Source organism: Mya arenaria, chromosome 10 (genome assembly GCF_026914265.1).
Source record: "Mya arenaria isolate MELC-2E11 chromosome 10, ASM2691426v1".
NCBI classification, from domain to species: Eukaryota; Metazoa; Mollusca; class Bivalvia; order Myida; family Myidae; genus Mya; species Mya arenaria.
Window position 1 is genome coordinate 6,346,329 of NC_069131.1, and position 72,089 is coordinate 6,418,417.

General features: G+C 35.9%; 2 protein-coding genes across 2 annotated transcripts; one reads left to right on the forward strand and one right to left on the reverse strand.

Annotated features, from left to right (window-relative positions):
- The first annotated feature begins 16,604 nt into the window (after positions 1-16,604).
- LOC128206017 (cytochrome P450 27C1-like) lies at positions 16,605-21,875 on the forward strand. Its single transcript, XM_052908138.1, has 4 exons — positions 16,605-16,688; positions 19,207-19,297; positions 20,383-20,648; positions 21,831-21,875. Exons 1-4 carry the CDS (start codon positions 16,605-16,607, stop codon positions 21,873-21,875), a joined length of 486 nt encoding a protein of 161 aa, XP_052764098.1.
- Positions 21,876-28,146: 6,271 nt separating this feature from the next.
- LOC128206018 (cytochrome P450 2C31-like) lies at positions 28,147-45,906 on the reverse strand. Its single transcript, XM_052908139.1, has 6 exons — positions 45,346-45,906; positions 41,656-41,868; positions 41,059-41,194; positions 40,143-40,408; positions 39,725-39,852; positions 28,147-28,372 (listed from the first exon to the last, which is right to left on the reverse strand). Exons 1-6 carry the CDS (start codon positions 45,904-45,906, stop codon positions 28,147-28,149), a joined length of 1,530 nt encoding a protein of 509 aa, XP_052764099.1.
- Between the last annotated feature and the right edge of the window lie 26,183 nt (positions 45,907-72,089).

The following is a 72,089-nucleotide window of genomic DNA, read 5'->3' on the forward strand; positions in this document are numbered from 1 at the left end:
TAAACAAAATACTAAAAAATAAGCTACGCGTAAACTAGAATGAAAAATTTTACGAAAAATGAAAAAAATAACAATTTACACTTACTTGTAAAGTCCTTCTTAGAATAAATATCCAAATACACAAAAAATAACACCATAACACTTTGTAAAATAAAACAGATATAGAAAACACGTATAGACAAAAAGAAAACACGTCCAGGAAAGTAAGTTCTTGCTCCAGCGACGAAAGAAGACGAATGAAGACATATGAAGACGGGAACAGGAAATTGAGAGTCGTGAAGCTACTCAAAGCGCACACGTAAAGAATACGGAGTCCATGGTTTCACATATATAGAGATTGAGAGCGGTGACGCTGCTCAAACGCGCTCACGTAGATAATACGGAGTTAATATTTTCACAGATATGGAGTTCAGAGAGGTGACGCTGCTCAAACGCGCTCACGTAAAGAATACGGAGTTCATATCACAGGGACGAAATACAAATTTAAATGAAATGGGCGGTTGGGACTGTGTAGGGTAAACCTATGGCGGTAATGCCTGTAGCACCGGAAGAAAGGCCCTCGAGTCTCCGACCTCGTTGTGGCGCCCGGACGTCTCCGGGGCAGGACGACCTCAAGCTCGTGTAGAGGCGGGATGGCCGTTCCTACGCGACGTCGCCACGTGGTCCTAATGCGGAAGCTGGCACCGCTGGCTCTCAGTGCGTGAAGGTTTCGTCGGGAGCCAATTATAACCGGGGTTTATAAGTACGACGGGTGTCAATCCGTTATTATTCTTTATTTCATTCACATAGACAAAAAGCCTGTAAAATATAATACAAGGTATAAAGATATATTCCAGACAACATATTAAAATACACAAATGAATACTTTCATCAAGTAATATAAATACACTTACCTGGTAAATACAAATAAAATCAAATACAGCACAGTAAATAAAAGAAACATACCAGCGGTGTACAAGTATTGTTTTACAACAATGCAAAATAGTAGATACTAAACGTTTCCAAGATGCGACCCCAATGATTGTCGGGACAGCAATGCCCGAGAGAAAGAATGGCGGGAATGATACGGGTGATTACGTGCATAGATGAATTCTAATATTAAACAATTGAAAGTTGTTTGACCACTGTATTACATACACACTGACCACTCTCACAAACACTCCATAATAATATACGCGCAATCTAAACGCAAGCAGGCAGTGATGAATGAACATGAACGGATGAATATAATACCCTGTTACAATGGAACAACAGCACAAAACTCCACAAACAGCAACTTTATTAGATCTACAATCGCAATACTGTTCCTTTCTCTAAATCATTTATTTTGTATTTGTTCTACAACCGCTATGTTCTACCACCTACTTACGGGATGTTGTATGTAACTTCTTTACTGGTACTGATATGTTATTTAAGGTCTTCTATCGTAATTATTCGTAGTGCCCGAGCCTGATTTCTGAACAGCATATCATGTAATTAATGTAATACCACGTTATTTACAACTTTTAATTTTTGCTGGCAAATAAATTCATCCCTTTTTGTTATTCGAAAAACAGTTTGGATTTATCCACAATCCAATCCAAACATCTATTTTAACACTCCCTAGAGTTCACTTAACTAATCGTATAACCACCTCAAACAATAATCATTTTATTTAAATTACTTGATTTTTGGTCGAATTGTAAATTTATTATTCCATATCTTGGAAGTCCCCACTTTCCAAATGTGGGCCGTATGTGCTGTTAAGTAACACCACGTTAATGGGAAATCTTGCATGTTTGCAGTTAGACCCGTTCGATCATTATTATTATTTAAATGTATGCCTTATCCGAGGAGATGGCTCACGCGTATCCTCAACATTACATTGTGTGTTGTATACATCACAATCAGGTTATTTGTTGTTTTGCTTCCCTGTCACTCAAAATAAAAGTTTAAGTGACATATCATATCAATGAAGTGCCTTTATTTAAATTTCCAGAGACCCAAACTCAAAATTATACATTTTTCCATGTCTAAATCATTGACATGTTTTGAATAACGGTAGTTCGCGTGATTTAAACTGGAAATGAATGCTCTTAGCACCATATGAAGTTCTGATGTAGTTTGCATTTCGCTGATGAAATATGCGCCTTCATAACGAACACTGTATAATGTGGCCTTCATTATTTAATGCACTGAGATTTTAAAAATCCAATTGCATGTTTTTGATACAAAACAGAAATAAACTGTTGATATGTCAAAAGGTAATGAAACTGCTTTAAAAAATAATCTTCAACGTATTCTTGATATACACACGACCTCAAAAACATATACTACTTAGTTGTAAAATATCATCAAAATAAGAGACACTGTCCGCAAAGCTGACTGCATGGAATGTTGACCTATCTCATTATAAAACAAGGGAATATTGACGGTAAATTATGCGTTCATAATTACGACATTTAACAGTTCTATCATTTACGTTCACTTGCAATTCTATGCCCTAACGCAACTATGAATTGGTTGACTCAAAAAGGACAGTTTCTCGACTGTCTGATGTGTACTTAAAAAATGCAAGTGACTTCGTGCTTGACTAACAGTTCAAACGCATTAATATTTTATCGATAAAGCTGAATAGATACAAGTGTGGTATGTTTTTGCTGTGAGTGAACTTGCGTAAATGTGTGTAAATGTGTATAAATGTGTGTATTTGGTTTGTTGTCGTTTGGACTCTTGTCAGGGCTTGTTTTGGCTACTGGTTTTATCCCTGTAGTTTGCCTTTTATTTGTGAAAACTACAGCCGTTTCATTCAAGTAAATTGTCAGTTGTAAAAAGACAAATCGTCCAAGTGCGCTACAGCGCCCGCTTCTTTTGCATGATTTCACGGCGGCCGTGTCATGCCAATATTTTTTAATTGCACAGGTAGCATTATCGACCGGCACATGTCTTTAGAGGAAATACTGACAACTGTTAATATATCAGAAATAAATTATATGCCCAGAATAATTTGATTCCGGGAAGAAGTAAAATCATGGAATTTGTATTCTGTTAATCGAAGTTTTAAATCGGAATCAACATAATTGTATATGCATGTAATACGAATTATGTATTGTTTTATGTATATTACGACGACATTTTACAGTTCATGCCCAATATGAAATTCGTATGACCATAATATGTTAAAAGTGTTACGCTACATTTGTTACAATTTATGTAGAAGGTCCTTTCTATATTAACTGATCAGTAGAAATGTTGGATATGGTGAACATTAATATGTGTAAATATTCCAAACATGTTTTTATACAATGATAATAAAAAAAAGTTGTGATATGTTCAAGAATGAAATCTTTGAAATACACATATGTAAATGTACATATTCCACCCTTGTTAAAGTGGAAATCTTCAACAACGAAATATGTATAAGTCGCAATCGAAAAAGATTAAAGGCAGGTTAAAGTATTGATCTACTTTCAGAACATATCAAAAAGTAACTTTAACAACGTTTGCAAAGTTTAATAAACAGAAATAAAAACATGTCTTCATATATATACTGGAATCATCGCTCGTAGAACTAAATAATAAAACAAAACATGACTTACGGTACAAACAAATCAACGCGAATTTCCAGCTTATGTCAATATTTTTCAAATCAACAATATATAAATAGAGATTTTACAGCTCTACATTTTACATTTACTTTTTTAAACATTTTGACAATGTGAAGGTCATTTTCTGTAAAACCAACCAGAGGGTCAATAATAACAACCGCTGTCCCATTCACGCTTTAATCCTTTTTAGGGGTGACATCATTTCTTTCTACCAGCCATCCAAGGTCGTCCCCCATGTTGTTTATTCCAAAGATAGTGGGTCCATACCTTGGGGCTTGTTCCTAATGGTAAGGCGTAGGTTAGCTGAGTCAAGCGAATCCTACCAATGCATATATATGAACAAGCTTTCTTCCTTACATGTAACTTAACAAAATAACTCAAGTCCATTATTACTGCATTGAAAGGATTTTACCCATTTTTTCTGTATGTATTTGCAAAGCAGACGGACTAAAGGTATTCTTTTTTTGCGGAAAGCTTCCAGCCCGTATTTCTAAAACCCTGGCCGCGTTACACTTTTAAAACTACATTTGAGTTTCATTAAACTGAATTGTTATATTCATTCATACACTTTTTAATGTAAGTTCAATGTAGTTTATATAATTTAAATTTGAGGTTTGTAAGCTTCATGATAAGCTTTTACCATTGCACTCATCTTTAATTAACCATTAAAGGTTTAAAGAATAAAAATCTGGAAACACATTAAAAGTATTATTATGAACTGAGAAAAAACAACAATAACTATGATATATGTCTTTCTGGACCAATCAGGTACTGTCATATAATATTCTTCATATACATTTGTTTTGAAAGGAAGAAGCCTAATTACTTATTAAGTTTTTGTTAAAACAAAAAATATGTTTACATGCCCATCTTGGTAACAACTCATTAGATTCAGTCAATAATAGTATTCCTACTACAAGTACGGTAACAGTAGCACTATAGAAACTACAGGGTTACACACATGGTTTTTACGTAAAACTGCCACGTGTTTTAGGACGGAACGTGTCAGAGATCAGTTTCTAAGCAACAAATAAATATTTACTACTCAATAACTTTTGCACCTCTTTCACCCTTTTTCATTATAGTATAGGTCAATATTTCATTCTAGTAACACCCTGTTATATACTAAGTATATTCTTTGGTAGATTATATTGATACAGATTTTTTTTTTCAAAATACTGCAATGACACAATATCATACTGACATCTGTGTTCGCTGCTCATGTTGCTGGTGTATAACTGCTATCTATGTGTCATTCACCACTATCACTAACAGACTTCTGCGCTTACCGCTTATGTTTTTATTGCATTATTACTATCTATGTGTCACTCATCACAATATGTGCGTGTCACTCTCACTGTAATTGTATTATAGATATCTGTATTCCCTTCACCACAATATGTAAATATGGGAATACAAAACATGATGCTTGCAATTACACTGATTCACAGTAAAAGGAGCAGAATATAGATTGGCTTTATTTCTTTTTTATTATGTTGAAGCATTTTCATGTTAAACTTATTTGACTTTATTGGTCAAACAAAAGAATGCATATTATTTAGGTACAGATAAAACATAACTGTACTATTCTCTTCTATTACAATATTTAATGCTTTATATAAAAAAATCATTAAAAATGCATCGACCTATATTGTGCGCCGTTAAGGAATGAAGTCCAGACCTCACTTTGTTGGAAGAGCTATACCAATATACACATAGTACATTCGATATCAAAATATACTGCAATTGACTGATTTCGCCAAAAACTGTTGTCCTGGTGAATGTTTCTCCACATAATTACACTTGTACAAACAACCGTAAAAAATAGTTGTTTACATTAGCAGACACATGAACTGATGTGTGTACGTAAGTGGCTGTTTTCACTGACTGTGTGCTTCATGTTTTGCGGTATACTTTAGGTAGCATGCATCCGGGTAACATTCTAAAGTATGTCAGTGCTTGTTAATTATGTGTATCCAATACTCTGGGCAATTGCATAAATAAAGAATTTGAAGGCCCTTTCATAAAGGGTTTAAAACTTAAATCGTAGAATGTTTTAGCAGGAACATATTGAGTCCACCCGACTGTTCACATCATGTGCTTAAAATCGTAAAGATAGTATTTTTCAAAATGTTTTGAGTGTAAAAAGACATGGGGAAGATCAGGTCGATTTTTGGTAAGATTCGTACATTCAAATATTACAAGCATTATTTACCACGTTGACTTATCTCACACAATTGAAACAATACAAACTTAATTAAATTATGTAGTTATTAATATTACCTTGTAGTCTGTTTATACATGAGGATTTTCCAATTGCTAATTCGTATAAACCTTCAAAACGATCACCTTTTATATAAATGAGGTTGATGCCCACTAAACAAAACATAAGCTTAATTTTGCTCCCATTCTATAAAATGCCATTAAGTATCGGATATTCTCAGATAGTTCATTACGTTAGACTCTGTAAGTACGCACGTTGAATTTTTAATTACTCATGGGACAACGAGCAATGGTGATAAATAACCGAAGAAAAATGGACTGAATATCATTATTTTGAGTTATGTTTAAAGATTGGTGATTTTCTCTATGCTTTCTTATACTTTATGAGGTAACTTCATTTCGGCCCGGTTGTTCAAAACTCTCGTTAAGGAGTTAACGTTAACTATCATCGTTAAATGTTACGCTGTCAACGTTAAAATTAACGTTAACTTTAACGTTGACAAAAAATGAGTTGTTCAAACTTAACACTTACGCTGACGGCGATAAAGTAGGCGCTAACTTAACTACTCTTCTAACGTTGGTCTGGACCAATGTTAGAGTCAACGTCAAATAGTCTGTCAACGTTAAAAATTGCTGACACAGTTGGTGCTTTTCTCAACAACAGAAGAAAAGAGAGGATTAAATTATTTATTTTGATCCACATGAAAAGTGTTGACTTAGAAATGCGATGCCGCTACTGTTTTGATATCAATGAATCAATTGTACAGCTGCTTGCCGAAGACTTTCAACGTAAGACTTAACGGTCAGAGCGGTGTCAGTCCGGGAGCGAGCAAGTGTGGCTCTGAGGTGGTGAATTTATTAGATATGTCGACCATTCTGTCCCTGACATTTGATACTATCCTCTGACTGGTCACTGCAAGTTAAATCACCAACCACCTGTCGCACATTTGAAACAATAAGCGCAGTGTTTTTAAGTACCTGTTACTATGCTACTTACACATTTATTTACAGTACCAAACTGAATCAGTAATTGTAAACAGGCTATGAAATGATTATGGTTACCAAATAATTGCAGAATATTTACCTGCATAAATGACCCTGAGGTGAAATATCTCCATGATGACAGATTGGGCTTCCACAAATGCACTGTCAATGTGACAAGTGTGGTAGACCACTCACTTTCCTATTTCCATAGAGGAAGCCTCTACAAGTACAGTTTTAAATCCAATTTATCTAATTAAAAAATATTTTCTTCCACTGTTTAAATCATCCGAACGCTTGAAATTACGACACAGATAAGTCGGTAAATTAGAAACGGTCGGACGCTTCACCCCACTAATAAATCGCCCCTTTTATGGATCAACCTGTTTCACTTCAATTAACAGGTTAACAGGTTAACTGTTTATCCTATCAAAATACAAATAAACATGAATATTGCATTAGAATCACCAGTTTTGAACAACATAATTGTGAAAATGCAACATGAAAGTATTGCAAAATTATATTTGAGGAGGTTCCAGTTAAAACTCCCCATACCTGTTTAATAAAGCCTAATATTTTCCATTTCTGTTGTGATCCCCATTTTTATATCATTTTCTGTTTATATATGTAAAGCATGTTTTTGCTCCAATGTTGACATATTTTACAAATTAAGTTTTTTAAGCTGCCCTTTGTGGTATACATATTGCACATGGGTGCACAAGTTTGGTCTTAAAGCACTGTATATCCCCTGTTTGGTCTATTTAATCGAACACCATTTAAGTGTTTATACTTATCACGCAGATTAAATTAAAGCATTAATCCACTTTACATTTGATAAGTCAATGCAAAGTTAACTAGACTATTATACTAGTAATATAAAAAAATCAATAATAGGACGGTATTAAAAAAGCTCAACTGATATCCTAGTTAAGGGCAAGTAGTTCAGTCAACATGAATATTTAGTGTAATGTAACCTCAAATCATTTTTTCCCCATTTTTTTTCGTTGTGGTTAAAACATGGCCTTGACATTCATGAAAAAAACAACAACGGATTTTTAGAAGCAGTTGTAGAATTTTGGTAATATATATAGATATACCAGTGTATATATATCATGTTATATATACCTTTACGTATAACGGTTGGTTTACAAAACAAAACGCATCCTTAATTTTTATATCATTATTCATTTAATATTGACTAAAAAATAGCAAAGTGATGAAATGAATAATGAAATACACCACTGCCTGTGACTTAGTTATACAATTTAACATTTTAAGTGGATTTACCAATCAAGTGGACGGGGTAAGTTTATTTGTAATTTCGCCGCATCAGACCACAGAAATGGTAAAGGATTATGTAAATACAAACAGGAAGTGAGCTTAACGCTGGTGTTAACGCCAACACGTAAGCGTGACATCAGTATTAGCTAACGCTTACGCCTATAGATTTTTGAACAACAGGATAACGCTGATGTCGTTAGTTAACGTTAACGCCAACGGTTAACGCTAACATGTCAGCGTAAGCGTAAGTAATTTAACGAGAGTTTTGAACAACCTGGCCTTCATGTCACAATAAAAACACATTGGACTTGTATTGCTAATCACGTAGTAGGGCAAATCATACTTAATTGTATAATAATGTCTGAGATCTTCTCTGATAAAAAAATAATTCCCCCTTGAATCGTGGCAATCAAACTGTTATATTGAATTAATTTTATACAGTCTGGTTATTTGTCTGCTGGGAAACACGACTGTTTTTGCACCATTTTACAAACAGGATTATGCTTGTATTAAAATGAATTGAATGCGAGGCGGATATAATAAATGTTTGAATCCCGACAAGGGCATGTTCATGTGTTCTTTCAAATGGTTCTCAATATATAATATACTGAATATCTTAAAATGCTTGAGAAGCAAATTAATACTACATGAATCACTCTTGTTTTATTCGATATTACGTGAAAGCCTAGTAGTGTATTGTGTGCGAAACCGAATTCCAACGTAACAGAGAAATCCTATTTGTCCTGCTGGGTGGCATACAACCAACCCGGGACACCGTTGTGCATACATTCTGTCAGTTAGGTAGAACTAGTGTTGTTTATTCTTTGCTCATTATGACAACATTATTTTTTCTTATATTTCGAATTTGGGCGTTTTGTAAGATCAAAGTAACAATGCGTCAAACATAAATCTTGTTCTAAGCTTGATCTTCGATTTAAAGAAGTGGCTATAGTACTTTAGTATGGTAACTTCATTGCTAGTAAGATGCATGTCTGATTTACTGTACTCAAATGTTGAAATATTATGTGTTTTTTATTGTTTAATTGTTACATATTACATTTTGCCCTTCCTGATACATACGTATTTGATCAGGTGTAAAGGAGAGATTTTAAACAGCGATTTCATCACAAAGAAACACTTTATACTGTCCGTTCAAATCAAGTATCTTCTGTGCTTGTAGTTTTTTGCCTTTTTCAGTCTCTTTTGATTCTGTTTTTTTTTTAAGAAAAGTTTATACCTTGGCAGGTATCTCTATTTTAAAATGAATTATCAGAAATTTCGTTCCCATTTAACTGTAATCTATTCGAATTCACCGGGTTTATGAAGTATATGTTCGTTAATTATTTGAGATAACAATTCGATAGATGTGCTCATTGTTTCTGAATTGAAACCTCGGCATTCGACGTATGTGCTCAATGCTATATTTTTCTAAATAGATACTTACGAATGTGATATATATTTTCTCAATTAATTTTTTCTTAGTTGTTACTTAACCATTTGACAAACGTGCTCATTTTACTGTAGAATAATACTTAAAAATTTGATATATAAGCTCTATTATATTTTTTCTTAATTGATACTTAAAGAAATTTATATATTCCCCTTCCTTTTATATTTCTTCTTATTTGATACTTGTTGTGATAATGTTTACTGTTTACTTTTTTGAAGATGTTAGGTTAATCCTGGTGTTAGTAAGATAATGGTATCTTACACAGGCCCATCCTCCATTTGCTTTAGTTGTCGCTGATAGATGTGAAATACGTTATATGTTAATAAACGAAATTTTGATATCCTTGTGTATGGTTGATGGACGTGTCTTTTAAATAAATCAAGTTTTATATCACCGCTGTCATTATAAGCACAGTAAAGTAGATCCTTCTAGGCTCGTCACAGTAGTTTAAATAAGAAACTGCGATACAATTTATTTTAATATTCAACTCCTTGCAATCGGTATAAAGTATTTGCATATGTTTTTTTAAAGCTTCTATCCAATATCCCTTTCAAAGAACATATCCTGATTGCCTGGATGCAATCTCACCGATTCTGACATCCAATTATTTATACAGTAAATATAACACATGCCAGGCGCCATACAGTGCGCTATTTTATTACAACAACACTTCAGAAGAGTTGAAATATGATAAAATGCTTGGGTGTAAATCAATTTTATGGTCTGTGCATTTGACAATTGCTGGGAATAAACTCGAAAGTATCATACAAGTATCATACAAATGTATTTGGTCTGCTTACTGGCTACGTACCAGTCGAGCTAAGCATATACATTTATATACATTTTAATGCATTTCCGTTCAACTTTTTTCATGCCTTGTGGGTTCCCTTGCAAAGACTTAGTCTAGGAGAAATTTGACAATGATGTCCGTGTTTTGAACATGTATATTTTAGTAAGATGTTGTTTTCCATGTTAACTGACTACAAATACAGTCTATATTATATTATTAAAATTCATATGTAAATAACACCATAATTCGATCGAAGTTCCATGTTTCAATTTACATACTAACGGAATAGTTGTTAGAACTGTGAAACATACAATGTTGATAGATACCAGCTATTAGACAAGCCTATATCCACAGCAATTAAAATTATGTTACTTGATGACCTATATAATTAATAAACACACACTTGGTATTCCATGAGTCAGAGAGATATGGAATACCATCATTTTAACATGCTGATGTCATATGATGATCAGTATAAGTATGTGTTTAGTGTTTCGTCCATAAATTATAAGGAATGTTTTTTAAATTATTATATTATGCTGATGGTAGAATAACCTTGACTTGTCGCTCGTGAATGTTATGTTAATAATGTAGCATATTCACATTTCAAAGAATAGCTATGGTCATCTGTAGTTTGTAGTGTTAAATTTGTTAAATGTTATGTAAACTACTGTCATCGATGTTGATGTACATTTCTATATAATTTCACACGCTCGTATACATACTGTAGGTAATTATGGGCACATACTGTTTATCATTTTCAAATGTAAAAGCGTTTTGCTCTTCATGGTCTGAGACAATAAGATTAAATATAACAAACATTTGTTGACATTACAATGTTCGATCGATTCAGAACTTGGCCCAGTTGTTCGTTTATTCGTTAGACCTTCATTGCAAACATACATTATTTCCCTTACATGAACAAGTACAACTATGGGTCTACTATAGTAATAATGATTACGTTTTTATTTCAATTGAAATATGCGGAACCAAGTATTCATTACCTAACCCATGGGCATATAGCCACGCCCACTTTTTGCATAAGCTTTGGCGCAATTTCTGTGTCAACGCTGATTTAAATGACGTCAAAATGTATGGCAGTGATTGACAGGTCTTTTTGACAAGCACAAGGTTTAATTTTAAAGTTAAGGCAATCTGGGAAGAGCTTACACTATTTCCGTGTAATTCCGGACATTGAAAGATTGCTGTTCATCGAATCTACACATGCTTATTGTAATGCTTCAGCATAATTGAAATTTCCGGAAACACACTAACAATACTCAGCGAGAGTTAAATTCATCTCGAACGTTGGTAACATAAAATTCATATTACCGTACCAAAATAATAATAAAATGCACGACAATAAAACAGAAGTAACTATTTAATATTCCCGTGCATAAAGAGCTTATAACTACGTTCATTGTAAAAAACGCTTTCATTTCTAACACAAGTTGTTAACTGCTAACCGCTTGTTAATCGAACGCATCTACTCAAATTACTAAACGCCTGTCATTTTCGGAACAAATAAATCTTATTTAAAGATAACACTAATACAGTTTTGAAAAATGTATGTGTCGAAAACTGGGTATTTAACTTTGATAGAGTCTCATAAAATGTCTGATAAATATATAAATAATAAAAATGTCCATACGATGCTTTAGTAAAAAGAAATGTTTGGAAAATACCAACGAAATTTTAAACTGGATCACTGACTCACTATATGCTAATGAGGAAGGCGCAAACAGTACATGATCAGTTGCATGAATTGACTAAAAATTTAACACGACAAATATCGAACATATCCAAAAATGAAATTTTATATAAAGAAATTCAGCTCCTGTTTTAAAAATATATGTGATTCAACGATATTCGATTGTAACATTATCATGAATGTTGTTTAGTGGACAATTGCAGTCCTGGTGGTCTAATGGTTTAGGTGTTGATTACAAAGCATTATTTTATCTTGACCTTTCCGGCGTGGGCTCTCACACAATACTAAAACCAATATAGTTTTAAACTATAACTGTGTTTTCTCTGCAATTTAAATATCATGGAGTAAAATAATGATACAATAAGTGTTTTCATATGCATAAAAACGTCAAAACTATTTGTTTATAAAGCAACATAGTGTTTATTAAAAACGCACGTGATATTCAAATTTTGTCATTATATGTTGCGCGCTAAATTTATATTATACTAAGAGTATCTTTTGGTTCATTTACTTTTTGTTTTTAAGATAAATGCATTTTTGAGGGGTTAAAATGTACAAAAAAAGATTAAAAGAAGCCATTTGTTTATACATACAAATAAGTTTACATCAATAAAACATAATAGGACTTCAACACTTCTAGTGTGAAGTGCTGTTTACAGGCCTCGCAATTGGACACACCTTTGTAATGCTTATATAGTTTGGCAATTGTAATACGATTATATGTACGATGTTTTTGTTTTCAATATCCATGTGATGTTGTCGTTTTTCTTCTTTATTCAAATGCTAACATTTTTTAACCAGATACTTTACTCGTTTTCAACAAATAAATTGGTATTTGTTTCTGGGCACAATCTGGTATAAACAATATAAAACTCACAAAAAGCATATATCGCAATCAACATATTTATCTATGTATCACTAAAATGCCCCCGTGATTATTTAGCGTTCTACTCCCCTGTAACACCTTCTCCATTGGTCCCCGGTAAGTTCTTTAAGACACTAACGTTTGTGTCCAAGCTAGAATCCAGCTTTGATAAGTTCAAAACAACAACAGTAATTGATTTGATTGTTTTATATGTTTTGTAGCCTAAACTAAATGATATTTGATCCATTTACATACACACACGAGTTTGTTTTTGGTGCTATAGAAAAGTTCAATGATTGACTATCGATTAACCATCGGAAACTTCTACAGTTCTCCACTTATGCAGGCTGCCTCGCAAATATTTAGCCAAGGGGGGTATTTGACATTTTTGCCCGTTTTATGAACATGTATATTCAAGTGAGATTTATTCCCAAGATAATTGATATTTTTCCTTAAATACATTCTGTATTTTTTTTATTAAAATCATAAGTGAATAACACCGAAGTTCAATGGTTCACATTACTTAACAAGAACGTTGTTAGAACTGTGAAACATACAATGTTGAAGGATACCGTGAGTGCAGAGTAGTCAAGGGTTTGGAACTGTCGTGTAAGTGGACAAATACTCTCCATTATGTAGAATCGCCAATAAAAGTCCAAAACTTTGACCAGTTTGTGGAAAACTCTTTTGTCCATTTGAAAATGTTTGTTCATGCCAATATTCACAACAACGTAAGTTTACTTGGTGACACATTACTTGTTCTTTGTTTTGTCTTTTTAATAAAGACCCTGTCACACTGTCACGACTTGCATCCACGAGTTACCACGAGTGCTGGTGAATTATAACTCGCCAAAAATGCCACGAGATGATTGCGGATTCCGATGCTGGGTACATCAGTTCGACACCTGGTCGAGCTCTCTTCCATGTGAATACGAGAGTAGTACGAGATTTGTCTGTTAAACTCGAGTTTAAGCAACATCGGTACGATCTTTGTACGACACTCTTTCGACAACCAGAGAGATTTCTACGAGTTATGCCGATATGTGCACGATATCACGACGAGTTATTAAGAGTGAGCTACGAGAATGTACTAGAAAGGACGATACATAGCGATTAGGGTATAAATACAGATGGTGCCGCACATCAGGACCAAATTCCAGTTGATCAGCGTTGGTGACGCTTCGTAGGAATTCAAAGGTGTTGTTGATGCAGAGGGTGGTGACTCAACATCTTGTTCCACAGCCACCTTTTGTCTTAACGGAGCCTTTCCTTTTCTCTTCGAAGGCATGACTAGTCTAACAATGGTTTACCTCTTGTAAACACAGTGATGTTTACTGGTTGGAATCTTTAGAGGAAATGATGCAGTGATTTTTCTTGATCATATCACATTGAACTCACCGGAAGTCGCAACAGTCGCAAGAACATGTTGAAGGGGTACATACAAACTCACAACAACTCAAACGAATCTCGAGCAGAGATCGTAATAATGTCCCCCTGATGGGATGCAAGAACAACTGTTTATATATCTAAGAACACTGTTGTTACTGCATAGTCAATATTTGCATAGGTTTCTTATAAAAGGCCTTCCTATTGTTCTCCCTGTCTTATATCTTATTATTCGTGGCCCATATCACATCCCTGTTGTTCTGGTAACATTTATCTTCATTTACTTGTTAGATATTACGTTTCACGGTGACACAATTCATTTCAAGTATTCTAAGCTACATTATTTAATCTTAATTTTCTTTGATTTAGGGATTCTCGTTTATTACTATTTTTAGTTTATATTATGTGTTTTACATTACTTTTCTACAGATCCTTCCTGAATACAAGTCTTTTATACAGACATTCGTTGGATCGACTTGTAAACTATTCTTCACGACCGGATTGTGAAACACCGACATGGTTGTTTTCAATGTAATACAAGGTGGAACCTACGCCGGGAGACTTTGTTTTTGAATACTCTCAATAAGACAACGGGAGAAGTATTCTCTGTGGAACAAGTGATAAGTTACAAGATGACATATACCTATACACAACTGTTCATTACGTAAATCTCTATTGGAGAATGGAGATGTCGCGGAATTTGTTATTTCTCTAGGGACGAGGATGAATGACGACGAATAACCAGTGACGTAAGAGCAGAATGCGATAGTTTGTTGTTATGCATTCGGATTACAAATACTTCCCTTACAAATCTCTCTTTCGTGTTACAATCAAATCTTCTAAGAACTGGCACCCTATGTATGCCAATAATAATGCAATAAATCATGTCTAACATACGAAACTGAATTCCGGAATATTAGCATATGTCATTGCCTATCTCAGGATAATAACAAAAATCTAATATACTTTTGCCTGGACTTAATGTTATTTTTATTAAAATAAAACCTTGTTATATGGCTGTAGAACCGATATTTGGCGCCTTGTGCTTTTTTTATTGATGCTTGCTATATTCATATTTTAAACGCGGTTCTCGGTCTTTATATATCTACCTGTTTGTCTTAAATAACGACCGGAATAGGAATCCTACCATAGGCATTTTGCTACTTATTGGGGATATCTCGAACTCTTGTGTAAACAATCGGGCATTTTGCGACGTATCGGGGGATCTTTCCACTTTTGTCTTAACCAGTAAAGATTTTAGCTACTGTTTGGTGGTACAACCCACGTCTTTTGTAACTGATAGGACCATTCAACTTCCTTTTAGGTAATCTACTCACCGCTGTTATATTTTTTCAGGATTTAGTACTTATTGGGTTAACTACAATGAAGTAAATAAAAAGCGAAACTGTTATCATAAAGTTCCAAAGATGACTTCATAAATACAATATTTATATGGAAAACTACGTGTTAGAATGAATGTCACTGCCAATACCGTTTATCTTCTGCGTACCGTTTTTTTTCCTCTATTTCTGTCACTGTACCGACGTTATGTCCATTCACAATGTGACGAATAAAAGATGCATGATAGAACATTCCAATAATTCACCCTCAGTCGAAAGCCTGATGAAAAGAGCATAGTCATTAAGGTAATTTCGTTATCTTCATATATAACAGGCCTGAAGTAGGTTTTGAGTTCAGTGTTTGTCATCCCATATATGAAGTGTAATTTACCTAAACGCATGCTGATTTAAAAGCAATGCTTTGAAAATGTGTGTTCGGACAAGGCCTGTTTGTATTTTTTTTTTCTGTGTATGATACGTTTGTGACTCAAGCTTATTGTCGTTTGACCCATAGCCTTTGTACCCTAAACAGGATTTATTTATGAAATTTCGACTACTGCTAATGAACGGGAATTATGTGTAAACCTTTAATTACTGTAATTGTTTATGTAGTTTTTCATATATATTGCCCTGTAGACCCTGTGTTATAATTAAAAACGTCAACTCATGCCATGACTTGTGTTGCGTAGGAACAGATCATTTCAGAAACGTTAAATTGGTATATTTAATCAACAAGTCTAAGCATTAAATATCATAGTTAAATCAACTATTCAAATAAATTTTATAAACCAAACAAATAAAAAGGGCGTTTAACAGCGATTATGATTATTATGGCAGCCAGGGTACGGCATTTTACAAAGAAGGTTACAGTCATGTACACAACAAGATGAGGAAATATATGGTCAAAGGGTAATGCACTATTACGGAGAAGATGGACGAGATATGTTTGAGAGGAAAGTTTTGTCGGAGATTTGAAATCTCAATGAGAAGATGGAAAACTTGAGGTTGAGGGGTGATGAGGCTGATGTGATGGCGCTTCTGCAGCGTTCGCTGTCCAACATTGTATATATTGCAGTAAGTCATTACCCTAGTTGAAAATCAAATTATTAAGTTAGTTGTAGGAAATGAATTATAGATGTATCGGCCATGGAGGATGTCTTTTCGATTAAAAAGAATACCTTTATGTAATATTCGTTACCCCGGTATTAGCTGGGGGTGTTTGAACTATGCATGGCTTTATACACCATCTGCTTCTAACAGTGTAACAGTTAGGACTCGTCGACAAACCATTATATGCAATACAGCCCAACTCTCTGCAAGGCTTTTGTTACTCACGGAAATCTGTCATATCAGCTCAACCAAACACTTTTGACGGATGGTAGACGAGCTAGAAGAGGTTTCAAGTCTATACTCGTGTGTTACTACTGTGAACAGGTGTACAACTACATTTGATTTCACACTGTATTCAGTATACCATTTCAATGGGCTTACACGAATGAGAATGATCAACATACTTAAATAAACAAATTCACAATAGTAAGCAAATATGAACGATTCATGATAAAGATTATACATTACATTATACAATTTATTAATCAAGAACGATAGTAAGATATGTTACAAGTATAATAGTACGAAATTTAGTTGACAATAATTTTATAACGCAATTACAGACCTTACTCGTATTAAAGCGACCTAAAACAACAATTTCTTGGCCTTACTTGGATTAACACTGAAGACTTACAGGGTTCGAATGCGCTATCTTTCCTGTAAAGCACCTTTACAGTTAGTACTATCAACACGGTCAGTATGTCATGACTGCAATAGAACAATAACAGCTTAAGAAACTGGCAAATGATTCGAAAAATGAAAAATAAACATTTTTTAAAGACCCCAACGACAATTAACTAGACAAGTCATTACACAGTTATAAAATGCTAATGCAAAACTGTTTTTAGCATATAGGAACACGAAAACATGTCACTAATTCAGAATTCAAGTCAAAAGAATACAATGCAACACAAAAACAAACGCATGGCACAAACAAACTGAAATATGGATAGAAACATTTGGTAAATCCATATTTTTATACCTGACTCAATTAACCTTTAAAACTGGTAAAATATCAAACAAATAGTCAACTGGATAATCAGTCATTATGCCACATATGCTTGCATTATGTGTCACAGAATGATAATGATGGATACGATCCAGAATCGTCAATCGTTGTTTTCGTCTGAGCCCATGTGTTTGTATCAAATTGCATCATGATGGGAAAGTTAAAACTCTTAACGAGAGAAGCCCAAACTCTCTCTATTTTACAAAGCCAAAAGTGGTCACTCTCCTGATGATATGTCTACTTGTTTCTTAACAAGGTAAAATAGTTTCGACCTTGCTTTTATTACTTTTCTTTACTTTGCATTTTCTTTAATAACTACGGTCTTACATTTTTGGTTCTCATCAGGTATATCCATGTTTGCACTGTGTCATTTCTAAATTTCATCGCACTAGTCTTAATTATCTTATCATCTTGAATGTTCCGGTTTATTTTGATGGGATATCGGAGCTAAAAGGTGAAAACGACATTCTATAAGTTTTATGATTGTTGGCTTTTATCCACTTATCTTCGTCTTAGCAAAATGGTAATGTCTTTCTTTTTTCATTATTTTCATTATTAGCCTATGTAACACAATGCCCATCGCCAATATTAAATAATCTCTAGTGAGGTCATCATTTCAATATTAGGCTTCTAAGTGGTCAAAATAACATAGCATTTATTTACGCTTGAGCTTTATTACCGCTACGGGCAGGTGTCAATTAGATATTCCGAGGATTTAGATGGAACAGTTAATCGCATTAGCGTATGTGTAGAATGGCCAAAAGACTTGAATAGTAATTATCTATGGATCTGACTTTTGTTAAACTCTTATCTTACTTGTTTCCATCGAAGATCAATCGGCTTCGGCTAACGACAACCGCTAATGGCTAATTCAAGTACTGTCCAGAAATAAGTTCAATAACCTTGTTTACTAAAATTGTGTCAATGATTAGGTCTAAACAATTTTACGTCACTGAAACTACTGATTGACAAGCTCCCTTTTGTGGCAATAGCCAGTAAAATACTTCGCGTATGTTCAATTAGAAAGTATTCAGCAATAAATGAATTATACTACAAAACACGTTGGCTCCCGAACAAATTGTTTGTCCCAACACAGGGCATTACTCAAAGGAGGCATACATGTACTATGAAATGGATATTACGATAAGAATTTTTTAGCCTGACCTTGTATCACGTCTCGCTTAGTGTAGAAATATGCATCAACGTGAATTAGGACATCAAACAAGCACCCTAGCATTCTTGTTTTTTTTTCTGTTGAATCTGTCTATTAGGGTCATGATAATAATTTTGCTGACACAAAAGTAATTAGGTAGGTAATTTGAAGGATTTTTCTTGAGATTGTACCTGTATCTTGATTATGTCTGCATCTCAATGTGTATAAAATAAGATTGAGCAAATATTGGATATATCATTTTAATGTCATGATGTTCAACCAAGTTATATCCGAACTTTAGTAGACCTTTGCCAAAACAGATATCTGGCGAGGTAATACCGGAAGGGGACGAAGATGAGGACATGTTCTGGAACATCGTCGACGCAAATTTGTACTTCCTTGCCAATTCCCGTAACGCCGTTCTGATTTTCCTTCCGTTGCTTTGCTGCTTGCCCCGGCCATACAGACGCAATTGGCAGCGCTTTCACGACAGCAAGGCAAAAATCATCAAAAACTACTTTGTTGCACAAAAGGTATTCTCACAAACCATTTTGACTAATCAGATAAGACAAATATATTCCAAGCATCTTTGTTCGTTGCAGATATTGATAAAACTAATCGTTCTGTTTGAATCAAGTTGTCGTGCTTATTTTTATTGAATGCATCGCTATTTTTTTTTAATGATTAATATTTAAATTATAAATGTGTATTGATTCATAAAGTTGACCTCTTTACATTTAATCCCTGATGGTTAATTAAGCCTACCCTTTTCAAATATTTTCTATTTCAGACATATTGGCTTTGATAAAAGTTAATGAAGAATACAATACAGATATCTTTTCAAATTTATTTTGCTGTTGACAAAAAAGTATGCTTGATGGTATTTTATTCTGCCAATAACAGAAGACCCACATCCCTAAAATGCCTAAAGTGGCATCTGCGACGTGTTGTTTGACGCTCAAGAAGAGGAGAACGTGAAGGGTGACGTCGTCCTCACAGAAGAAAGAATTATTTCTAACATTATGGATCTTAGGAGGTGTAGTATTTTAATAGTGTTTACAAATATGGTTTTGTAAATGAAGCGCAATCAACACCGTACACTCATATTGAAGCTGCTTGACGTACATGTGTCGTCAGTTATGTTTTAATAAGTTATTTACATTTTTGAGACATTTTAGAGACACATCGAATGATACTTGATTGTTAAACTCAAGTTATTAGCCATATGGCATACAGTCAAAATGTGAACAAAGCTAGATACTTACAGTTAAACGTCTACAGATCTTCAAAAACGTCTGCCGTTTCTTTACGGATCTCGGCTTCATACTGTTGAAACAAATGAAAAATGTTATGGCCTAAATGTTTAGAGACCCTATATTCCTAGTGACCATTGTTTCCCTTTTCACCAAACTATGTATTAATTCCTTAAGTTATCGTTTTTGCTCAAAGTCTTCCAGTGTCATTATTATAAATGAAATAATACTTCTTTTATCCAGGAATAACCACAACGTGGTCCATCCTGAGCTCCACCATATTCCTCCTTCTTTACCATCCCGAGTTCCAAGACCGCCTGGCCAAGGAACTGCAGGAAATTGTGAAACAGGGCGAAGAAGCTACAAGTCGGGACAAGGTTAAGTCCCCCCTCATGGAAGCCCTGGAGTTGGAGACACATCGTCTACTGCTCGTGAACCCAACGCTTTTATCCCGGGTGGCAAGTAAGGATTTCGAGTATGAAGGGTACACCATAATTGAAGGAACGATGGTAAGTAGTATTTGCTTGAAGAAGTTGTGAACTGTTATAAGAATACTATGACGTTTAGTTTGAATTAAACCAACATTGTGATAATATTTATACAGTTATTTTATTTATTTATAAAAAGACAGTCTGCAATTGCATTAAGTCATGTTTTTACTATCATATGAGTCTTCTTCTTAGATATCATTATGGATGCATAATAAACATTACTTAACACTATTAGCACCTTGTAGATAACTTCCAATGTCTGGAAACTGCATCATGACGAAAAGATCTGGGGAGATCCCTGTAAATTTCGGCCGGAACGTTTCCTGGTCGAAAATGGTCTGTTGTTACCAAGAGACCACCCAAATAGAACTTGGTAGGTTTTTCTGAAGATCTGGTACCCAGGAAGAGCCTTAAGCAACAAGGAAGGTTCGTCTTTAGATCGGGTTCTTCGGTCTGCAGATCAGGTACCATCCGTATAAAGCAAGGTTCGTTGATAAACCTTATACCAAGGAATCGGCCATTCAACAAGGTACGTTGGAATGAAAATTTGGTTGCAGGACAACCCGTATAGAACAAAATGTTTTATTTCTGATGTCTGTAACCATAGGACTATCCGTAAAGAACAAATAACATTTTATTTGTAAATCTGGAAACAGGGATTGTCCGTATATTTGTCTGAATATCTAATACAAACAGGTCATTAGTTTGAAAAAATGTTCGTTTATCAGTAGATCATGTACCCAGGGACCATCTGTATGAATCAAGGTACGTTTGTCTGTAGATCTGGTACCTATTGTTTGACACAAGGTACGTTTATCTAAAGATATCTGACTAGCATTGATATACACGTAGGTTTTCGGCCTCATTCAGTTTAAATATCCGAAAGTGTTTAAAATTACTTGTGCAACAGTAGTTTAGTAACAACATTCATGACCTTAATTCTGTTCCATAATTCATGCTCCTTCCTTTCTTCAAATTTGGTTACAAAATTACGCACACTTTGTGAAATAATCACCTATACGTCACCAAACATGTATTAATGTTGACTGTAGATTCATTTGAAATTGTTCAATTTTCAACTGGATGCCATTCGGAATTGGCAAACGCGCTTGTCTTAGGGAACCGTTCGCCCGCGCTTGATATTTCCTATACGTGGCAACCCTGTTACGCAACTGGAAATGTTATCCTTCTAATGACCAGCCACTGCTGGACTATGATCCTCGACAACTGGAAAATTTGGATTAGAATTTACACTGCGACCAAATCCTACCGGTGTCGCATTGAGAAAAGAGAATGGAATTGAAAATAAAACAATGTAATTTGTGAATATATTAGTATAAATTCGCTTTGTCGAAGTAGTTTAGACCTCTGGAATTACTTCGAGATAACAAACAATCGATATAAGAGAGTTTCGACTGTATGTCGAATATAACTTTTTATATGGTATTGAAGTGCGAGTAAATTTGAACACATTTCTGTATTGATTTCAAAAATATGAAAGTTTTCCCAGAAAGTAGTTAAAACAACCACCTGTGTTTGCTTTGTTCATCGCTATCATCCAGCCCCTCTGTAATGCATCTGCAAGTCTATTAAACAGGGTACCTATGACTTTTCCTTGAGTGCTTTGGCATATTAATTATTTAATTATCCTTCAAAATGCAAATCCCTTAATATGTTCTATATGATAGTGTGTTTGGTACTTTAAAATCGCCGTGATTAAGAATAGGTAACATTTGTTGTTACGATACTGTATGTTTTATCTTTACTTTTGTCAATCACATTTCTTATGAAAATATAATGTATCGTTATTTGTGCTGCGTTGTTTTATTATTTTATGTATAAAGTTACAGCTACAATAATAAGGCTGTACATCTTGAAAATAATGAGCTCATAAATGTATCCAATACCTTTTCAAACTCACCGAATTGACGTGTAGCTACAAGTTAACCTTAATGCTAAATTCTTTCTCGTTCACCAGAGCGATGATACTATGCGTAGCACGGATAGATTGTTAAATTGTGATGTCTAGTTATTCCATTTAATTGTTTTATGTCAAATAAATCAATAACAATATACTATAGATAAGGTGATTGCAGTTGTAGGTTTGGCTCTATCATATATTAAGTGAAATCAAACGTAAATGCGATATATTGCACCTTTTGAATGTAAAAATACCATTTGTTATAAAAATCGTATTTTTTCTGCATACAAATCACTTTTCAATGATACCAATATATTCTAGGGCGACACACATCTTAAATTCAAAATGTTGGTGGGTGGGATACCTAAAGCAGTATCATGCATTGAAGAATTACAAATGGTAATCATCCATCATTAATACAAAACAGTATTACTGGTAAAGTTTAATTTTAAAAATAGACAATTTTATTTTATATGTTTGAATAGTTTTCATCTCGATTATTTGTATTAAGACTTTTGTTACTTAAGAAACATTTTAATTAAATTGCCATGTAATTATAGTTAAAAATTGCACAATTTTCTCTGATGAAATCATAACAGAAACTTCATAATGGTGTTATTCAAAAAATGTAATCCATGTACAAATTATATCATGGTAAATATATGTATATATAAAACATAGAAATAATCTCGTAATAATCTCTCCTAAGTTCAATGTACGTCCATTATCTATAACGTATTGAATAAAATCATCATAACATTTCTTTCATAAGTTGAAAGCCACATATTGATTCGTTTTTATACTATTGTTAACAGCAAGAAAAATTGAAAGCAGTTGATAGATGGTGCGGTATAAACAGCACTTTGAACATTTCTCATTAACAAAAGCATTCGAATACTAGTACAACCTCGTAAAAGTGGATCAAAATGACGCTTTCAATATTTGATAACAGTGAAGTAGGTCATAATTACAACTTTATATAGCTTGTGGTCGGTATCATAGCCTGTGCAAACAGTTTCAATAGAATAGTATTGTCCGTCATTATCTTATTTAAATATGCTCAGAGATCAGCAGTTTGAAATAAATGAGAGTCTCATTTCTTCGTATTAAAACTACAGCAATCTATTTTTGAATTACATTTTTAAATAAATTAATTACTTTTGTAATTTCCAAAAATACTGCAGAAGACAACATTTGACAGCGCCCTTTTAAGAAACGCAACCTGGTATTATGATATGTGTTCTGAGTGCTGCTATTTATCGGATTTAATAATAAACAATATTGAATCATTAATTGATCTCTGTATCATTTATTTTTGCAGTTATTGAGTTTTAAATACATTTATCAAAGACAGAAAACAGAAAATCACCATTGATTGAATATGTGATACCCGGCCAGTAGTCTCCCAGGCGTCGATTTCTTTTTTACAACAGTTTTTATATTCCGGTTCATTTAAACACAGATCAAATTTTCTACAATGTATTGGATCAGGGACGTGATATATATAACACATGGACATTTCCGCCAAAAACAGAAATGCCTTAAAAGGGCTAGACACCCGATGATATAATTTCATAAGAAAGGAATATTGTAAAAAAAAAAATTAAGTTGACCTCATTGTATAGAACGCAATAAATCTTACTTACTCATGTATCACATCGCTTACGACACGTGCATCTTTCGCAGTATTTGCGCGTTTTTCCAATTCGAAATTTACTACAATTTTCTACGACGTAAATCACAGTAAGTATAAATATAGCATCGTTATATTTATCTGTACTCATAAACAGGTATGATTTAAACTGCCAAACCGGTATGCGCTATTATAAACGGGGAACACAGATGAGACAGCAGCATGATTGTTGCATTTTTTATGTTTCCCAGATCATATCATCGGCTTCCTACTAGCTCGCGTTGACAATTATTGGCTTGTTTTGAGGTGTCTAGCCCTAAGCGGGAGGTATCCAAGGGAGAACGAGGGGTGTCTCAAAAGTTCGTGGACTTTTTTCAAACTTTCATTATATATTACAATAAATTATTACGATACGAAACCTAGTTTTTAACAGTTAATGAAACAAAGGCAATAAAGACGACAGGTCGCCCGCTACGTTATCCTACGTCAGTTTTCAATAATTTATTCACGCGACAATTTTTCTCGATGAAATCACCGGCAAGCTATACACATTTTGTGGCGCGAGATCCACTTACTTTAAGTAAGTTAATCATGAATATGAATCAGTTCGAGTCCCAGAAGTTATATTCTAACAGTGAAACGCCTGTCGTTCTGAATTATGTCTCTGACCATCCGCATCATCGTTGATCTCACATTCGGGGAACAGCCACACCTTCCATCTTCTGCGATAGACTAACGTCCGTCTTTAAATCATCAATTCCACTTATATACAAGGGATCTGTTGGAGTTCTTACCGGACACTTTAATCATTTAAAGGGTTTGTGCGGGCATTTTCCTCGAGCTCTTTACAAAATTGTATCACTAACCTTTTTTCAAGTCTCTCTTAGAAACGATGTCATTATTTATGTACATGAACTGTTTAAAAACATTAAAATAACAGGAAATGACGATGTGACGTTGCATTAACTGACACACAGAATTATGCGTAAAACACAGAGAGGAATTGTTATTTTGCGATTGCTTGGAGTTAGTATAATAAAATTAGTGTGCGCCGGGTGGACGCTACTAGCTTTCCATAGTTATGTATTGTATGAATGCAAATGCATCGATTTAACATTTGTTTCATTTCATCAACACCAAAGATTATTTAACGTCACAAATAAGTGTATCCGTTTAAACAAACTTCTGAGACGCCCTCGTTTATGTGACGGTTTAAAAAACCCTCGTACTGAGCTCTGCTCAGCAAAATGAAAATCGTAATCAAGTGTAACAAAATGACTTTATTTATGTGTGTAAATGAACCATGATCCCTTCAATGTTATTGTTGAAAAGTATTTTGTTGACCATTTAAGAGTGACTGTAAATCAATGTTTTGTTAATATCCATGCTGGTCCACAACAATTCTGAATTAATTCAAGTTAAAGACTGCAAAGGTTTATTTCCTGGTGAGATTAATATAAGGACTTACCAAATCTCAAAAGATCAAGGGTACGATCAGACGTTCCCTTTAAATTGCATACTGATTTTGATCCAACCAAGCCTATCAGTTTGCAATGTGACATCAGCAAAGTAGGTAAAGATGTACTATATACGTCCTGTTGATTGTGCGTCGAAATCTTTTACGAAATGCGATATAAACAATGCTCGAATTAAAACGAAAATGAATTATATTATGTTTGGTTGTCGTAGATTTGACTTGTAGGTCCACAAAATAGAGGTCATATAAATTTTAACAATAACAATATTAATGAACTTATAATAGAGGATGAAATGACATCATACCAAAAAAATATATATACTGTAATATATATACATCTACAATAGATACTACTTTCAGTAGCTTTTACTACAAATTTCTTTTAAGAACAATACCAACCAACCAACAGCTTTTTAAATTGAAACTTGTAGCTTATGTACATTCTGTAATTCAGGTACTGAATCTATTGAACATTTGTACTGGGAGTGTTACGAGACACAACAATTATGGAATAAATTAAACATTTTCATAGATTCAACAAACAATTAATATAATTATAGGTAAACGTGAAGCCTTATTGGGAACAGGGACAAAAAACAAACACAACAACATATGCAACGTTCTTATTATTCTAATGAAATTTTATATACATTCAACCAAGTATAATAATAGAACACTATCCTTTGATGCATACTTGACGTATTTGAGATTAAGGATTAAAATAGAAGAACAAATTGCGTTGAACAAAGATTAACTTGAAACCCATAACAAAAATGGGAAGTACTTAAACATACAATATAACTTAATAATAAAAGACACAATTAGCCATACAAAGAAATCTTAGACTTAAACAATACAAAAACATTAATATAATATATAAGCTAATACAGGGGACATCGATCGTATAAACATCATACGATCGGGTGTGTATGCAATGTGTATGTGTGTGTGTGTGTGTGTGTGTGCGTGCGTGCGTGCGTGCGTGCGTGCGTGCGTGTGTACATGCGTGCGTGCGTGCGTGTGTGTTTGCGTGAGTGCGCGTGTGTGCGTGTGAGCGAGTGTATGTGCTTGTGAGCGAGTGTATGTGCGTGTGCATGTGTGTGAGCATTATTGTCTCAGAATATATGTATATCCTATCAAAATACATAGATATGTTGTATATTTTGAGAATTTAAAACTGTACTGATATATATATATGAAAAATAAATGAGATAAAATAATATCTGAGGTCAAACAAATGTGTAGTGTTTTCAACTTCCTTAAAAAAGGGTACTACAATATAAAATATCGATTTGCACCAAAGGAGATCTCTGCAAACCCTTTAGAAAAATATCGTCACATTGTAGTATTAACTCAAATCGTGCATCTGCCTTTTTAAGCCTGTGCTTGTATGTACCTTTTTTGCGACAAAATGTGCCGCACAATTATGATATATCTAAACACTGATACATCCGATATTGTATTAAAAGACGTTTTCACGAAATGGTTTAAACCAATGCAGATGGTGAATGCCTCCATGAAGGCAAAATGGCGTTTAATGGCGTTGCAAAAATGCGACAAATGGCGGGGAATCTATTCATTGCAATATTATTTCTTATTATCGCCCAATCACTTTACGCATTTCCCCGCCACTTGGCACATTTCCACCCCAGTACTTGACACCTTTGAGCCTATGGCGTGAAAAAGGACAAACATCAGCGACCATAAAATCAACTTCTAAACATCAACGACTAAAAGCACTTCGCGATTCTATTAAAGAAATTTATGTTTTAAAATGCGGATAAGAAGACAATATAATTTCACAAATAACACATGTATCATTAAGGCTTATTAACACCATATCATTTGTTTCGAATCGCCAGCATATTTTTTGTCTTTTAAACATTAAGACACCACGAAGTGTTTGTCTTGTATGTTTGTAATCCCGTGAAAACACCTTTCAGATTGTACCGATTATATGCTGGGTCACCATCCATAACAACAAACGGGACGTTGAAACGCATAGATAAATGATGGATAAAACATATTCAAATTATATAATTGGTTTGGCCAAATCATCATTTACGTTTAGTTCAATCCATATTTATATCATGCCATGCCGACAAGATCTAAGTTGATAAACGTGTTAACATTTAAAGCCCTAAGTTGACAAAAAATCGCCATAGCAAGAACTGACCATACTATAATAGTATTGACTATCTCACAATTTCTAGAACAATTATTACCGGATATGTCAAAGCAATCAAAGACATTTAATAAGTAGTCTAGTTAATGCACTGTATAAAGGCGTAACAGAGTTAGAGAATAACAATAAACAAAGTTAAAATAGGCATTCGGCTGAACTAATGTTTTAAATTGGTTATATAAAGCATAATATTTAAGCGTAGTATCAATAAAACCAAAAACAATATAGAAATTGATTTTTACCTGAAAATAACATAAGTCTCGCTATTACTTCAAGCTAAACATAATTTTGTATTTCTTTTTAATTCCATTCTCTTTTCTCAATGCGACACAGGTAAGGTTTGGGCCGGATTGAGAATTCAAGGTCGAAATTCTCCAGGTGTCGAGGATCATAGTCCCGCAGTGGCTGGTCCTTGGAAGGACAGAATCTCCAGTTGCGTAGCAGGGTGGCCACGAACAGGAAATAGCGAGCGCGAGCAAACGGTTCCCCTGGACAAGAGCGCTTGCCAATTCCGAATGGCATCCAACTGACAAAGGGAATAAATTAAACCGGAGTTGAAACTTCGACATACGTCTACAAATTTTATTGTTGTTGGACATATAGATGCACAATTTAACTCAGTGTGCGTGGTTTATATTGTCCAGAATTATTCTAAAGAAAAGAAATTTAAACAACGCCTAAGTTGATATTTTAATCAGAAACCTCAGTTTATTTGTAATAACATTACTCATGCAAAACATGTGTATGTAGGTACATTTTCGGACTTACTATCTAACTGGAGCATATACCTTCTAAAATGCCTCGTCGCAAATAAGCATTCTTTGGGCGAACGTACTTTATTCTACACGGACGATTCCTGGAAACCCGATCTTCAGACAAACGTACCTTATTCTATACGGGAGGTCACGGGATACCCGATCTTCTGACAAACGTACATTGTTCTATACGGGAGGTCATGGGATACCAGATCTTCTAACAAACGTACATTGTTCTATACGGGAGGTCACGGGATACCCGATCTTCTGACAAACGTACATTGTTCTATACGGGAGGTCACGGGAAACCAGATCTTCAGACAAACGTTCCTTGTTCTATACGGATAGTCCAGTGGTACCAGATCTTTAGACAAACGTACCTTGTTCTATATGGGAGGTCACGGGAGACCCGATCTTTAGACAAACGTACCTTGATCTATACGGGAGGTCACGGGAGACCCGATCTTTAGACAAACGTACCTTGTTCTATACGGGCGGTCACGGGTTACCAGATCTTTAGAAAAACGTACCTTGTTCTATACGGGAGGTCACGGGAGACCCGATCTTTAGACAAACGTACCTTGATCTATACGGGAGGTCACGGGAGACCCGATCTTTAGACAAACGTACCTTGTTCTATACGGGCGGTCACGGGTTACCAGATCTTTAGAAAAACGTACCTTGTTCTGTACGGAAGGTCACGGGGTACCAGATCTTTAGACAAACGTACCTTGATCTATACGGGAGGTCACGGGAGACCCGATCTTTAGACAAACGTACCTTGTTCTATACGGGCGGTCACGGGTTACCAGATCTTTAGAAAAACGTACCTTGTTCTATACGGATAGTCCAGTGGTATCAGATCTTTAGATAAAAGTACCTTGTTCTATACGGGAGGTCAAGGGATACCAGATCTTTAGACAAACGTACCTTGTTCTATACGGGAGGTCAAGGGAGACCCGATCTTTAGAAAAACGTACCTTGTTCTATACGGATAGTCCAGTGGTACCAGATCTTTAGATAAAAGTACCTTGTTCTATACGGGAGGTCAAGGGATACCAGATCTTTAGACAAACGTACCTTGTTCTATACGGGAGGTCACGGGTTACCCGATCTTAAGACAAACGTACCTTGTTCTATACGGGAGGTCACGGGGTACCAGATCTTAAGATAAAAGTACCTTGTTCTATACGGGAGGTCACGGGTTACCCGATCTTTAGACAAACGTACCTTGTTCTATACGGGAGGTCACGGGGTACCAGATCTTTAGACAAACGTACCTTGTTCTATACGGGAGGTCACGGGATAACCGATCTTTAGACAAACGTACCTTGTTCTATACGGGAGGTCACGGGGTACCCGATCTTTAGACAAACGTACCTTGTTCTATACGGGAGGTCACGGGTTATCTGATCTTAAAATAAAAGTACCTTATTCTATACGGATGGTCCAGAGGTACCAGATCTTTAGACAAACGAACCTTGTTCTTTACAGGAGGTCAAGGGTTACCCGATCTTTACACAAACGTACCTTGTTCTATACGGGAGGGCCCTTGGTACCATACTTTCAGACAAACGTACTTTCTCTATACAGGTGGTCCCTGGATACCCGATCTTCAGACAAATGTTCCTTTCTCTATACAGGTGGTCCCTGGATACCCGATCTTCAGACAAACGTACCTTGTTCTATACGGGTGGTCCTTGGATACCCGATCGTTAGAAAAACGTACCTTGTTCTATACGTGTGATCAGGTGGTACCAGATTTTTAGATAAAAGTACCTTGTTCTATACAGGAGGTCACGGGGTACCAGATCTTTAGAAAAACGTGCATTGTTCTATACGGAAGGTCACGGGGTACCAGATCATTAGACCAACGTACCTTGTTCTATACGGGAGGTCACGGGATACCCGATCTTTAGAAAAACGTACCTTGCTCTTTACTGGAGGACACGGGTTACCAGATCTTAAGACAAACATACCTTTTTCTGTACAGGAGGTCACGGGGTACCAGATCTTAAGACAAACATACCTTTTTCTGTACAGGAGGTCACGGGATACCCGATCTTTAGAAAAACGTACCTTGCTCTTTACTGGAGGACACGGGTTACCAGATCTTAAGACAAACATACCTTTTTCTGTACAGGAGGTCACGGGGTACCAGATCTTAAGACAAACATACCTTTTTCTGTACAGGAGGTCACGGATACCAGATCTTTAGATAAAAGTACCTTGTTCTATACAGGAGGTCACGGGATACCCGATCTTTAGACAAACGTACCTTGTTCTATACGGAAGGTCACGGGTTCCAGATAGTTAGACAAACGTACCTTGTTCTATACGGGAGGTCACGGGATACCAGATAGTTAGACAAACGTACCTTGTTCTATACAGGAGGTCACGGGATACCCGATCTTTAGACAAACGTACCTTGTTCTATACGGAAGGTCACGGGTTACCACATCTTTAGACAAACGTACCTTGTTCTATACGGGAGGTCACGGGTTACCCGATCTTTAGACAAACGTACCTTGTTCTATACGGGAGGTCACGGGTTACCCGATCTTAAGACAAACATACCTTGTTCTGTACGGGAGGTCACGGGATACCCGATCTTTAGAAAAACGTACCTTGCTCTTTACCGTAGGACACGGGTTACCAGATCTTAAGACAAACATACCTTGTTCTGTACTGGAGGTCACGGGTTACCAGATCTTTAGACAAACGTACCTTGTTCTATACGGGAGGTCACGGGTTACCAGATCTTTAGACAAACGTACCTTGTTCTATACTGGAGGTCACGGGTTACCAGATCTTTAGACAAACGTACCTTGTTCTATACGGGAGGTCACGGGTTACCAGATCTTTAGACAAACGTACCTTGTTCTATACGGGAGGTCACGGGTTACCAGATCTTTAGACAAACGTACCTTGTTCTATACGGGAGGTCACGGGTTACCAGATCTTTAGACAAACGTACCTTGTTCTATACGGTAGGTCACGGGTTACCAGATCTTTAGACAAAAGTACCTTATTTTTTACGGATTGTCCAGTGGTACCAGATCTTTAGACAAACGTACCTTGTTCTATACGGGAGGTCACGTGTTACCAGATCTTTAGACAAACGTACCTTGTTCTATACAGGAGGTCACGGGATACCCGATCTTTAGACAAACGTACCTTGTTCTATACAGGAGGTCACGGGTTACCAGATCTTTAGACAAACGTACCTTGTTCTATACGGGAGGTCACGGGTTACCAGATCTTTAGACAAACGTACCTTGTTCTATACGGGAGGTGTCGGGTTACCCGATCTTTAGACAAACGTACCTTGTTCTATACGGGAGGTCACGGGTTACCAGATCTTTAGATAAAAGTATCTTTTTCTATACGGGAGGTCACGGGAGTCCGATCTTTAGATAAAAGTCCCTTGTTCTATACGGGAGGTCACGGGATACCCGATCTTTAGACAAACGTACCTTGTTCTATACGGGAGGTCACAGGGTACCAGATATTTAGATAAAAGTACCTTGTTCTATACGGGAGGTCACGGGGTACCAGATCTTTAGATAAAAGTATCTTTTTCTATACGGGAGGTCACGGGAGTCCGATCTTTAGATAAAAGTCCCTTGTTCTATACGGGGGGTCACGGGATACCCGATCTTTAGACAAACGTACCTTGTTCTATACGGGAGGTCACGGGTTACCAGATCTTTAGACAAACGTACCTTGTTCTTTACGGGAGGTCACAGGTTACCCGATCTTTAGACAAACGTACCTTGTTCTATATGGGAGGTCACGGGATACCCGATCTTGAGACAAACGTACCTTGTTCTATACGGGAGGTCACGGGTTACCAGCTCTTTAGATAAAAGTACCTTGTTCTATACGGGAGGTCACGGGTTACCAGATCTTTAGATAAAAGTACCTTGTTCTATACGGGGGGTTACGGGATACCCGATCTTTAGACAAACGTACCTTGTTCTATACGGGAGGTCACGGGATACCAGATCTTTAGATAAAAGTACCTTGTTCTATACGGGGGGTCACGGGATACCCGATCTTTAGACAAACGTACCTTGTTCTATACGGGAGGTCACGGGGTACCAGATCTTTAGATAAAAGTACCTTGTTCTATACGGGAGGTCACGGGATAACCGATCTTTAGACAAACGTACCTTGTTCTATACGGGGGGTCACGGGATACCCGATATTTAGACAAACGTACCTTGTTCTATACGGGAGGTCACGGGGTACCAGATCTTTAGATAAAAGTACCTTGTTCTATACGGGAGGTCACGGGGTACCAGATCTTTAGATAAAAGTATCTTTTTTCTATACGGGAGGTCACGGGAGTCCGATCTTTAGATAAAAGTCCCTTGTTCTTTACGGGAGGTCACGGGATACCCGATCTTTAGACAAACGTACCTTGTTCTATACGGGAGGTCACAGGGTACCAGATCTTTAGATAAACGTACCTTGTTCTATACGGGAAGTCACGGGATACCCGATCTTTAGACAAACGTACCTTGTTCTATACGGGAGGTCACGGGATACCCGATCTTTAAACAAACGTACCTTGTTCTATACGGGAGGTCACGGGATACCCGATCTTTAGACAAACGTACCTTGTTCTATACGGGAGGTCACGGGCTACCAGATCTTTAGATAAAAGTACCTTGTTCTATACGGGGGTCACGGGTTACGCGATTTTTAGACAAACGTGCCTTGTTCAATACGGGAGGTCACGGGTTATCCGATCGTTAGACAATCGTACCATGTTCTGTACGGATGGTCCAGTGGTACCAGATCTTTAGACTAACGAACCTTGTCCTTTACGGGAGGTCACAGGGTTACCCGATCTTTAGACAAACGTACCTTGTTCTTTACGGGAGGTCACGGGTTACCAGATCTTCAGACAAACATACTGTCTTTGTAAAATTGAGTAAGTAAACAACACGTCGTGTCAGGTTAGATCCTTTTACTCAACAATCATATATACCAATCAACGGAAGTGACGTCGACGTTAAGTCCATACGCCGCGACGTCACGTTACGTCCGTTCGCGCGTAATGTTATACAAATACAATTCATGACACTCCGGGGCGGCGAATGATATTAGTCTCTTGCACTGACGGTGTCACACATCACTTCTAGTGTGATGTCCATTTTGTGTCCGAATCCGCGCTGCACGAACCAACCCATCGTTTCCGGTAATGGTCTCCTCAACAACTGCTAGTTTCCATGAGGACCTCGGTGTCTCGTTGTGGACCTGGACAACGTCGCCAACATTGATCGTCTGCTGGTTTTTGCCGGAAACAAGTGACGTTTGTTAGTGGACGGTCATTGATAACGGCCTCCACTTCTGTGATGATAATGGATAACGTCTCGAAGTTCACATACGATCGACCGAGTACCTTCTTGACGGCGGTTTTGGTCAACCCAATCAGGCGCTCCCACCATCCTCCGTACCACGGAGCACCTTTTACGATAAAGCGCCATTCTGTTCCTTTGTTGTTGAGCTCTTCCTGTACTGCATTTGATTGCATGCGTTCACGGTGATTCGCTGCTCCTATATGTGTAATAGCATTGTCTGATATCATTAAACGTGGAAGGGACTTCCGGCTGCAGAATCGACGAAACGCTTGCAGAAATGTTTCTGTTGTGAGATCCGGCACTAGTTCAAGGTGTACAGCTCGAGTCGATGCACATGTAAACAAACATATGTACGCTTTCTTTTCATGTCCGTCTTTATTGCGTACATACAACGCACCAGTAAAGTCTACACCAGTTACTGTTAATGGTTCCGCGTCCTCTACTCGTTTTTTCGGTAACGGTGGTGGATCAGGCGCATGGTAGGAGTTGCCGTTAACTCGTCTGCATATAACGCAGGCCCGTAACACGGACAGCACGCAACGTCGGATAACCGGTATCCAGTATTTCTGTCTGAGGTATGTAATGGTTGAACTTGACCCAGAATGAAGTAACCTCTCGTGGGCATCGATTACAACCAAACGTGTGAATGGGTGTTTCTGAGGAAGTAGGTATGGAAACTTGGTGTTTTCTGATAGAGGCGCATTGTGAATACGCCCACCACAACGAATGAAGCCGGTGGCATCTAGGAACAGTCTCAACTGCTTAACCAATGGAAGGCGATTTGACTTCAGATGCTTGATTTCCTCACCATACGTATTTTGTTGACAACTTCTGAGCCATAATTCTTCTGTCTCTTTAAGCTCACTCGCTGTCAGGTGTTCTAGTCTTCTGGCTGAAACTTCAAGTCTGCAGTTTTGTGCAAACCGTAATACGTAGTCGGTGACGCGTAAAAGCTTCCCGAGAGTGCTGTATCTGGTCACATCGATGATAGTATGGATTCCTGTCATGGTGTTTCTCGAAGATTCTGACGATGACTGTGGCTCAGGCTCGTCACAGTGGTCTGTCCCTGTAATGCACACGGCCACTTGTCTGTTTCGTCTATCCATTGTGGTCCTTTAAACCACAGTGTGTTGTCACTGAACTGTACAGCCGATATACCACGTGTCAATAAGTCCGCTGGATTTTCTTTTGTAGGACAATACCTCCACTTCCGGTTGTCCGTCAGTTGATGGATTTCTTCCACACGATTTCTCACAAAACGTGGTAATGACTTCATTGATTGTAACCAATGTAATGTTATTTGGATGTCTGACCACAGTTCCATCTTGAAAATGTTGAGTTGTTGTTGCACGTGTCTACCGAGTCGCGCACCGATCACTGCGGCCATTAACTCTAACCGAGGTAGGGTAAGTTTCTTTAATGGTGAAACGCGGGACTTTGCCATTACTAGCGCTGATTGGTTGACTCTGCAGATGTATACAGCTGCGCCATATGACGCCATACTAGCGTCTGAAAACACGTGCAATATTGTTTCGTCTGCTGCGTTGACGGTGTCGTCTGCTTCAAAGTTGAATAGGCATCTGTTGAATGAAGAGGATGAAGCACTGTTCATGTCTCGCGCTATTTCCTCCCATTTCTGTTGTAGCTCGTGTGGAAGTGGTGAGTCCCAGGCATATTTCTTCTCCCACAATTCTTGTAATATGATCTTAGCTCGAATGGTGACTGGGATGAAGAGTCCAAGCGGATCATACATTCTGGATGTGTGCTGCAAAATGGTACGCTTTTTAACAATATCAGCCACAGGAATCAACCTCTCTGGAAACGATATAGTGTCCTTGACTGCGTCCCATCGCATACCAAGAACTTTCGAAGCTCCATCGTTGTCAAGTACATGGTCAACTTTGGCCATTTCACGCACGATACTGCTGTTGGAATTCCAGGAGCGTAGGTTGAAATTGGCGGCAGACATCAATGCACGTGTATCTCTGAAGAAGTCAACGACGTCTCGTTCCTGCGAAAAGCTAGATATTATGTTATCAACATAGATATCTCTCAGTAAGTGGTTACTCACCCAGTTGCCACTGTTGTTTTCTAGATGCTTGATGATGGTTGCGCACAGGATGAATGGAGAACACGTAGCCCCAGACAGCACTGCCTTGAACCTGTATGTGGTCAGCGGGGAGTCGGGGTCACTTGGGTCACTCAGCCATAGAAATCTCGTGACGTCCCAGTCTTTCTCGTCCAGCGAAACGTGAAGAAATGCCTTCTCGATGTCTGTTGTAATCGCATATCTATTCAACCGGAAACGCATAATTATACCGGCTAAGCCGTTCAGTTCCGGCGGTGTTGATTGTAGGCAGTCATTTAGGCTAGGCTTATCAGCAGATTGACGACAACTGCAATCGTATACAATACGTACTGGGGTGGTGACTGAGTCCTTTTTAACTCCATGGTGTGGAATGTAATGAATGTGATGATCGTTTTTAACGTTTGTATCCACCTCTTCAATAAATCCCCGATCTCTTTGTTTACGAATAATTTCACCGTATTTTTGCAACATGAATGGTTCTTTTTGCAACCGCTTGATCAAGTTTTCTGTACGTCTCACGCTAACGTCATAATTGGTCGGCAACGGCAGATGGTCATCTTTCCATGGAAGCTTGGCGATGTAGCGACCCACGTCATATGTTATGTTAGATTCCATGTAAGTCTTCAGGTTTCAGGAACCGGAAGTATCGTCTCCTTCCGGTGTGATTCCGATGGACTCAAACTTCCAAAAGCGCTCCAAGTCCAGGGTCGTCGGCGGAGTGGTGATGTCATTCAACATGTACTGAGCGGATGGTTGTTGTGTTTTGCCGGGTAACGGACCGGAAAGCAGATATCCAATTTTCGACTTCACGGCAGTAGGTCCGTTGCCCCTGACGACATGATTCAACACTATTTTCCAGTATGAATCCGCACCAATCAGAAATGAAATGTCAAAACTTTCAGCATCAGTCACTGGGTGTGCGAACTTAAGTCCCCGGAGATAACTCAATGACTTCACTTCCTTTTGAATGTTTGATAACGGCACTGCAATAGATGGGACTATCAAAACATCGATTTCGATTTTCTCATGTCTATCTGTAAGAAGATTCACTGTCGCCGTAGCCATTTGTCGCACGTTCTGTGTACTGTCGCCGAAGGAAACTAAGTGGATTGTCTCAATTCCCGCCTGTCTTAGTTTGAGTTTAATTGCCAATTTTTCAGTAATAAATGACTTCTGTGCCCCTTCGTCAAACAAAATGTTGGCATATGTTGTATATTGTTCGGAACTCACGCTAGCAATGGCAGTTTCGAGAAGAACATTTGGACGGTGTTGTGTCGTTGAGTGCAGTATGGCAATGTCCGGTTGCCTGTCTGTCTTTGACTGAAACAGAGCTGCTTCGGGATTCAGTTTGCCTATTGTCCTCTGCTGTTCGCATATAGCGGTATGATGCCTTCGCTGACAATTGCGACATCTGAAATTTGACTTGCAGACGGATACTTGATGGTCGTCTGATAAGCAATTGAAACACAATCGTTTACGTTTCACGCATTCAATTCTCTCATCAACATTGGCTTGTCTTTCACAATCTGACGATTTGTCATCTTCATTGCAAAAAGCACATGTCACTCGACTAAGATAATTTGTAACTTGTTTCGATACCTTTCGTTTGTGCGTCTGCTTCCTGTTTGTTCTACCATTTCCGGCAAGGAAGGATGCTGTTGGCATGTGATGTTCCTGGAACACTGGGATTTATCCTTCCTGTAACACGTTGATTTCCGTTCCAATGGCTCGTCTCACTTCCGGTAGCGTCCACGGTCGGTCGCCATGGTCACGGGCCATATTACGTCTCAGCTCTTTCGAAAGTTTGTCTCTGATGATGCGAACCAACAAGTCGCCATATGATTCTTGAGACTGGCCTAAGGACTCGAGGCTTCTGATGAATGTTTCCATTTTATCACGAAAAGTCTGTATGCTGTGCGGAGTATTCTCGGGCTGTGGCAGTTCAAGTAAGGACTGCATATACGAGCTGATAATCTTATGCGTCTGGCCAAAACGTTCTCTTAGTAGCTCAATGGCTTTTGCGTAATTTGCGTTCGTTAATGGGAAACCAGCAATACTTGAGGCAGCGCTTCCATGTAACATTGATCGCAGATAGCTGAATTTTTGAACATTAGACAGGGTGTGGTTCGAATGCACTGATGACTCGTAGCAATCCCAGAAAGTTTGCCATTCGGTTATGTCACCATTGCGGTTATTCGGCAGCGAAAGGTGTGGCAATTTGTGATAAAGCTGTGGCATCACATCTGATGGCGCTGACGGTTCGTTTATCCGTATCGCCTCTACATTTCGATTCTTGTATTCGTCACTCTTGGATAAGTCTGTGTTCTCGTATGCATGTTGTGTTTGTCTACGGTGTGTCAGCAGTTTCAATTCAAGGTCGATAGAGTATTCCTCACTCTCAACAAGCTCCGTCTCCAAGTCAACAATGTCTGCATGACTTACGATTTTCTCACATAAGGCTTTGATGGTTTCCGCCTTCTCCGCTAGAATTTCCAGCAACTTGATGCGCTTGAAATTAGATGATTCCTCCTCAAACTTCAAAAGTAGATTTTCGACAACTTTCCTATGTCCATCTCGCATTGAAGTTAGCTTTGTTAGCTGCATGTTGGCTTGGTCACGGCACCAAAATGACTTTGTAAGACTGAGTAAGTAAACACCACGTCGTGTCTGGTTCGATCCTTTTACTCAACAATCATATATTCTAATCAACGGAAGTGACGTCGACGTTAAGTCCATACGCCGCGACGTCACGTTACGTAAGTTCGCGCGTAATGTTATACAAATAAAATTCATGACACATACGTTGTTCTATACGGGAGGTCACGGGTTACCAGATCTTTACACAAACGTACCTTTTACTTTACGGGAGGTCACGGGAGGTCACGGGTTACCAGATCTTTAGACAAACGTACCTTGTTCAATACGGGAGGTCACGGGTTCCCCGATCTTTAGATAAAAGTACCTTGTTCTATACGGATGGTCCAGTGGTACCAGATCTTAAGACAAACGAACCTTGTTCTTTACGGGAGGTCACGGGTTACCAGATCTTTAGATAAACGTACCTTGTTCTATACGGGAGGTCACAGGTTACCCGATCTTTAGACAAACGTACATTGTTCTTTACGGGATGTCACGGAGTACATGATCTTTAAATAAAAGTACCTTGTTCTATAAGTATGGTCCAGTGGTACCAGATCTTAAGACAAACGTACCTTGTTCTTTACGGGAGGTCACGGGTTACCAGATCTTTAGATAAACGTACCTTGTTCTATACGGGAGGTCACGGGTTACCAGATCTTTAGACAAACGTACCTTGTTCTATACGGGAGGTCACAGGTTACCCGATCTTTAGACAAACGTACCTTGTTCTTTACGGGATGTCACGGAGTACCAGATCTTTAAATAAAAGTACCTTGTTCTATACTGATGGTCACGGGTTACTAGATCTTTAGATAAAAGTACCTTAATTTTTACGGATTGTCCAGTGGTACCAGATCTTTAGACAAACGTACCTTGTTCTATACGGGAGGTCACGGGTTACCAGATCTTTGGATAAACGTACCTTGTTCTTTACGGATTGTCCAGTGGTACCAGATCTTTAGACAAACGTACCTTGTTCTATACGGGAGGTCACGGGTTACCAGATCTTTAGATAAAAGTACCTTGTTCTATACGGGTGGTCACGGGATACCAGTTGACCATTCTCGTCCAAGAAACGTTCCGGTCGAAATTTCCAGGGATCTCCCCAAAGCTTTTCGTCATGATGAAGTTTCCACACGTTCGAAATTATCTATATGAAGCAAATAGCTTAAAGTGATTTTTTGGTTGTATCGAAATGGTTGGATATTTAATAGGTTATCTCGTATGGCGCTAATAACCTGCCCAAATGCGATTGCTAATCGACCTTTGGTAGCCTACAAAACACATATCCTACTTTTAATTGACTGTGTGAATAAATAACCCTTGGGAAAACAGTACACAAAGATTGTAGCGTGTGTTCGATGTTCTTTTAATAATAGTGATACGTTAATGTAAATGAAATATTTTTCAACAAAATATATCAATGCAAAGAGAACTTACAATTGTTCCTTCCTTTATGGTATACCCTTTATATTTTACATCCTTACTGGACAATCGGGCTACTAGTGTAGGGTTAACGAGCAGCAAACGGTGGGTCTCTAACTCCAGAGCTTCTATGAGGGGGCACTTAACTTTATCCCTACTTGTGATTTCTTCGCCCTGTTTCGCAACTGCCTGCAGTTCCTTGGCCAGGCGGTCTTGGAACTCCGGGTGGTGGAGAAGGAGGAACATGGTGGAACTGAGAAGTGACCAAGTCGTGATGATTCCTTGGTAGAAGAAGTTTGTTTTTTGTATAGAAATGTCAATTCAAGATATGACAGATCATAAGTCAAATCCAGTAGTAAATTAATTTTATGTCAAGCAAAGAATGCTCTCTATCAATCCAGGGACACCAGACAACAATGTCAGCTATTCTTGTTTTGTTGGTTCGAACAAGTGTGAGGCTAAACTTTGCCTGTTTTGCTCTGTGATTTTGCAATCCGTTTCAAAAATGTACATCCACATTTCTTCAAGATTAATATTTTGCCAATTGCCTAAACTCGTGTGTGTTTGTTTAAGATTTTGATTGACTTTTGATGGTTTAATATGTTTTATGAGTGCCCATTAATAAGATCGCAAGAATAGTTGACCAAAAGCGTGAACTGCAGTGCATACAACTTCCTTTGGTGGAATTCTATTATATTCTAATTCAGGAGAAATAATGCATACAAACATGTGTAAATATCTCCCTGTGATTATGGTAGTCCTATCAACAAATAATTCCATTCGATTTGTTGAAGGTCCAATTGCAATGTTGTAGGCAGGATGTGTGTCTTAAACGCATTTTTGTTATAAGCGCTAATATATTTAGGGTACAGAATATTTTTATTGGTAAGCCTTTTATTGTTATATTTTATAAACACAAGCCAATCTTAACCTGCTATGACCACTTCTAATATGTTAGATATAACTCGTTCATCAGTCAGCACCACGTCACCGTCCGCCTTCTCCGCCTCCTGAGCGTCAAACAATGTGTCGCAGATTCCACGTGGTTTTCCAGGAATGTGTGTCTTCTATTTAAGTAATAGCAAAAACCAGGGTCAATCGATTGTTTTGTTATATACAGCTTTATGCTTGGGACACAAACAGTTCTGCAACAATCAGCACGTATAATCAATCGTTCTAAAATTGGGTTGATCTCATAGAAAAAGAGATAGTAAAATTTTATCTCAACTGTTGTTATATATATATATATAAAGCGTACTGTTTTGGGGGAAATATTTCCTAAGATGAATTTATGTCATAAAAATGGTATTTTGTTTACACAGTTGTAATAGACATCATATTCGTAGGCTTATATGAAATCACATTTGTTTTAAGAAATTCACCGTCAGGATAAAATACGACAATATATCACCAAACGAAGAACCAAAACTAAAGAAACAAGATATATGTTTTCATATTGTAATACATGTGCAAATCAAATGCTATTCATAAACCTTTATAAATATATCAGAACAATTTGTAGGAATACCTTTTGGGATACATAGTAGTTTTTGATGATTTTTGCCTTGCCGTCGTTAAGACGCTGCCACATGCGACTGTACGGTCCGGGCAGGAAGCGGAGGACAGGAAGGGCGGTTAGAAGGGCGTTTCGAGCATTGGCTAAGAAGTAGCTATTTGTGTCAATGATTTTCCAGAACATGTCCTCATCTTTGTCCCCTTCTGGTATCGCCTCGCCAGATAACTGTTCAGGTAAATGGCTAATGCATTTGTTTAGAATATACATCATTGTGTGCTTATAGACATATCCAAGAATGCTTCATACTCAATTAATTGACATGGAGTTACACCAACAAGCCAAAAAGCGTATAACCTTACAAACCTTCGAGTTAACCCCCCTCCCCCCCCCCCCCCATCAAACACTGTTTTATTGACCGTCTGAATGCAATTATCCGAACGTCAAGGAATATAATTTGACGCACATGTAGTCTATGTACTATGCTGTGAATAGGTCATGTCCCTGTACTTTTATACAGGCTTTGTAGTTCCAATTGAACAACTCACGATTAGTTTGTGATATCGATATCGCGGTATAATGTTGAAACCAAAACAATTGAAAAGAAAAAAAACCAACAGAAAATCTTAAACATCCATCAGACGAACCGTCAATATACACCCCAAGCATCCATACAACGATCTTTCAATATACAATCGGATACATTACGGAAAACATCACAAGGATACAATGAAAAGGACAAAGACAAGTGCTCTAAATAAAATTCATATAATGACAAGCGTACTAATTAAATATTCATATAATGACAAGCGCTCTAATTAAATATTTATTTAATGACAAGCGCTCTTATTAAAAATTCATATAATGACAAGCGCTCTAATTAAAAATTCATATAATGACAAGCGATCTAATTAAAAACTCATATAATGAGAAGCGATCTAATTAAACATTCATATAATGACAAGCGCTCTAATTAAAATTTCATATAATGACAAGCACTCTAATTCAAAATTCATATAATGACCCAGATTAGAGGCATAAACGACACATCGTAAAAAGCACCATGAAAAAGTTACACACAGGAAACGACCACTAAGCGTTGCAGAGATTAAATAGCATTTTGGTCAGATTACAATACAAAAGGACAAGGTCAATCAAGGAGGAAGAGGACAAGAACATGTCTTTACACTTGGTTACCGTTCAACATAAACAAAAATAAGACATACCTTTAAAATAGATAAACGGCGATCAATTTGCAAACAAGGTCATGAAGAGTGTATTAGAAAGCAGTATGACCTTAACAGGTGCATTTTGATTCATTTGAATATCAAAGTGTTTTCAGTATTTTGAGGTCGAGATAAGTTTAATTTTTACACACATTTCTTACTCCATAATATATAATATACAATACAAGTTTTTATGGTCAAGGGAAATCTTTGCAGAATTACGTAGACAGTAAGGCAATCGCAATGGCATTTATATGACATATCAGAATAATGAAAGGCATTGCAGTTGTCTTGCTAATTTATATACCATACTGTTTACTTTTAGAAGTTCCTTGATAAACATACATAGTTTTTTATATAAAGGATGTAAGCACTGTGCTGTTTGTGATCTTTTGTTTTTGTGTTCTATGTCTTTGGCGTTTACCCAGTGCCATTAAACCGGGTTTATGTTTAAACTTTTTGCTACTGAACTTGTTTCTGTAGTTTTTCACATAAGTATGGGTTCAACAGAAACTGAGACCAATAATAATAATAATCCTACTGCTAGGCATAAGGTACTATTCGGAACGGATTAATCTTCAATATGTAATTTATTGTTAATAATATCACGGATAATATCTGGTTTTTGCAAAGTTATATTTAGGGAGGTCACTCTCAAAACGATCTGTGATTGTTAGTCGATCTATTTTCACTTTGTTTACAATTCAGAACACAGTGGATTTTAAATTTGATTGGTATTTTTGAAAAAAATGCTTTTTGTTTTGGATTTATTTCTGAAATTTGTGAATTACAAAGGCTAATTTTTTGAAAAAATAGCAGGGTTCTTGTTTCCTATAAATAATTTACCATTTTCAAATAAGAAGCATTCGTCACAGAACTGGCAATAACGCGAGGCTAGCAAGGGGATGATAACTATCTATTGACGATATATAACTATCTATTGACAATGTATAACTGAAAACAAGTTATGTTTAAAAAATAATTTAAGTGATTGCACTTTAATAGTACATTTCGTGTGTTTTCACAGACATCTATTGCCTAAGTAGGAAGACAAGACATTAATATATATTAAACAAACGGCCAATCATCGTTATCAATCACTGTGCAAGTCGTAACAATTTTTGCAAGGGAAGACGGAAAAGTAAAACAATTCGAACAGCTCGGACAAAGTAAAACAAATTTTCGAACTTTTAGATTAAAATTACCTACTATCAATGCCTTTGTGTACTGGTTTATGAATAATACCTTTAAATGTAATATGATATCAGATAACTCACATTTAGCCAAATGTAAGACGCAACCATAATTAACCCATTTTAGAAACATCACAGCTACTGAACCTCTTAACAATATCAGATTTTATCTGATTATTTTTGAAAATTGAACCAGAGCAGATATGAAGAGCCACAAATGATGAACTTAATCAATTGATTTGATAACATGGAAGTCAATGCATTATAGGTGTTTATATTATCAATCTTTCACTTAAATACTTGAAGTTATTACTTAATTAGCTAAGACAAACAAGAAAATAAACTTATGGAGTGAATGGATAAATTGTCAATAATCAATATTTTATTGAGTTAGAATTTAATGTGAGTAAATGTACTTAGAGCCCGTGAAGCGGTTAACCATATTACAATATAGATTCAACGTATTTGAAGTGCATTGTCAATTTGATTTGGACTATTGCATGACTTTTATGGTAGTTGCAACACGGTTACGTCCCTTCGCCCTTGAGTACGTAAACCGACCCACAAAAAGGTAGCTGTTAGATATCTCCATTTAGCTTAGCATTATTATATTTTAAAGAATGACTTAATCATCACTCCTTATGACAACAACACTATAACCCAATTGTTCAGAACGTTGTTAGGTTAATATTGAGAGTAACGGCATCGTTCTTAACTATTGGCTTATAAGGTGAAATATTATTATGATGTGCTAATATATTTAAGCAAAACACGTACAGCTAAAACAGCTCAAATCGTGTAAAGAAATTTGCAGAGCATGCTCGTTATCAGTGAAACTTCCAGAACAACAATATTAAAAATTAACGACGATAACACTAACAAAGTTGTTAACTTGATCATAGTTCTGAACACTGATGGGTTAAAAGCCAATGGCTTATCGACATAAGCAAAAATAAAAATGATTGTTCCCATGCGTCGTTTTTAACCCAGTTTAATATTTATTATTATTACTGTTTTAATGAAATGGAATGAAAACGTTTTTATCATCTGATGCTAAATGTACTGCCATTTGCAAACCTGATAATGAAGTACTCTTTTTTTCTATATATCGACTGGAATTACGCTCCATTATGTTCGCAATAGCGAACATATGAAGAGCTAATTGATATAAAGAAGTGGCTTTGCCTGTTGTATTTTTGTTCGTTTGCTTTTAAGCTACTGCTATCAAGTTTGGAAGATCAGTATTTATTCCATTAATAACAATCATTAGTAGTTCGCATACTTACTGCAATAGAGACGACATTCGACACCGACCTTTGAATGAGTGCCATCATATCAGCCTCCTCACCGCTCAACCTTATCCGTTCGATCTTCTGAGTTAGATTTCCAAGCTCAGAGAACACGTTTCTCTCGAAAATGTCTCGTCCATCTTCTCCGTAATAATGTAACCCTTTCACCATGTGTTTTCTCATCTTGCTGTGTACATGGCTGTAACCTTCTGGGTAAAAGGCAACACTCTGGCTGCCATAATAACCATACTCGCCCCAAAAGGTCGGGCCACGGTCGTTTGTAAAGACTCTTAGATGCTTATCCGTGATAACTTCTCTCATAACCTTCTCCGAGTTTAAAATCAAGTGATCGATACCAAACAGATTCACCAGAAAAAAGTCTCCATATTCTTTCGCCAGTTCATCAAACTTCTGGAGTAAATTACTTGAATTAAACTCCAGACCTTTCCCTACGATTGGAAGACCTTTTGGTCCGGGTACTTTCTTTACTCGAGATTTAGATCTTTTGAATATCCAGTATGCTGACAATACAAGGATGAAGGCGTATAACACAAACATCTTGTTTAAGCTGTTGAAGGTAAATGATAACGCTATGCAATCGTTCGTTAAAGCTTGGTATAGTGATGAATCACGAGATTTGTTCAACACCGTGAAAAACATTAGAGACTGTACACTAACTCAGAGTAGAATCGAAGTATTTCGATTTTTGAAGATCTTGATTAAAATCGGGTCTTCTTGCTCTCTCCTGTTATATCGATGGAGCAAGGGTGTAACACCCTGTTATATTTATTTAATCCGTTTGTCTGAAGATTTCGGTTTAAACAGTATTTATTTCAAAAGATTATCATAATGATACACAGAGTTATAGCATAATCAATGTTTTTACGGCATAGTTGTATTTCCTGATGAGGTTGATATTAAGTGTGGCCCAAAAGTAACCCTTGTTGTATATCTAGAAATACATCAGATAAGATAAATTTTATTTCCCATCATGGGTCATATTATATGACATGTTAATCACAGTTTACATAATGCAAAAAAATAAATTGAAACAAAAAGGTAACACATTTAGTAAATGTAAATAAGGCTTCATGTTGATTTTTCAAACACAAATAGCATAAGCCCATTTGAAAAATTAAAAAAACATGTTGCCCATTTCCTTTTTATGCCTTACTAACTTTTTTAATTGTTGTGATTAGTGACAATAATGAAATATCATAAACTAAACTACTACTTAAATATTCAGATTTGATGTTTAAATCTGATTATAACTTTCTAATGGGAATCATGTTTATAATCAACCACAGAATAGTATTTATAAAACATATAAAAGGAGACAACAGCAGAAAGAAGGCATTCACTCATCAATTTACAATCATTATTTAATCACTACTGATAACCTTCCAAATGAGTATTTATAGATATATGTTATGCACAATGTTATTGATAAACTAAAATATTTAGATATATTTGTGAAATGTACATTGTTATTATGTCATTTCACCAAACATGATGATCTTATTTGGAAACATTCAAATACATAGCTGGCTAAGTATAATATCACATATATACTTTCATTATTGAAAAGCCAAATAAACTTGTTATTTTTATAAAGATTCGAAGTTGTTATTTTGACTAACAATACTATCATAAAATAATTTTCTTTGCTTATCATAAGACTTACAGTTGGTAATAAAATGGACCTCATCTTCAACCTCTGTAGAATTACAAATTTTACAATGTCTTTTGTTAGCTGTAGCATTATTGTATCTGCCAACTTCTATTTCTAGCTTCCAAGAGCTTATTCTAAAGTTTGATAAACATGTTCTATTCATCATGGGTCTTTATTAAAATTAAGTATTGTTCTCTGCATAAATTGGTTTTAAATAAAGAATATTCATTCATTCATTCATTCATTCATTCATTCATTCATTCATTCATTCATTCATTCATTCATTCATTCATTCATTCATTCATTCATTCATTCATTCATTCATTCATTCATTCATTCATTCATTCATTCATTCATTCATTCATTCATTCATTCATTCATTCATTCATTCATTCATTCATTCATTCATTCATTCATTCATTCATTCATTCATTCATTCATTCATTCATTCATTCATTCATTCATTCATTCATTCATTCATTCATTCATTCATTCATTCATTCATTCATTCATTCATTCATTCATTCAATTGTGCATATATGTATGTGGTATTTGAAGATATTTCAGTAGAAATTGAAAACTAGATACCCAGCTATTTATACTATTTTTATAAAGTAAAATGAATTTCTGCAAATGCATTGTGTAAGCAGATAACGATCTATAACAAGGCAGTCCAATGGACGGCTATATACCCCGCCGTTGTCTTTTAGTATATTTTGTTTTTCTCGCAACCTGACTGGTACGTTGAATCTGACCAAAATTGTACACAACCACTGGTCAAGAGTGGGAATATAGGAAATGCAAGTTGTTTGATCGGTAACCTAAATATTCTTGGATATATGAACATATTATAAAAGGATATTTGTTAAAGTTATTCATATTGTGTGTAGTGTAGGTAATATCAATGTCAAGGTTATTTGGGCTAAAAAAAAGAGAAGGAACATGAGTCCTTGATTTATAACATCCATGAAATAGCAAGCTTTAAGTATTTTCGATAAAGAAATATGGTAATCCATCAATGCATAAGTAAGTTATAGCGCGGACTTGAGCGTATGTACCCTGACCTTTAAATGTCATGTGTGACCTTGACCTTTGAGGTATGGACCCGGGTCAAGGTTACTGCACATTGTCTCAATGAGGACAACAATTGTATCAAGTAATATGGTTATCCATCAATGCATAAGTAAGTTATAGCGCGGACACGAGCATGTGTACTCTGACTTTTAAGTGGCTCGTGTGACCTTGACCTTTGAGGTATGGACCCGGGTCAAGGTCACTGTACATCGTCTCAATGAGGACATTAGTTGTACCAGGTAATATGGTAATCCATCAATGCATAAGTAAGTTATAGCGCGGACACGAGTATGTGAATGTACGATTTTAAGGGTAATGGTAGCTCAAAAACATAATTATAGTATTCCTTTATCTGGTTTTAAATCGCAATTTCAGACGATATCTACTGAGACGAATTTTAACTTACATATGCAGAATAAAATGATTTTAATACGTCTCATGATTTGATGATATAGATCCCGTTATTAAGTTCGATAATGTATGAAAAAGCTATTTAAAATCCTCAAGAGTAGAAAGTCTGCTGGAGAAGGTAATCTACTGAATGAGTACTTTATTGAAGAGTGTAATAGTTTAGCCGGCTTAATTACCGATATGTTCAATGGAATGTTATTTTTTTTAGTTTTCCCTGAAGCATGTAAGAAATGCATTATTATTCCAATATATTAGATACGAGATGAAAACGATGTAGCGATCGAATTTTTGAGGTATAACTTTGTTGTGCAACTTTTCGAAATTATTTACTTGCGTCCTAAATCAGAGAATAACTACCTGGTGCGATGTAAATACTACCATATCTGACTCTCAGTATGGATTTAAAACAAGGTCCACTGTTGATGCTCTTTTTATACTCAATTCACTCATTGAACACTATTTTAATGCCAATTAACGTTTGTATTGTTATTTTATTGATTTAAAACGTTGTTTTGACTCGATATATGGAAATGCGTTAAGATCTAAGCTATATAATTTTATAATCAATATGTTTAATAATGTGTAAAAGGATGTGATGGATATAAATATTTTGATATCGCATTATGCTTAAGGCAGGGGTAGATAATCTCTCAGATAATGTTTTCATCGTTTATCGAGGACCTAGAGCTATGTTTACACAAAATAATAAACTGTTGCTTAGACATTAATGATTTATGTCGCATTCTTTTCCTGTTTGCAGACGATATGTCTATACTTCACCCCAAGATCTACAATATTTATGCGAAAAGCTACAGAAACAAGCTCAGTAGCAAACAGTTTAAACATAAACCCGGTTTAATGGCACTGGGTAAACGCCAAAGATATATAACATAAAATCACAAACAAGACACATGGAAGAACAGCAGAAAAATAAACAAGCAGCACAGTTCATAAATACTTTATATAAAAAAACTAGGTATGTTTATCAAGGATTGTTAGGTACCGCCTTGGAAAGGTCAGTAGAATGTAAATTTACTGGGGGTTTAAATCAGTTTAAGTGCACAAACCTCACTCTGATCCCATCAATCCTAAATAAAGATAAAACGCAAAAGGTAAATCGTATCAAAGTATGCATTAACTTGAGGAAACTTAACAATAAAACAAATAAAAATAAACTTATAGGTAAACCCCAAGTAGATATACTTTTTGACTATTGTAAAAACTTGGGCTTAGAAGTAAACGTTGTTAACACTCTTGCGCACAGTGGTCAGAAATTGGCTCATAGTGAGCATTATTTGATAAGCTTATAGCTGAATTCTCTACCATCTGTACCAAGAGTCGAAATTGCTCCTTTCGCTGACGGCATATTGTTGTAATGTAATCAACTAACGGCATTGCTCCTTTCCCTCATGACATAGTGTTGTAATGTAATCAAGTGTCGCCATTGCTCCTTTCTCTCATGGCATAATGTTTTCATGTAATAAAGTGTCGACATTGCTCCTTTCTCCTATAGTATAGTATTGTAATGTAATCAAGTGTCGCCATTGCTTCTTCCTCTCATGGCATAATGTTTTAATGTATGTAATAAAGTGTCGACATTACTCCTTTCTCCTATGGTATAGTATTGTAGTGTAATCAAGTGTCGCCATTGCTTCATCTTCCCATGGCATAATGTTTTCATGTAATGAAGTGTCGGCATTGCTCCTTTCTCCTATGATATAATACTGTAATGTAATCAAGTGTCGCCATTGTTTTTTCCTCTCATGGCATAATGTTTTAATGTAATAAAGTGTCGACATTGCTCCTTTCTCCTATGGTATAGTATTGTGATGTAATCAACTGTCGCCATTGCTTATTCTTCTCATGGCATAGTTTTGTAATAAAATCAAGTGTCGATATTGTTCCTTTCTCCCATGGCATAATGTTGTAATGTAACCAACAGTCGCTATTGTTCCTTTCTCCTATGGCATAATGTTGTAATGTAACCAAGTGTCGTCATTGTTCCTTTCTCTCATAACATAGTGTTGTAATGTAATCACGTGTCCCTATTGTTCATTTTTCCTATGGCATAATGTTGTAATGTAATCAAGTGTCACTATTGCTCCTTTCTCTCATGGCATGGTGTTGTAATGTAATCAAGTGTCGCTTTTGCTCTTTTCTCTCATGGCATGGTGTTGTTATGTAATCAAGTGTCGCCATTGATCCTTTCCCTCATGGCATAGTGTTGTAATTTAATCAAGTGTCGCCATTGCTCCTTTCTCTCATGGTATAGTGTTGTAACAAAATCAAGTGTCGTCATTGCTCCTCTCTCTCATGGCATAGTGTTGTGATGTAATCAAGTGTTGTCATTGCTCCTTTCTCTCATGGCATAGTGTTGTAATAAAATCAAGAGTCGCTATTGCTCCTTTACCTCATGGCATAGTGTTGTGATGTAATCAAAATCAAGTGTCGTCATTGCTCCTTTCTCTCATGGTATAGTGTTGTGATTTAACCAATTGTCGCCATTGCTCCTTTCTCTCATGGCATAGTGTTGTAATGTAATCAAGTGTCGCCATTGCTCCTTTCTCTCATGGCATAGTGTTGTAACAAAATCAAGTGTCGTCATTGCTCCTTTCTCTCATGGCATAGTGTTGTAATGTAATCAAGTGTCGCCATTGCTCCTTTCTCTCATGGCATAGTGTTGTAATGTAGTCAAGTGTCGCCATTGCTCCTTTCTCTCATGGCATAGTGTTGTAACAAAATCAAGTGTCGTCATTGCTCCTTTCTCTCATGGCATAGTGTTGTAATGTAATCAAGTGTCGCCATTGCTCCTTTCTCTCATGGCATAGTGTTGTAACAAAATCAAGTGTCGTCATTGCTCCTTTCTCTCATGGCATAGAGTTGTAATTTAATCAAATGTCGCCATTGCTCCTTTCTCTCATGGCATAGTGTTGTAATGTAATCAATTGTCGCCATTGCTCCTTTCTCGCATGGCATAGTGTTGTAATGTAATCAATTGTCGCCATTGCTCCTTTCTCTTATGGCATAGTGTTGTAACAAAATCAAGTGTCGCCATTGCTCCTTTCTCTCATGGCATAGTGTTGTAATTTAATCAAATGCGTAACAAAATAAAGTGTCGTCATTGCTCCTTTCTCTCATGGCATAGTGTTGTAATGTAATCAAGTGTCGCCATTGCTCCTTTCTCTCATAGCATAGAGTTGTAATTTAATCATATGTCGCTGTTGCTCTTTTCTCTCATGGCATAGTGTTGTAATGTAATCAAGTGTCGCCATTGCTCCTCTCTCTCATGGCAAAGTGTTGTCATGTAATCAAGTGTCGCCATTGCTCCTTTCCCTCATGGCATAGTGTTGTAATAAAATCAAGAGTCGCTATTGCTCCTATCTCTCATGGCATAGTGTTGTGATGTAATCAAGTGTTGTCATTGCTCCTTTCTCTCATGGTATAGTGTTGCTATGTAATCAAGTGTCGCTGTTGCTCCTTTCTCTCATGGCATAGTGTTGTGATGTAATCAAGTGTTGTCATTGCTCCTTTCTCTCATGGTATAGTGTTGTTATGTAATCAAGTGTCGCTGTTGCTCCTTTTTCTCATGGCATAGTTTTGTAATGTAATCAAGCGTGGCTATTGCTCCTTTCTCTCATTATATAGTGATATAGTGTAATCAACTATCGGCATTGCTCCTTTCTCTCATGGCATAGTGTTGCAATTTAAGCATGTGTCGCAATTGCTCCTTTCCTCTCATGGCATAGTATTGTAATGTAATCAAGTGTTGACATTGCTCCTTTCTCTCATGGTATGGTGTTGTAATGTAATCAACTGGCGCCAATGCTCCTTTCTCTCATGGCACTTAGTGTTGTAATGTAATCAAGTGTCGCCATTGCTCATTTATCTTATGGCATATGCTGCAACGCTTGGTTATTCGCTTCAATGTCTTTAGAACGTCAAATTGAAACAATAACAATTTTGGTCTTTCGAGTAAGTCGCTGCGAAAGCTCAACTCCCAAACCGTAATCCCCATTAGTTCAATAACGGCGATGGTGGATAATCGTTGAATTATCTGCATTCGTTTTGCATTATTATTATGATTTGTTTAAATAGATTTTAATTAATCACCTTAATGGCATTTTCATTTCCCTTAATGATTTTGTGTCACCTTCTGTTCATTTTATTTACTCTAATGATTTTGCATTGGACAAAGTGGTTTGTTCCAATTTGAATGCGATCTGAAAGCATAGAAAATCATGAGATTTCGGTCAATTAACACATCTTTAAAGGCCCAGTTTAAGGATTGTTTGGCATGATAATCCCCTGTTGTGCATCTTCTGCTAATCGGACTGGTGTCACAGTAAGGGGCCAATTTCCTGTGTATTCGTTTATTGGCTCAGGGCCATTTATGGTCCATTTCAATATCAAAACCACCCAAACTACGCACCAAGATACTCAGATCGGAGAACTGATGAGAGACCTCAAGGCAAGTAGATTAAGAACAACACACAGAGGTTGTGTACTGTACACACAGGGGGGGGGGGGGGGGGGTCACTTATAAGTATTTAAGCCTTAAAAAAGGCTTACACTGGGGCTTAAAGTTCATGTGCATGATGTCAGCATTATTTAATTTGACCCCACTCTTATCTGTCTGTTACAGAACAAACGGCACAGCAAAAAACAGAAAAAAGGAAATTTATTGTTGCATTCTACAAAAATGAATTAAATAACTGTCTCCCCTAGCAGACCTTGTTTTACCTGCAAATGAGATACAGATAATTGGACTAACCCTTGACTGCCTTGTGCCTCTAACCAGGCTTTATTATTGAATAGTGGGCTACTGGGCTTGTCCCTGTAGTTTTTATTGTTTAATTGTTTTGGGGTTTTATTATGTCTTGTATGTTATCTGATGTATAATATTATTTTGGTTGTTAGTCAATGTTCAAACGGTACAATTCATTAAATGTATTTTTTAAACTACACGTTATATTTGTGATATACTGTGTGCAATGATGAATACATGAATGATGAATACATGAATGATGAATACATGAATGATGAATACATGAATGATTAATACATGAATGATGAATACATGAATGATGAATCTATAACATATCGTATAGTGTTTTTCCTCCATCCCATCAAGAAGCTGTGAGTAAAAGACCGAAGGCGTGGCTCTGTTAGCGGCGTAGACTGCTCTGAGGTTAATTTAATATGGTGAAGAAATAGTATTGACGATTTTCTAGCACAACATTTTAAAGTGCTAGATTACCACCTAAGCTCGTTATATAGTATTTATGCACTGTGCTGTTTGTAGAGTTGTGGGCTGTTCTATGTTTCTTGTCTGTGAATTTGTGTTCTATGTCTTTGGCGTTGCCCATTGCCACCAAACCGGGGTTTTGTTTAAACGTTTTGCTACTGAGCATGTTTCTGTAGCTTTTTGCATATATATTAAAACGGGTAAACGCACGCTTAGGTTGTAAATACGTTTGTTTATAGTGTAAATATGGTTTGAACACTAACACAATGAAGACAATATCAACGTTCCCAATATACATAATGTACACGTTGATGTAACGACATAATTGGCTTGGTAATTTTGATGTAAATGTTTTAACCTCCTTTTTAGTAAAACAAGTATTCTATCTCAAATTTAAATTAAAAAAATGCCACGGGATATTTGCATAACATACCAGGACACTATCTAGCCAATGATCTAACGCAAGTAAAATGGTAAAATGTTTCAGTGCAACATGATATGACCGTGAACTATACATAAACTAGTTTTAAGATGATTTATTCATTCAATTAGTATTCTCATCCATTACAACGTGATCAGTGGTTAAGCATAATCATGAAAACACCGACCTTGTAAACCAATTATATGTTTTTACTCTCATGCTTTTAATACCATGCATATACACTTGATTAATGAGACGGTGTAAGAACGTGATGAACTTTTAATTTATTTTTGTATAAATCTAAATTAACACTTTTGTTAACAGGCTATATTCAATCTCATCATAAGGACGTTGACCTTAGTTTACCAGTTTGAAGAGAGTGAATGGAACACACGTGTGCTTTGTGACGTCAGTTTTCAATATTTTAGGGTTCTTCACCCAAACGTCCGTCCATGTATGGTCTACAAAGTGTGTTTTACTCAGCGGATACAGATAAATAACGAACACTATTGCAAGACATTGGTTCCGCATTGTCAAACTGCAGCAACATATTTGCGATCAATGTTACTTTTCAAAGACAGATGTGCTAGAACATAGTGTTAAAATGAATTCGTTGCGACATCGACATTACGCACATCAATTATATGTGACATTCATGGTTTTGGGACGCAATTCTGCAGACTTTTTGCGTCTAGATGGAATTTCCTTTTTACTCAGACTCCACGGTGCTCCTAACTTACCACTATTGAACGAAGCGGAAATTTTGGTTTCCTCAAACGAACCTTTGAAGTTAATTTACGACTGTTTTCAAGTTTCACTCTAGGGAATGAGATTGTTGTTGAGGCTTATAGAAAGATATATATCTGTATATCTTAAACAATGGAAGAATTAAAAAACGATTTAATAACGTAAACATCATAATTATTAGGATTTTTGTATAATTTTTGCAAATTATCATGTAAGTAATAAAAGAATTTATATCAATCGATATGTTTATATTCAAAGTGCATTCAATTGATTATATCGGACAATAAACAATTGCGTATCTGTATGAAAATAAGTTAAACAAGGTTAAATGTATCTGTTTCATAAATTAATCAAGAAGTGGATTGCAATGACGTTTAACACACGTCGTATTATGTCACTTCCATCATATTATTTGTTCAGATATGAAACAAACAGACAATTCTATGAACTGAAACAGGAGGAAATTGCATTCGCTTGGTCCGCTCTCTTTTTTATAACTCAAGTATCACAATCACAATGTCATTAATCATCTTAAGCGCACAGACTGGTAAATTAATAACTCATCAAATGTACAAGTTTCCAAATCGAGTGGATCTATCAATGAAAATTAAATATTTTTCAGAAAAATAGTTTCAGGGTTTGCAACTGCACACCTTCGTACTCTTCGATTATCTCCGAGTGACTTACGATTGACGATATTACTATTATTATTAAATGTGATGTTGATAAATAAAATATGGTTTATTGGGATAAATATATCAGTAATTCAAAGTCTAATAACTTTTATTGAAGGTGATATTACGCGAATTAAAGACAAAGAAAAATATTGAGATTAACTTAATCCTGTTATAAGGGACTTAAGGGGCGTGGGTGTTTAAACAATAAGGAAATTTACTGAAAGAATATTTACAATGAAAGACATGTCGATTTTACTAGAACAACGACAGTTGAATCTAAGACGACTCGAAACGTTATTATAATGTGGTAAACTGTTTAATAGACATACACTAACACACATTCGGAAAACAGCCTCGGATGTATGCCGGGACATCAGAAGAAATAGTTCGTAAAAGTTTGAACAATATCTTAATTACATGTAGTCTTTCAAAATGTATTTATATATAGTTCAAATTGATTTCCTGTGAAGTGTATAATTATAAACATAATAAACATTCACAGCAGTTAGGTCATTTAGTTTAACTTCTAATTTTCTACGCGATCTACTTGCAGCGTATTTAAAGTGTACCGATTTCTGACATTGTCTACCGTCCATATATATCCGAGGTTGATTTCGATAAAAATGGCGGGTTCCGAATGACTGACACAATGCAACAGACATACAGGTTACACGTATAGTAAAATACCGTTATCAACATCACCTCTTCGCACCAAGAAAACTCGATCGGACACAATATACTAATTGTGTCTTTGCATTTTCGCTCAAAAAACCTTACACCATAATTTATAGCATGCCTGTATTTTAGGACAAGGTAACATGCAAGCTGTTGAGATATTACCAAGTAGTATTAGTACATGCAGAAACATAAAGGCGCGGGATGTGACACATAAACATGACATTAAATGATGAGATATAATGTTAATTTATTTATTAAAATTTGCCAGCGTCTTAATGGCAAACTAAAGTAAACAACTGCGAGCTTATTGAATTCCTAGTATTATATTTATATTATTATTATCATTATTATCATGACTATTATTAGAAGTAGTAGTAGTAGTAGTAGTAGTAGTAGTAGTAGTAGTAGTAGTAGTAGTAGTAGTAGTAGAAGTAGTAGTAGTAGTAGTAGTAGTAGTAGTAGTAGTAGTAGTTGTAGTATCATCATCATTGTTGTTGTTGTTGTTCGATTGTTCGAATGCTCTCCATTCGCATTGTTAAAGCAACGAGAAGCAACGAAAGGCAACGAAAAGCATCGAAAAATATTTGGTAAACTCGACGGTTTGGTCTTTCATGCTCGATTTTTTAGACTTTGAAGTACGGTGGAAAGTCATACATTTATAATAATAACTTAACCTGCTACCATGGAAATTAAACTATGGTTAATAGGCCAATGCTGCTATTAAGAAACGTGTGCAAATAAAAGATGTAGTGTAAAACGACGTTAAGATGATGTACAACAAGTGTGTGACCTTTATTTATTTTTCATTATTACATTATCTGCAAATTTAATAACCAAATTAGTTGATGATTTTTATCTCTTTCTTGGTTTGTAATTTATTTCGTTTAATTTATGTCGCTGAAAAAGTGAACAAATTACAACAACAGTTGAATGGTATTGAGCATTTTTTTTTCAAATACTGAAATTGAAAAATTGAAAAGTTAATTTAGACAAAACCGATTTTTTTTAGAAACGACGGAGCGCTAAGAAACTACGAATATTGGTTTTTAAATGGCACAAGAATAAATGCTGTGTCTTTTTGATAAATACGTGGGCTATTACTTAATCTTCAATGTCCGTTGAGTACAGCACATTACAAATTATCTACTATAGCACAAAAGTCTAATTTCAATATATTACCAAACGAAACATATCGGAGCATTCTTTACGAATTAATTATTTATATTCTTTGACAGCATAGTTTAGCCAAGTGTGTGTTAAAGGTCACATATTTCCGGTAAAATGTATTGATTCCAAAGGGACAGTTCAAAACAATTCGCACCAGGCTCGTGTTTGTTAAAGATTTAGAAAAACTTGTAAATGTGGAATTCCTCCTCTGTGTGTTACTTAATTTATAATTGCATTAGATACTGGTTTAAGCTTTTAAATATGTCTAATCATAGATAGCCTAAACATTGCTACCAAAAAATTAAAATCGTAAGATGACGGAGAGGAAAATTGTTGAGCATCCAACATTAAATCCTTATTATTCACATACGGTTTTGGCTACATTTGGATTGCACAATATGTAGGAAATATAGCTCTATTCATATACTTTTTGAAAACGATAAATTGACTTTTTTGTCCAAAGCTGGCATAGCGATTTTAGTAATATTTCAAGGTGTCACCATTATAAACATTACAAAACACTATTATATACAGGAAGGTACATACATATGGAAATTTCATTAAAATATAAGATTCCTTTTCATAAGATGGAGCTTGGTAAATATAAAAATACTCTACAATATAAGAGACTTTGTATATATTGTCTTGATAATAAATTTGACTGTTATTAAATGTGAATATCATGCATTAATTCAATGTCCTAAACTCGATACTATTCGTAGACAATATCGAGTTGGTATCATCTGGTAATAATTTGAATGATTTTTGGGCCGGTCCTTTGTTTACTTGAAAAATTGAAATTGAAAATTAAAGTTGAAATTAAAATCAATGAACAAACTCATCCACAATAAGTTTGATAGTACATTTTAGCCACAAATAGCATATGCTTAAGCTATGAGAGTCGAATTTACTATTAACAGCTTGTTCGGTTGTACTTGGCAAGTAATTTCGGACTTATGTTAAGCCGTTTCAGAATAACGATTAATGTTGATAGTCGACAAGCATAACACTCCACCAAATTGTTAATGTACACTATCTTACCTTAACATCATGTCCATTTCATTATCATAATAAGATACAATATTACTAAAACAAATGATGCTAAACGAACATATTTACACCTCACCTCCGTTCCTTAAATGAACTGCCTTTCGGCAATTGCGTTCATCAATCGATGAACGCAACATCTTCGGATATGTTCGGATCGTAATTCATTGCATAACAGTATACATGAAAGCTATTGATCTTGTTATTGTTTTCTGATCTTGTTATTGGTTGTATTGTGTCTGCAGGTCCCGTAAAATATAGATCAACATTTTTAAAAGTTTAAGTTTATTATCTTTTAAATATATTGGTACCAGAATTGTTTTAATTTAACGTTTTAAAGTGATTTCAAGTGCTTGATCTTTTCCCGCGTTATTGTGACGTCATTTGAAAAAAATGTTTCCGGTTATAGTCGGGTCGTTCTATTTACAGAATGGGTAAGAACGGATTACTGAAAGGTTTTCTTAAATGAAATGAAGTATTTTTTTAACAATTCTTGAATGAAACAATGAACTATTGGTGTAAATATAAGGAATGAATTACGGGGTTGATGTCATTATCGGGGATATGAACGCAATTGGGTTGGTCAAAGTACGCGTGGAGTCCTTCGGACTCCACACACATTGACCAACCCAATTGCGTTCATACCCCGATAATGACATCAACCCCGCAACTCATTCCTTAAATGTTCACAACCTAGGCTTACGTCTATTCAACACTCGGAATTATTCATGCATCTGTCTTAATTTGCAAAATAAATGTGTCCAGAAGGAGGGATGCTTGTAGATGTTTGATTCGACTAATTTGTGATGTTTTGTAAACATTTTTATTTCAAAATAGCTTTGTAGTAACATTTATTAGCTGTCAGATTCTTTAGACACTGTTTTAAGAGAAGACATCATTTGAGTTTGGAATAAATGTTTATCTTGGCATATTTTCTTTTAATGCGCTGCCTTTGAATTCACTATTGGCAGGAATGATAAGTATTCTGATATACAACTATTTTCAAAATCAGTAAAGAATGGCGAAAGAAAAAATGGCGCAATCCGTTTTGGTTTAAAAGGGCCATATGGCCAATGTAGGGAATCAAAACAATTGTTTAAGTTATGGAAGGTAAATGATTGCGTGTTTGTTTTTTTTGCAAAATGTGACTTGTTTCAAAGCTTGTCATTTAAGTAGGAACTGTGTGCAATATCGTTTATATGAGATTGTGAACTGAATTTGTTACGGGATAAACAAATAAATCAATATACATGTTTTGAATATATGACTGAATAATGTTCGTTACTTAAAATCTGCTGTCTGGATAACATCAAATGTGGGGGTGTGGATATGGTTTGTGCGATATTTTAAGTACATTATATTCAAGAACAAAGATGAAGAAATACAGATCAGTTATCGTCTATGGATTACGTGAGGGACAGGCCTATAGTCATATTTCATAATGATCGTTAAAGAGTAAATTATTTGTACAAAAACACATACGTCATTAAAACTGTTGGCCACGTATGAATTGCTTTACATTACAATATCGAACACAAACCAAAATATAGTCTGGAAAAGGTACACCATGTTGTATTTGTCTTGTATGTTTTGTAAAACAATCAAAACCCTTTCAGATGGTACCGATTCTATGAGGAGCCACTTTGAATTACAATCAATGGAAAAGCATAGCTAAATGATCGATGAAGCTCATAAAAGCATATATAAGGTTTGGTGATTCCAACATTAGCGTTTGTATTCATACCATTTTGGTTTTATGTTATGTCGACAACTATGCCATCAAATACATCAGTGTTTCATAAACAGTTTTAAACATTTCAATACATCGGAAAACTCCCCAAAGAATAATCCAGATGTAAATCTGTATTTATATATTTATTTAGATGACCAAAGACCACCACCGAACTCTGCTATACCTTACGTATATAATCAAAGATCTTTCTAGAATTATCTTCTTCTAGAATATACTTCATAAGTAACAAACATTCCAGAAGTTTCCATACTATTCTATAACATTCTTAAAGTATTTATAATGTTCCAGAATGTTCCAAATGTAAAAACATGTATAATTTGTAACAATAAACATCATTCTAAATACAAAGCAAGTTCATAATACATAAATAAGCAGCCTACATAATATGAGGAACAATCTTTTTCAGGAATAGATCAAACATACTTGCAACATATCTTTTTCAGGAGTAGAACAAAAATATTTGCAACATATCTTTGGGTAATAAGGAGTTTAGCAAGATTTTACGAAATAAAATTTGATTGGGACCATCTGTGTAGAATAAGGTACGTTTGTCTGAAGATCTGGTACCCCGTTACCACTGGTATAGGACAATGTACGTTTTTCTGAAGATCTGGTACCCCGTTACCACTGGTATAGGACAATGTACGTTTGTCTGAAGATCTGGTACCCCGTTACCACCGGTATAGGACAATGTACGTTTGTCTGAAGATCTGGTACCCCGTTACCACTGGTATAGGACAATGTACGTTTGTCTGAAGATCTGGTACCCCGTTACCACCGGTGTAGGACAAGGTACGTTTGTCTGAAGATGTGGTACCCCGTTACCACCGGTATAGGACAATGTACGTTTTCCTGAAGATCTGGTACCCCGTTACCACCGGTATAGGACAAGGTACGTTTTCCTGAAGATCTGATACCCCGTTACCACCGGTATAGGACAATGTACGTTTTCCTGAAGACCTGATACCCCGTTACCACCGGTATAGGACAATGTACGTTTGTCTGAAGATCTGATACCCCGTTACCACCGGTATAGGACAAGGTACGTTTGTCTGAAGATCTGGGTTCCCAGTTACCACCGGTATAGGACAATGCACGTTTGTCTAAAGATCTGGTACCCCGTTACCACCGGTATAGGACAATGTACGTTTGTCTGAAGATCTGGTACCCCGTTACCACCGGTATAGGACAATGTACGTTTGTCTAAAGATCTGATACCCCGTTACCACCGGTATAGGACAAGGTACGTTTGTCTGAAGATCTGGGTTCCCAGTTACCACCGGTATAGGACAATGTACGTTTGTCTAAAGATCTGGTACCCCGTTACCACCGGTATAGGACAATGTACGTTTGTCTGAAGATATGGGTTCCCATGCCCACCCGTGTAGAATAAGGTACGTTCGCCTTAAGAATTCTGACTTGTAGTCCGAAATGTACCTACATACAAATGTTCTGCATGAGGTATGCTACAACAAATAAATTCACTTAGTTTTAGGACTTTGATTTCCTGAGTATTGTATTTACTCATGCACTCAAAGATGACTGAACGAGTATTGTATTCGTATTTGCTTTAATTTTGATTATTGCATGGATTCCATCATTTTATTGTTGCTCTATCATTGACTCACTTTTGTTAAGAATGATTCTGGACATTTCTAATCAGCGCAAAATCAGTTAAGTAAGGCACCTTTACGTCGAATATCATTCATAGATGTAGACGTATGTGGTAGTCTCAACCCCGGTTTAATCAATTCTGTTTTTATTTGGATGCCATTCGGTATTGGCAAGCGCTCTTGTGCAGGGGAACCGTTCGCCCGCGCTCGCTATTTCCTGTTTCCATAACTTCACATATCTAGTTATACGCGATATTCTTTTAAACCCTGACAGGGAACCAAATATTCTTTGCGAAAACTCAAGGTATTAATTGTAGCGTTTATCTCCCTCTATCACAAAGAAAAATAACCATTATTACACATCCAGGCAATAACATTCGCTGTTGTTTCAACCTTGTCCGAAGCCTTTGACATCAATCAACGCGCGACCCAGCGGCTCAGGGGTATTGCCATTGTTTTACTTAACTTGCTATCCAATGGCTCAGAGTGTTCAATCATTCTGACTATTAAACATTGTTTAAAGGAAAAACATTGAAAATACAGCAAGTCGTACTGAAATATCCATGTGAAGTTTTTGTCGTTTTCTGATCACGTATCATGATACTGCCGTATGTTGAGTGCTGCGTTAAACATTAAAATGTAAGTTATTCGTTAAATGTACACACTTGCAAATGGATCCGTAACAAATGCTCTTTAGGAAGGAACTACATTTTGGAAAGAAACCATTCCGAAAGAATTCAGATTGTGTGAATGTTTAAGAAAATGCACTAAATCACTTCAATGCACTTGATTTATAACGTTTCTTTCTAAAAAGTAAATTCAACGAAATACCTTCTAAAATCTGAGTGCGGTTTCGTTGGTTAAAACAACGAACAGCCCATTAAAACATGGCAATTAATTGGAAATTTCAATAGAACGCTCTCTTCTGAAGACGTCAGCGTATAAACATGCATCCATCAGGACCACTATGCGGCCTCGATGGATACGTGTTTACACATCGAAATCAATGTAATACGAAAAGCCCGAAAGCGTTCTATCATAGCATTCTCTATGAGCTTTATGCATTTGCATCATGTTCTTCCTGCCACAAATCTCATCACGTTAGTAGGTTGTGGGCTTTTCCCTTGGGGATAAAATTGTTACCGTTTCTCAATGTCAATTAAAGTGATACTCGTATTTAAAATCAATGTAATAAAACTAAATCTTGATTGATAATCCTTCAACTACTAACTTAATAATGCATGTATGGAAACTAATATGAACTAAGGCGCTACCTCTACGGGCTTGAAGTGTTATTGCCGGACACTAAGTTTACTTAATGACTAAGTGAAACATACTAGGAGTAAAAGGGAAACGTTTATTGTATATGTTAATGAAACATTTTAAATAACAAGCAGTTATGTTGCTGTTAGCATTTTATTTAGTATATACACAACCATCTTCAATAATAGTGTATACATTATATATAATGCATTACTATATATTTTATATGAAGTTTGGAGTTATTCTTCTTAATTAACTAAATAAAGCTACTATGCATTTGAGATCAAGTACACAAACGCATTTGAAGAATATGTTACAAACAGAAAATAAATAAAAACAAGAGGGCCCTGAATGCCCTGTATCGCACACCTGATCCAATTCAAGTGTTTTCAGGGCGAGGCCAATTGTGACAGGGGGAGGGAATAAGAGTTTTTCAGGGCAATGGAAAGTACAAAGAGAGGGGACTTAATTAAAACAAATTTAGGACTAAATTTCAATGCTACATATTCAATTTTAAAGTTGAGGGTATTACAGTTTTAAAGAATTTGAAATGTCAGTCTGGTGGTCTACTACCTTAGAAAGGATGCGTACTTGTCTTTGGTTGTACATTTTTCTGTTCTTGTTATGGTTGGAGTATAAACATGAAAATTGTTTCATTTAATTCAGAATGTATATTAGCAGTGAGAGTGATTAAAACACTTGTTCACATAAAAATGCACGAAATATTGAAAACTTATTATACATACTTTTGACTACATCATGGAAGGACTTTTTTTATTAAATTACAGAGTATATTTTCAATAAATCTGCATATAATTATGAGGTTTATAATCAAAACATTTATACCTGCTGAAAAATATGTTACTTAGATCCTTCCTAGTGACCCAAGTTTTTTTTAATATCATGGATGATTGTATTAATATCACGGATGACCCAGTTGCAAACCTTACCTTGCTGTAATAAGTACATTCTGACCAGGTTTCATATTATTAAAGTATAAAATATGGCCTCAACAGTGTTTTAACACTGTTTTCTATGATTTGACTTCGTGACCTAGTTTTTGACCTCTGATTACCCAGTTTCAAACTTTACCTAAAGATCATCAAGAATAACATTCTGATCAAGTTCCATGAACATATAGTCATAAATGTGGCATCTAAAGTGTTAACATGCTTTTCCTATTATTTGACCTGGTGACCTAGTTTTTGACCGCACATGGCCCAGATTCAAACTTGACTTAGACATATTTATATTAACATTCTGACTGACTTTCATGAAGATACAGTTATAAATGTGACCTCTAGAGTGTTAACAAGCTTTTCCTTTAATTTGACCTGATGCCCTAGTTTTTGACCGCAAATGACCCAGATTCAAACTTGGCCTAGAGCTAATCATTATAAGCTTTCTGACTAAGTTTAATGAACATACAGTTATAAATGTGACCCATAGAGTGCTCACAAGCTTTTCCTATGATTTGACCTAGTGACCTAGTTTTTGACCGCACATGACCCAGATTCAAACTTGACCTAAGAGATTATTTATGTAAACATTCTGACCAATTTTCATGAAGAAACATATATAGATGTGACCTCTAGATTGTTAACAAGCTTTTCCTTAAATTTGACCTGGTGACCTAGTTTTTGACTGCACATGACCCAGATTCGAACTTGACATAGCGATCATTAATATTAACATTCTGACCAAGTTTTCTGAAGATACAGTCATAAATGTGACCTCTAAAGTGTTAACAAGCTATTCTTTTAATTTGACCTGGTGACCTAGTTTTTAACCCCAGATGACCCAATATGAAACTCGCCCAAAATTTTATTGAGGGTAACATTCTGACCAAATTTCATTAAGATTGTGCCAAAATTGTGACCTCTAGAGTGTTAACAGTCAAATTGTTGACGACGGACATCACAATAGCTTAAAAATTATCACATACCAATAATGTTGCACTGAAGTATATTACAAGCAGGGGTAATTATAATTTTAACTAGAATTGAATGGGCACAAAATCTATTTAAATATGATGGTAAAACATGGCAAAACATTTAATCAATTACTAATAATTATGATTGTATATGAACAATATGTAGCCAAGCAGCTGTGGCAAATTGTCTGCAAAATATCTCAGTGAGAATACAGAATATATTCTTATTTGTTTGTTTCAAAAACATACCCCCCACCCCCGCCGAAAAAGTTGCAAAATGTTAATTATGAACAAATGTGTTGTTTAGATTTTAAGGGCAAATACAAATTCTGCTTTCATTACAGAATTATCTATACGATGCTTTCATTAAACTTTAAAATAATTTGTGTTTGCAATGACAAATCTGACAAACATCATGTCTAACGATCGAAATTATCTAAATTTCAATTAATGAATATTGAAAACAGCTTTGCTAAAATCAGGTATCAACTAAAAGACCTGTGACAGTTAAATATGCAGCAACACATGCATTTTTTACAGATCACCCAGAGTGACATTTTTGTCTTGATTTTTGATAAAAAGGTTGTTGTTTTTTTACATCTGGTGGAAAATAAAATTGTATGAATAAATAATGTTAAAATGTTCTAGACTTTAAAGGCCCAATATGTTATGACCTCTTATGAGGTATATTCTAAATCAAGCATGAAAATAGTCAAAACCAATTGTCCATATCATGGGACTTTCTTAAAGACCCAGTATATTAAAGTTTAAACTTATCAAGGTGTAATTACAAACAAATGACTTTTAACCCTCACATAATGTCTTAACCCACAGGGTGATCTAAAAAGAAATGAAAAATTGCAATTACAATCAACATTCAACAGAGCTGAAAATATATTCTAAATTTAGCACCTATATAGCATATACAAGAAAAGTAATCAAGTCAGTGATATTGTTGGAACACACCCAAATAAAAGAACCCAGTGAAAAACTGTCAGCTGAGCTTATTAAGCACTATTTCATATATATTTGTTGGGTGTACTAGCAAATAGAGCAAGACCAAATTTCAGTTCCAAAACCATTTATATATGAAAACAATTAAAATGATTATATTATTTATACAGAATGACATCATGAGGCTATTAAATTATTCACATATGTTAATATGCACAAATTAAGGCTACAGTTATCTACAATTAATTTATATAGATTTATCTGAAAAAATGCTTGCAATATGTACAGTGTCAAATTATGTTAATAAAATTCGGTGTTCTCAAAAGCACAATCAATGTTTTCTGTACTGACAGCTAGATCTTAAATGTTTAACATATCATTTCAACAACATACAGTGATCTTGGATTCATTGACAGTTAAAACGCCATAACTACTATATACCGAACTGATTTCTTCTTGAAAAAAATCATGAATAAAAGAAACCGAACAAACCAGCAAAAACTGAAAGTATCTGGTTTTAAATGCTTAATATGGATTAACAGAACAGAGTTTTGCAATTGTCTATATGTTGCTCAATTATTACATATTTGCTGTAAATGTCACATTTTGTATTATTTTCACACAAACAAGTTTGACAGGGGTGACTAACATCTGCATTCTCTTGAAATATGGGATTCTGTGCTGCATCCAGTTTCAAATTGTTTGACCACTTCAGGCTGCCGGTACATCAGAATCTGCAAATAACATAAATGCAATGTTTTTAACAAAATAACAGTACTAACTACTACTGTTAAGGTATACCAGTTAACAATCATTTGAGGCATACACAATTCTATATGTAGTCATAAATTTGATATAGTCACATAGTCATCGTGTAATTTGATGGAATCAAAGATCAAGACAAAATAGATGAAATATATTATGTTTGAATATTTTGCAATAAGTATTAAACAACTCCAAGGTAATTGTCTGCAAAGAAGCATTTTGTAAGAGTTAGAAATGCACTTGCTTAGAATCTCTTCTTACTTGAAGACATTTTCCATTCTCTAGAGGTGGTATGGAATTCCAGACAGTACTATCTTAAACTGGATTCTAGAGCTTTAGCAACCAGGTGGCCATTAAAAAAACAAACAATACATTTGTGCTTTTACAAAATGTTGAAATGTATTAAGAAGTATTTAGGGATAAGTAAAAAACCTTGATGTAACTGACACACTTTTTATCCCATTTGCCTTGAGATATTTTAAGTTTTGTTTAACTGCTTATAGAACTAGTTCTTAATGTTATGCTCAAATTTATAAAAGAGCAAACAAAATAGTTTCACAAAATTGACAAACACGCAGAGGTTGTTGTTTCATAAGAAAATGATATAATCTCATGGCCGTGACCGGAAATAATTTACAACCAGCATGAAACAATGTTATTTAGGAATGAAACAAACAGAAAAGATAAACTCAAAAGATTCAAACCCGCTACTGTTTGGATACATTTCCATAAAGTGATTGTGAATAAATTACCGCATGATGTCTACTCCAATTTAAGTTTGGCTGGCTGGTCTGTCATCATCCCCATCTCCAACCTGTCACAAACAATAACAAATTAATAATACGTTATTAAGGAATTGGATTACTAAAAATATGCACTATACCTGGTTAATGGAATTACTAATAAACTTATTTTTCATAAGGACATTCACTAAAGGCTTCGAGTTGGGTTGGTGAAGCTGGCGTTTACACTAAATTATGTTTGGGGGAGGGGGGGAGGGTTACAATTGACTAGTGCATAAATTGTTTATATAAGAACAAAAAGACACATGAGTATTTAATAAAAACGACATAGATGTATAAAATTATGTCTAAATGACTAAATAAACGCTGAATATTTTCCCTTTCTCTTTCACAATTTTCAATGTTTACCTGTCAATTAAAAACAATACAGCAATACGACTAGCGCAATCACTGTTCATTTATTTCATTCAGTAATTTCAGTAATACGTTCATTTTTAAAAAAAAACAAAATCATGACTCACGTATTTAGAAAGTACAGAGTGTAACGTTTCTGATTTGTTTTTGTGTGTTATGGGTTATAATGCAGATCGTTCAGAATATTCAAAATGGCCGCAGAGCTGTCGGAATGACATCAACAAAATATTTCAACTACTATAAGTTTTTGTTAAGCAGCTTATTGTCCCAAAAATCGTTGTAAAAACGAAACTTAACCGTTTCATCTGATGCTAACAAATAAAAAATGAGAAAACCCTGTGAAATAAAAGTAGAAATGGCAATATTTACATTGTGTCAGAAGCGTATAGGAAACCGTACATTCAGGATACAGTGCTGATTTTTACAAACAACAAGACGGATTTAAGCACATGTGCCCGTTTATAAAATAACGTCATAGATATCTTTGTACTTGTTTATTTACATGTTTTACAACTACAAGATGCTGAGTTAGTAACAATTTAGAGGATGTTTTCAAAGAAATCAAACAGTCAGAATTGAGAGATAATGTGCAGTATGTGACAGACTACAATTCGAAGAACTTTGGAAATAACGGTATTGAGCATTTTCTGTTTAATATGTGTTAAACTGTTATTTAATCGATGCAAGTTATGCAAAGAAGACTGCACTGTATTTTGCCATACACCTGAGACCAATAATGATCCTACTCCCAGCATACACTTATAATATAGTACACTAAGTAAAGGGGACTATACAAATAAATAAAAAGGAAATGTAGTGAGACAACCGGCCTTTATCTCTGTACTGGTGACCATAGCTAGTATTCATGTTCTAAAGCACTAGTCTGACAATTGGCCATATATCTCTAAACTGGTGTTAATAGGTAAGGGACACGTTTTACAGCACTGTAGTTTGACAATTGGCCATATATCTCTATACTGGGGTTCATAATATATAGATCCAGTCTAAAGCACTGTAGTTTGACAACTAGCCATATATCTCTATACTGGTGTTCATAGTTGAGGGACCCGTTCTAAAGCACTGTAGTTTGACAATTGGCCATATATCTCTTTACTTGTGTTCTTATTTTGGGGACCCGTTGTAATGCACTGTAGTTTGACAACTGCCCAAATATTTCTATACTGGTGTTCGTAGTTGAGGGACCCGTTCTAAAGCACTGTAGTTTGACAACTGGCCATATATCTCTATATTTGTGTTTATAGTTGAGGGACCCGTTCTAGAGCACTGTAGTTTGACAACTGCCCAAATATTTCTATACTGGTGTTCGTAGTTGAGGGACCCGTTCTAAAGCACTGTAGTTTGACAACTGCCCAAATATTTCTATACTGGTGTTCATAGTTGAGGGACCCGTTCTAGAGCACTGTAGTTTGACAACTGCCCAAATATTTCTATACTGGTGTTCATAGTTGAGGGACCCGTTCTAAAGCACTGTAGTTTGACAACTGCCCAAATATTTCTATACTGGTGTTCGTAGTTGAGGGACCCGTTCTAAAGCACTGTAGTTTGACAACTGGCCATATATCTCTATATTTGTGTTTATAGTTGAGGGACCCGTTCTAGAGCACTGTAGTTTGACAACTGGCCATATATCTCTGAACTGGTGTTCATAGTTGAGGGACCCGTTCTAAAGCACTGTAGTTTGAGAACTGTCCATATATCTCTATATTGGTGTTGTTAGTTGAGGGACCCGTTCTAAAGCACTGTAGTTTGACAACTGGCCATATATCTCTATACTGGTGTTGTTAGTTGAGGGACCCGTTCTAAAGCACTGTAGTTTGAGAACTGTCCATATATCTCTATATTGGTGTTGTTAGTTGAGGGACCCGTTCTAAAGCACTGTAGTTTGACACCTGGCCATATATCTCTATACTGGTGTTCATAGTTGAGGGACCCGTTCTAAAGCACTGTAGTTTACAAGTGGCCATATATCTCTATATTGGTGTTGTTAGTTGAGGGACCCGTTCTAGAGCACTGTAGTTTGAGAAGTGGCCATATATCTCTATACTGGTGTTCATAGTTGAGGGACCCGTTCTAAAGCACTGTAGTTTACAAGTGGCCATATATCTCTATATTGGTGTTGTTAGTTGAGGGACCCGTTCTAGAGCACTGTAGTTTGAGAAGTGGCCATATATCTCTATACTGGTGTTCATAGTTGAGGGACCCGTTCTAGAGCACTGTAGTTTACAAGTGGCCATATATCTCTATATTGGTGTTGTTAGTTGAGGGACCCGTTCTAGAGCACTGTAGTTTGAGAAGTGGCCTTATATCTCTATACTTGTGTTCATAGTTGAGGGACCCGTTCTAAAGCACTGTAGTTTGACAACTAGCCATATATCTCTATATTGGTGTTGTTATTTGAGGGACCCGTTCTAAAGCACTGTAGTTTGACAATTGTCCATATATCTCTATACTGGTGTTCATAGTTGAGGGACCCGTTCTAAAGCACTGTAGTTTGACAACTGGTCATATATCTCTATACTTGTGTTTATAGTTGAGGGATCCGTTCTAAAGCACTGTAGTTTGACAACTGGCCATATATCTCTATACTGGTGTTCATAGTTGAGGGACCCGTTCTAAAGCACTGTAGTTTACAACTGGCCATATATCTCTATACTGGTGTTAATAGTTGAGGGACCCGTTCTAAAGCCCTGTAGTTTATTTTCAATGTAATAACTGCTTCAATGACAAATATTTTATTTGCTTCATACTGTATTGCATATAAGTAAAACACGCTTTCCTATCAAATGCAGTACTATTTTAACTCATATCCATATATGGAAGTACGATCTAAAAAGTACATGTACTCGGGTGTTTCCGTAATGAATTTTCATTGGTTTACGGAGGTCATACCCCGCCCCAAATATGTACAATTTGCTTGCCGGCGTGCACACGCTTTATATGAACAATGTATGACAAGCTTTTCTGGTTCTCATTTTCATGGTTCAGTGGTGCCCAAATTTGTTCATACCTATCACTCCGGCAAAAAGAAGTAGTCCCTTGCATACACGTACAAACCGTAAGAGGGCTTGTAGAGACAAACGCGTCTTCAAGCCTATAATAATTACCAACGAGGTTGTTGTTTGTACGATATTTATGTACATGAAATTGTCTTAAACATTTAAATAACAGGAAAATACGGTGTGATATTGCATTAACTAACAGTGGGAATTACGCGTAAAAGCATAGAGGGGAATATGTATTTTGCGATTTTAGGTGAATACAGTGCCTGCAAGTAGTATCATAAAATACTGATATCACCGGTCGGATGTTTTCCATAGAAACGTATAATAGGTAGAGTATTAATGCAAACTTATCGATTTTATATTTATTTTATTTCATAGACCAATGATTATTTAACGTAAATAACAAATAATTATATTCGTTTAAATAAAACGTAAGAGAAAAATCCCCGAATTTCTGAGATATCCCTCATTTTGAAAACCCTCGTAGGGAGCTATGCTCAGCCAAAAATGAAAATCGTGTTCAAGGTAACTTATGTTCGTAAATGATACAGAGTTTATGAAGTAAATTTAGAACATGATCACTGCACTCCCGCTGAGATTGATATAAGGACTTACCAAATGTCAAAAGGTAAAAGGTACAATCAAGGTACCAATCAAGCCGGTCGTTTTTCAATGTGACATCAGCAAAGAAGCTTTAGGTATACTTTATTGTAGTACATACTGTACGTCCAGTTGCCTATGCATCAAAATTTTTACGAAAAGCATTATCAACTGTGCTCGAATTTAAAAGGAAATGTATTCCATTATAGTTGGCTGTCGTAGGTTTTACTTATTGGTCTACAGCAGGAATACCATGTACGACATTAACAATATTGATGACCTTATAATAGAGAATGACAGGACTGTCATACCAGCATCGGTCAAAACAGGAAATGCTATAAGTGTCCATCTAGGACATATTGTCGTAGATATATATTTGCAAAGAGCTAGACATTTATTTTCGTGCCTAGGATAACTTCTAACGTCGAAAAAATGTGTATTCTGTTCAACTTCTTTAGAAAAAGGTACTAAAAAGTGAGAAGCACTAAAGGAGATCTCTGCGAAGATCGTCCCATTGTAGCATTAAATCCAATCATGCAGC

Excerpts from the sequence above, each read along its gene's own strand:
- LOC128206017 (XM_052908138.1), top strand. The coding sequence starts at position 16,605 with ATGGAAAACTTGAGGTTGAGGGGTGATGAGGCTGATGTGATGGCGCTT. Across the intron at positions 16,689-19,206 it reads CCAACATTGTATATATTGCA|ATATCTGGCGAGGTAATACC; the intron begins GTAAGTCATTAC and ends TTGCCAAAACAG. Across the intron at positions 20,649-21,830 it reads CCATAATTGAAGGAACGATG|CCACTGCTGGACTATGATCC; the intron begins GTAAGTAGTATT and ends TCTAATGACCAG.
- LOC128206018 (XM_052908139.1), bottom strand. The coding sequence starts at position 45,906 with ATGTTTGTGTTATACGCCTTCATCCTTGTATTGTCAGCATACTGGATA. Across the intron at positions 41,195-41,655 it reads ACTACTATGTATCCCAAAAG|AAGACACACATTCCTGGAAA; the intron begins GTATTCCTACAA and ends TTACTTAAATAG. Across the intron at positions 39,853-40,142 it reads CCATAAAGGAAGGAACAATT|ATAATTTCGAACGTGTGGAA; the intron begins GTAAGTTCTCTT and ends TGCTTCATATAG.